The sequence below is a fragment of the Phoenix dactylifera genome, unplaced genomic scaffold, assembly GCF_009389715.1.
Source record: "Phoenix dactylifera cultivar Barhee BC4 unplaced genomic scaffold, palm_55x_up_171113_PBpolish2nd_filt_p 000298F, whole genome shotgun sequence".
NCBI classification, from domain to species: domain Eukaryota; kingdom Viridiplantae; phylum Streptophyta; class Magnoliopsida; order Arecales; family Arecaceae; genus Phoenix; species Phoenix dactylifera.
Genome location: NW_024067775.1, coordinates 98,642 through 166,020, shown reverse-complemented (window position 1 = coordinate 166,020; position 67,379 = coordinate 98,642). Strand labels below are relative to the sequence as shown.

Below are 67,379 nucleotides of genomic sequence, written 5' to 3'. Positions count from 1 at the left end.
GACGATCCCCTGCCGGGCTCTTCGACCTCCCCTCTGTCGACATGCTCGAGCTCAGCGACAACTACCTCTCCGGCGAGCTGCCGGCGAGGATCGCCGGAGACAAGCTCGGCATGCTGCTCCTCGCCAACAACCGGATCTCCGGCCCTATCCCGCCGGCCATTGGGAACTTCCGCGGGCTCCAGACGCTTTCCCTTGAATCGAACCGGATCTCTGGAGAGATCCCGCCCCAGATCGGCGATCTGAAGCAGCTCTCAAATCTTAACCTGAGCGGCAACAACTTGACGGGAGAAATCCCTTCGGATCTCGCCCGGTGCGCCGGGACGCTCGAGGCCGTTGATCTCAGCCGCAACCGCCTGACCGGCGAGATCCCGGAAGCGATCACCAAGCTCCAGAACCTCAACACCCTCAATCTATCCAGGAACCAACTCTCCGGCGAGATTCCGGCGGACATCCAACGGATGCTGAGCTTGACCACCCTCGATCTCTCCTACAACAACCTCTCCGGCGAGATCCCAGTGGAGGGGCAGTTCTTGGTGTTCAACGAGAGCTCGTTCATCGGCAACCCCGACCTCTGCGGCGGCCCGCTGCACGTGGCTGTCCCGTGCGGCTTCTCTCGGGGCCAGGCTCGTGATGGGCCCGGGGCCGGCCGGGGCCGCGGGTGGGTTTGGAAGCGTTTCTTCTTGTGCGTGGTGGTGCCATTAGTGGGTATAATTCTGGTGGGCGTGGCGGCGCCCAAGGGGTGGAGGGCGTGGAAAGGAAAAGGCCGTTCCGACGCCTGGAAGATGACGACTTTCCAGCGGCTGAACTTCACGGCGGAGGACGTGATGGAGTGCCTGAAAGAAGACAACGTCATCGGCAAAGGCAGCGCCGGGATCGTTTACCGGGGGATCATGGCGAGCGGCGCCGAGGTGGCGATCAAGCGGCTGGTTGGCCGTGGCTGCGGAGAGCACGACCGTGGGTTCACGGCGGAGATAACGACTTTAGGCCGAATCCGGCACCGGAACATCGTCCGGCTTCTCGGGTTCGTGTCGAACAGGGAGACCAATTTGCTGCTTTATGAGTACATGCCGAATGGGAGCTTGGGGGAGATGCTGCATGGAAGCAAAGGGGCGCATTTGGGGTGGGAAGCGCGGTGCCCGGATCGCGGTGGAGGCGGCGAGGGGCCTGTGCTACCTCCACCACGACTGCTCGCCGCTGATAATCCACCGGGATGTGAAGTCCAACAATATACTGCTCGACTCCAACTTTGAGGCGCACGTTGCCGACTTCGGCCTCGCCAAGTTTCTTCACGACTCCGGCGCGTCCGAGTGCATGTCCTCCGTTGCCGGGTCCTACGGCTACATCGCACCAGGTACTCCCGCTATAACTACTGTTGCCGCCTGCTCTTTCCAAATTTTCGTCTGGGGCGTAGCGTTTGGCTTTTAGGTGGAAGTCAGAAGTCAACTTAGTTGAGGACAAATGGGCCTTTTGACTGTGGGTCCCGATGGGTCCTAAAAGTTTTTGGATTTATTGTGGGGAGTGCGAGTTTCTAGTGAGTTGGTATCCCGAGTAGATATCTACGATGGGATTGATCCGGTGGCTCCATCGTCGCTTAGCTCGAAGCAATGCTTGCATCGTGCTGTCAAAATAAATCGTTTCGGACAGTGGGCCCCGCCTTCCGTATGGAAGGATGTCTGGGACCGCTCTTTGGACGCAAACGCCTCCTTAACGGGTGGAAATGGAGTCCCGTTCGCTGAGCCTGACGTCCGTTATGGAATTTCATTTTAGCATATTAGCATATAAAGGGGATAAATCTGATGGCCGAAGGAACGCAGTTAATTTTAACATCCTGAACTTGCCTTGCATCAGAGTATGCGTACACTCTTCGGGTGGACGAGAAGAGCGATGTCTACAGCTTTGGCGTTGTTCTCCTGGAGCTGATAACCGGGCGCCGGCCTGTCAACCCTGCTGCCTTCGGTGAAGGCGTGGACATCGTGCAGTGGGTCCGGAAGACAACATCGGAGCTCGCGGACACGTCTGATGCCGCCGCAGTACTCTCTGTGGTGGATCGCAGGATCTCGTCATGCCCTCTGGATTTGATCATCAACCTCTTCAAGGTGGCGATGCTGTGCGCGGAGGAGCAAAGCGTGGCGCGCCCGACCATGAGGGAGGTGGTCCATATGCTCTCCAATCCAGCCGCCTCTACAGGAACTGATCTCCTTGCTGTCTAGAAAACCAATCATCTAATTACTGCTAATAAGCTGAGAGGCTTTTTTTGGGTTGTATATAATCGTTTGTAGATTGGTTCCTGTATGCTGGAGTGGTCTTCCAAAGACTCTGCCCGCTCGACTTAGCAGAAACGCTGTTACCTGATTGTTATGGAAATTGTATGATGGGATGCTGTTTTGGTATTTGATACTATCTTGGCATGATTGGAGGACTTCTTGTTTTACAAGTGATGGGAATTGGGTCTGGGAAATTGATTTTGATCAGCTGCTTGTTGGTTGCTGTTTTATTTTAGTAATCAGAAGAGTTTGTGCCTGCTATTGGCCGGGAGCCATTCACTTCTCGCAATCCGAATTTATTAGAAGGTAGGAGTGGCATTTCATTTTTGAATTGGGAAAATACCAAATAAGTTTAGATCTATTTACTTCGTCGAAAAGGGCAAAATTTTCTGTATCTTTCTTTATTATTTTCGTTAGGTTCCAGGACTTCTTTATTATTTTCGTTAGGTTCAAGTCCTGGAAGGGGGAGGACATGTCAAGTATTCGCTTGGGATCATGTCTTTTTAGGTTTATTCTAGACGTATAATTCAATTTCGGTAGTCATTTTTAGCAGCTATGTTTCGATTCATCTTTTTCTTCTACGTAATTCTTCCGAATTTTGAATAATACTCAAAATTCTCTATTTTTGATTATCTAATAAATCATTTAAGGAAAGTAGATTATCTTATCATTAATTTTACTATAATTTGAGAATTAGTCGACAAAGCTAAAATTTGATCAAACTGGTGTTTGGTTGGTTAGACAATTTTTAAATATGGTAGTTCATACTGTAGGCCCGATCATCTAAATTCAATTTGAATTGAGATTTATTCTGATCTACTCTGCACGAGCAATAAGCTGTACCGCAGAACTAATCCTGTAACAATTTTTTATTTTCTCGTTTTTGAGGCTGGCAGGTTGGTTCAGCCATATACAAATCTTTGGGCTAGTTTGAAACTCGAATCTATGATCTCTGAAACCTGAAGAGGGGGGCTATGGCCGATAAGCTAACATGCAGGTCATGAATCTTATAGCAAACTTCTTCTTGCAACTTAGACATTTTATATAGTGGATACCTTACTGTGACATGCAGCCTGATGGGCCAAATGCATTTAGAATGATTGAACATTACAATTTTTGTGACAATAACCATCTTAGTTGTAGTTGATCATTCTGGAAACATCTACATATGCTTCAGGAAAGTTAAGATTTTAACTAATTTATAAAAAAAATTAAAACCTAAGTTTTTAAATTTAAGGTTTTAACTAAATTAGTTAAAACTAATATAGTAGGATTTTATAACGTTCTGTTGTCCTATCATAATAAACTATATTTGAGATTGTTGTACAGCTAACCTGGTGATTCGGAAGGAGAAGAAGAAGGCTCGAAAGCAACTTTGTGAGAAGTCTTGTCAATGGTTTGATTCGAGATGGTTTGGATGGTGTTCCATATAGATTTGGAGTTTTGTCTGGGCATGCATGATTCGTGGATTTGTGTTCCGATTTTCTGATTAAGTTTTAGAGTTTTTGTCTTCCTGTGGTTCTGAAGTGACTTTGCTCCTTGATGAAAAGTTTTGATGATTGACTGAGACAATATAATGGTTTAGTTGCTGGTTCTTCTTAGCTCTGATGTCTATTATAATTATATGTAGTTTTGGCATCTAGGGAGGGTCAGTTTTTATAATTATATGTAGTTTTGCATTGGATCCATCTTTTCTATTTTTATAATGTCTTTTCCTCTGCTTGTCCATCTGTACTATTTATTTATCAATAAGGTGCATGCTAATGTTTGTGACAGAATCCTGGCCTTGCAGTCTCCTTGCCTGCTTACATCTAATTAAGAAGTCCATAGCATGACCAAATCATATCACATTCATTTCACTATATCCAATTAAGAAGTTAGTGCACAACCAAATTGCACTCCCTGTTGCAATTTCACAGCATCTAGCAGTTTTTTTTTTTCCCCAAAAGTCAGTGGAATACAAGACTAGCGGTATAGATTGAAAGCCTGTCTAAGCTTGCTATGGCTGTTCTTGTCTCTTGTGTTTTTCCCATTCAAATGTTAATTTCATGCTTTTGCCTGATATTCCCACAGATTTTAAATGCATAGCAACTGATGCTGGATGTGCATTCTGTTTCCTACGTAGTACATCTTTCTGTGTAGACTAATATATTCAGATGTTAATTCCATGCACTTGCATGATTTTCCTATAAATTTAATTGCAAAGCTGCTGATGTTGGATGTGCATTTTGTTTCATGTATAATACATTGTTATGTGTAGATTATTTCTCAATCTAGCTTCCATATATATTTGCTACATTTCTATTGTATATGGCCTGAGATTAATTTGCTTTACGTTGGATGTTCTTGTTGAGGTTGAGTGTGGGATTTTTTTGGAGCCTTGGTTGCTGTGGCAATTAAATTGACAGATAATTCTAAAGACGGAGAGTCAATTCCAAAATGGGAATTTGAGGGTTTCTTTTTTGGTTGTTCCCACCAATATCTCTAGTTTCCAAAGAGAGCTGTGGAAAAAGGAAGGCTGTTGTTCTAGGTGTTCACCCTTGGATGCCTATGATCGAGAAACCGTACCGTTAATTCAGTCAGGATCTATTTCTCACAAAACTATGAAAATAGCTTATGTTGGATTGGAGGCCTTAAAAGAGAGATAAAAAAATGTAGTTTTTTTTTAAAAAATAACTTTTTCACGGCTAAGAGCAAAAAAAAAATTTATATAGGATATGAAAAAACTATTTTTTCATGAGCTGAAAATTGTGATAATTTTTATTTTTCTAAAAATATTTTTTTTGATATTCTTAATAGCTATTTTTAATAATTAATCTTAAACTATTGAAAATATACTATTAAAAACTACCACGATATAAAGAAATTATGATAACTTTTAAAAGTTATTAGCATATTTTTATATCAATATATTCAAATTATCAGAATATAATGAAGTTGTCTAAACCTTAAAAATTGTCACAACTCTAAAACCCCAACCTAGTAAATATTTTTAATAGTTATTTTAAATATTTAAAATTATTTATAAATATTTTTAGATTTAAAATATTTTATAGCTATTAAGGATATAATATGTATTTTATATACCTTTTTTAGAAAAGTGGATGTTTAACATAAAAATTATTTTTTCAGACATCGTATATATATTAAGACGTAATTTTTTTTAAAAAAATATTCTAGTGAATTTTTTTTTCCTACAGACTAAATGAGTCCTATCAATAATAATAATAAAAAACCCCTGAGTGTTTGTTCAAATGGTACCATCTTTTATCATGTTGAAAGGACTTCAATTTCGAATAGGGTAAGATCCTTACTTCCACCCTCGGTTAATTGAGTTTTGGTTTCCCAAGCTTTTGTCTGGTCTGCCTGCAAGTCTTGGCCCCTTACATTTATAAATTACACATAAACTCACAGGATACTGGGTCAAAGTTATCTCTGAATTAGTCTCGACAAGCTGCCGTCTGTACTAGTACAAACTCAGCAGAAGTCTTTTTATGTATGAGATCTTTTCGTTTGCTACTACTGGCAAAATATTTCATTCATTCAGCCATGTTTAGATACAAGGTTGATATTTTCTCAGATGAATGTGGAAAGAAGATCAAAAAATAGTTTGGATCCCAATCACATTTTACTTCATATTCTGGTGCATGAAACAAGTTAATCCAGAAGCGAATTTCATACGGTTGGATTAGAATGGAGTTGCTCTGAAATGAGGAGCTCCTGGACAGCTCCAAATCGGATGAAATGAAAACTCTGAGATACGATGGTTCCAGCAAATGATTAGATACCCAAAACTAGAGAAACAAGGCAGAGGACTGCTTGCAACTGAACAACATCTGCTAACTATTTACTTGGTAAAGAAAAAACTAATGATCTGATTGAAAAGAAAGAAAAAATTTCCTCAAGCTGCTCAACTTGAATTGCTCAGAGAATATAAGAAAATAAAAAAAAATTGATGAAAGTAGGGTGTAAATCTCCTTTATTTCAGTAATAATCTTAAAGCTGAGTTAAGAGATTCTAATTAGATTCCTCCTCTACTTAAAAGAGGTTACATTTTTCTAAAATAGATACAATTAGTAAAGTTGGTTATAAAAAAAGTAAAATTCTATAGAAAGTAGTTCTTAAGTTCTACAAAATCTTTCCTTCAACCGCTTCATCTAATTCTTTATAAATTAAAAAATATGTCTAATCAAAATCTCTACTTTTTTTTTTTTAAACTTTAACTCGCGCTTTAAGGTCTTAATTATAAAGCTCAAAAAGTTATCCCTTTTTTTTTTGTTTAAAAAAATATATTTTAATTAGATGTCGTACAAAAGCGATATAAAATCTTCAAAAGTTTAGTATTTTATTTGACTTTCCGACATAGCGGACTCACTTTCGAACCTTTAAGGTATTTATGTAGTGGCCAGAGTGGTCCATATTGAACCGAGTGTTCCTCCTGAAACAACTAGAGAGGTCAAGTTTTGAAATCCACAGCAAAATATGAGAAGTTTAGAATAATTACAATTTGAAAAAAATATGGAGCCGATCCTTCAGTTGAGGGCATGAAAGGTTGTCATTCATGTAGTAGAAGATATTGTTATTTTCCTACATACCTTGGTAAATAAGATCTTACTTTTAGCCTTTCATTTTCCTAAAACTTAAAAGTGACACACGAAGATGGAGTTATCTAAAAAGCTAACACAATAAAATAGAAGATCATTATGCAACAATCTTCATACCACGAATAAACAAATATAGTTTCACACGTGATTAGATGCAAGTAGCATATGTTGCGTGCTAAAACCAGCCCGTAATTGTAGTTTCATTGCATCCAATTGCCAATTGCCATGGATATGTTCCCCCATCTTTGGGGTGTATTCTTTTTCTTATCTTTTATGACAGTGCTCACATGGGATTAGTATGAGTCGGTGCCAAAAAAAAAAAAAAAAAAAAAAACCAACAAGGTCCGGATGGAACTGGGCTTAGTCGGAAGTTCAAACATCCCGCCACATGAAGCAGGGTCGTTCCGGAAACCAACCTAGGAACGAACCTCCCCTGTTCTCGCGACCGTTATTTTTCCCCCACCTGCCTGAAAGAAGGAAAACTGGTACCGTCCCAAGATCCTCTCTCCCTTTCCATTAGTTTCCTCTCTCTCTCTCTCTCTCTCTCTCTCTCTTTCTCTCTTCCTTTCTCTCCCGTCTCCTCCCATCCAAAACAAGCGGCCATGGCCTCCCAGCAGCCACTCTACCCCCATGTCCTTCAAACCAACCCTGAAGCCCACGCTCCCTTCCTCTCCAACACCAGCCCCGCCCCCTCCGCTCCCCCCGAACCCTCTTCCTCCTCTCTCTACCCGGCTGTCGACATGGCCGACCTCGTCGACAACCTCTTCCCCGACGCCGACGACGACCCCAAGAACCCCGACCACCCCGCCATCCTCCCACCCCCCGTCGAAGAAACCCTCCTCGAGATCCCCGGCGCCCTCCTCCACCTCATCGACAAGCACCACAGCGTCGAGCTCGCCTCCGGAGACCTCGCCGTCCTCCGCCTCCGCCAGGGCGACAGCGTCGTTGCCGTTCTCGCCCGCGTCGGCAACGGCGACGACGCCGTCCAGTGGCCCCTCGCCCGCGACGAGGCCGCCGTCAAGCTTGACGACTCCCACTACTTCTTCTCCCTCCGCGTCCCCGAGGGGACCGCCGATGACGGTGAGGTCGGATCGGCCGACCTCCTCAATTACGGCCTCACATTCGCCTCCAAGGGGCAGGAAAGCTTGTTGAAGGAATTAGATGGGATCTTAGATAGTTGCAGCGGCTTCTCGGTTCAGAAGGTGAGAGGAAAGGAGGCGTCGGCGGTGCTGGACGGGTCGGTGGCGATGGAGATCACGCCGGCGGAGGTCATGGAGGCCGGACCGAAGAAGGAGATGATGGAGGAGCGTTCGGCGGCGTACTGGACGACGCTGGCGCCCAATGTGGAGGATTACAGTGGATCCGTGGCCAAGGCCATTGTGGCCGGGTCGGGGAAGCTGGTGAAGGGGATTCTGTGGTGCGGGGATGTGACTGTAGATCGGATCAAATGGGGGAATGAGTTCTTGAGGAAGAGGATGGAGAACACCGAGAAAAAGGAGATCACCCCGGAGACCATGAGGAGGATTAGAAGGTATCAATTTGTTTCTTCTTTTGTCCTAATTATGATAGGTTATATGAGATTCGATTTCATTCATTCATTCATTCTTTCTTTTTTTTTCTTTTTTGTATAATTAAATAGGCGTTGATGATTACCGACATGTTGTTAATTAGGGTCAAACGAGTTACCAAAATGTCCGAGAAAGTGGCAACTGGAATCCTATCTGGGGTCGTGAAGGTATCTGGATATTTCACAAGTTCAGTTGCAAATTCCAAAGTAGGCAAGAAATTCTTTGGACTCTTGCCAGGAGAAATCGTCCTTGCTTCTCTAGATGGATTTGGTATGTTACCTGTTGATCTTATTCTGATGTTATTGTTGGTGAAATATGCATTTGCTAACATCTGGTTAGCAATATTTGCCAAGCATAGTGTGATCGTTTCTTTTGAGTTGTCGAAGGATCTAAATCCAGCATTTTATTTAACTTGTCAATACGGTGAGTATCATTTTACTTTGATCTGGCCTTTGTTTTCATAAATACCAGCATGGAAACGTAGTGGAAATGTTCTTGTGATGATACTATTATTTATCATATCTTCTGATTGTAATCCTATGAGCTGAAAATATTATTTCCTAGTGATAAATTCAATTTAGTTGCCACAGCTTACCACTTTGAGGATAATTCCATTGATACCAATAGGGAATGAGGTAAGCTTGTTGTCTAGTGCTTATTCAACCATCAAAGTGTAAGTTACTGCAAGTGAGTTCATGTTGATGAAGATTCGAGAGGCAAATTTTAAAAGCAAACATTGTAAATTGAAGAATAGAATGCAAGAAAAGAATCTCCATAGGAAAATCAAATAAAAAAGTAACGAACATAAAGATCTAAATTCTGTCCTTTTTTCTTCCTTGATTTCCTAGTTTGCTGTAAATCCTATACTTGTGAAGGCTTAAATATGGCCTTGGTAAAGGTCACCCTCTTACCTAAACTAACAATTCATGAAAGATTATTTTTTTTTTTTTAAAAAGATAGCATTTTAAACTATGTATGAGGGTGGGTCATGGCACAACTGCTAGATTGCTCTATTATGTCCTGGGTGTCATGGGTTTAAAACACCGAAACATCCTTTCTGCACATGGGGGTTAAGGCTATCTACATCAACCCTCCCAAATCCTATAGTGGCAGGAGCCTTGTGCACTGAGACCTTTCTTTTGTACAGTTTTAAAGCATGTACCCTATGTGAACTATAAAACATAATCTGCATGGGAATGGATGTAAGTCATTATGAAACTAAAAGCATTTTTCTTTATTCAGAAAAAGAAAAGACTAATCCAGTGACTACATTAGGAAATGTCACTGGGTGTTCAGCTGCAAGCTTGCAATGACGTTATACAAAAAATTGTGTAAAAGCTCCTTTCACACTTGGCCTAATGGTCTAGGTGGCCTTAGGGTATTCTATATGCGGATATCTAAGTACTGGTTTATAAAGAATGTGATAGTTGAATTAGAACAGAGTACACGTTGCAACTTATGTAGCTGTCTATTATACATATAAGATTTTAGTTGATTTTTGGTTGCCTTGGTACCTCCATGTTCCATTTAAATCAATGCTAACTAGTTAAATGCAAGTTTTCATCTTTTCTAAAGTTGAATTTGGATATTGATATTGATAGTTGTATTAGATAACAACATTAATTACTGCTCATATAAATTACTTAATAGAAGTTTTAACTCTTTAGTACTGCTTCTTGCTGCACCAGATTGCTTTGTTCAGCTAGACAATACTCATTGCCAAGAGGCACTAGGTGATTAATATTTGAATTTAGTTCATTAGGCAAAAGATGATGAGATATATAACATTTTCAGGTCAAATATAGTGAACTAGATGAAGTGGGATATGCAGTATTTCCATTATGTTAGTCACATATCCAGGGAGACAAAATTTGTTTCACGAACATAACCAGAAAGATGGCTGTATCGTTTGAATTCGGGGCACTAAAGTGCCTTAAGTGTCTGAATAAAAGAGGAAGTTTTGTTAGTGTTTAGGGGATTTAGCTGACTAGGATGGAGCTAGTGATCAGTGCACTGGAAGAGAGTTTAGGAGTCACATAATTGGAGAAGTTACACAAGGGAACATAGGGGGGAACCAACAAAACATGAGAGTATGCAGCTTGGGCTTCTTGTTATGATACAAAAAAAAAGTGGAGATCATGGAGATGCAACCACTGTTTCTTCATATCTTGCTTTGACTGATATATGGCCTTCGATCTGAAGAAATGGTTAAATATGCCGACTGAAATGAATAGTAGACAGTCTGTCAATTACAAATGTGTTACTTGATGCCTGTTTTAACTGAAGTCTAAATTGTTTCATAGGCCTTACCACAAGCCTAGGAATCTTTTTGAGTGCCTGTTTTTTGTTGACTAGCTAGGAAATTTTTGAGGTCTCCAACTTTCCATGTGAACTGGATTGGCAATAGCAAATATTCTTTTTGTTTTTCACCTTTTAGTAGTGCTTTCTTGTGAGGTTTAGAATTAATTATCTTGCGGTGGAATGCCAAATCTTAATCACCAAGCAATAAGCAAAAGCAGCTTGCAGGCATCTGTCATTTTCTTATACATATTACTACTTGTCTGCCTGTTTTTTTTTTTTTTTTCAGATGTCAAGCCATGGATTTTCTTGTTATTTTTGGGTGTATGATAAACTTTTAGAGGGTTCTAGGCATCTGATCAAGTTTATGGCCATCGACGGCTTCTTGTAGTTAGTTTCTTTTTGCTGTCTAAATTTCTTGATTCAGTTTCAAGAAAAGAACAAGTTCAGATCTCAGATTTTCATTTTCGTTTCACTTTTTACAAAATGAAGCCAGGAGTGCATAGCTACTGCTTATCTTTCTTTTGGGTAATTCTGTCACTTGTTTTATATATAGCCTTTTCTTTTTCTTTTTCTCCCAGGATGTGAGTAGAGAGGCATCAACTGTTATCTTGTTTCGACGCTACTCTTTTATAACTCTCTGCTGATCAGTATTTGATTCATAGACTCATAGTATTTCTGCTCTGTTCCTCTCCTTGCCTAACAGGCAAGATTTGCGATGCTGTTGAAGTGGCTGGGAAGAATGTCTTGTCAACATCATCAGTTGTGACAACTGGTCTTGTATCTCACAGGTATAATTTGAGTGAGGAGTTTCTGGTCTTCTGGCTTCTTGCTGGATCTACATGATGTAGATAAAATTAGCTCTGCCTTTTAATTGAGTGTTCTAAGCATTGTCATCTTTGTACCTTTGACTTTGTTTAGAATTGCTACCAAACAAGTTATATATTAGTTTAGCATCTAGCTTACTTCACCATTGTCCTTGATGATCATCAACCTTTTAATCAATCAGTGTACAAAGTGATTAACATATCAGAGCTTGTTGAATGGTCCAATTTTTATACTACATAAAGAGTCAAGTGGGTAGAGCAACAGGCGGTAGTGGCCTCAGCATTTATGCCCACACAACGTGTGCGCACACATTAAAGTTGAAGAATTGATGTATGGAGGGTTAATTCATATTTCTGCTGAGTATCGTGAGGGTGGTCATGCTCATTTCAAGAGATTGCAATATGACTGGATGATCAGTATGCAGCCTTGTGCGCCAATTCCAAGGTTCAAAATTTTGGTGAACACAGTCCATTTTAAGGTTGAAACAAGAAAAAACAGAATTTTCAGATATTATTGCACTTTGGTCGTTTTTTGGCTTCATAAAGGGCCTAGCCTCTGTAGACACTATTACATCATTTTATTTTCACAATTTTAACGAAAAAATTGAAAATTACTTAAAATTTAAGATAATGGTGTGAAATATTGAAAAGTTTAAGCCTAAAACTACCAAAATTACATTTATAATGATATTAGACCATCCAAAATACATTAAAGGGGTGTCAAGTAACTAGTCTTCTTCTACTTTATTGTTTTATTCTGGAATTCTTTCTTGGCTTACTCCCATATAAGGGGAGTTCGGAGGAAGGCTGCTGAAACTTGAAACAAAAACTTCATGAGGTGGGTCCTGAACCAAAATGGAAACCAAGTTTTAAAACTCATTTGTCCTTTGGCAACATGAAATTTTGTTCACGTTTCATCTGATATGAGTTTCCCTATGATCATTCATCCTCAAGCTGGTGCATTCTCAAATCTCAAAGACCAGTTTGCTCAATGTTTATATTCCTGCTTGACTGTCATGCAATCTCAAACCTACAGCAGTTTCTCCAAATGTTGTCATGCTGTCCTATTCTTTGAATGAGAATCAGAATCTATAAGACTTATTTCGTTGTTAAAATAGGAGGAGTTACTTCTTTTAAAAGAATTAAGCTATTAAATTTGTATGCGCTTGTCAATGCAGGTATGGTGAACAGGCAGCTGAGCTCACAACTGAAAGCCTTGATGCTGCTGGGCATGCTATTGGAACAGCATGGGCCGTCTTCAAGATCCGGAGAGCTCTTGACCCTAAGAGCTCCATCAAATCCACAAGCTTAGCAAAATCAGCTGTAAAAGCATCGGCCGCTGAGCTGAAGCCGAAGCGAAAATAGCATAAAAAGCGCCATTTTTGTTTCCGTCTCTTTTACTTGAAGCTTTAAGCTTTGAACTCTGCAGCTAAATATAGGTCGAGTTTTTTTTTTATAATAATATTCATGTCTACGAAATGTTTGTTTTTGTTGTCTCTCTTGTATTGTAGATGATTTCAACACGTTAGCTTCTGTTATACCACTTAGTTACATAAATATTCATGGAGTAATCTTTATCTTTTGAAAGGATAGTATCTGCCATAATGGACTAAGCTGCTGGGCTTAGTGCAAAGAATAGCCAGAAGGATAACATCAAACATAAACAAGCGTTCGTTATTGGAATCTTGTTAGCTATGGGTCTTTTACCAAATTCCTATTCAAGTGAGATGCAACTGGCTTGTGCTTGTTTTCAAGGGAAACTAGGAGTTGTTTGGCTGGGAGGAACTATGAGAGTTAATTGTTGGAGAATAAATAAGATTAACAAGGACTTTTTGTTACAGTGGAGTCTTTAGAGGGATGGAAAAGTCAATTACCCAATAAATAATCGGTACAAGTAGATTTTGCAGGGACACTTAGCTTGTTATGCTGACAAATTTGGAGGGTATCGGAGTTGGATTCCGCAAACCTACACTCCATGGCCCATTCATAAATAAGATATCACGATCTGTTTAAGATATGATTTGTGGTATTCTGAAATCCCTCAATTGTGGATCAATGATCAATCAAATGCTTATTTCCTACTCTCTTTTTTTAAGGTGCCTCAGCTTTATTAAAGGCCTATATGTGCACTCAATTGTGGAAAACCAGGTTTACGCCAATTCCAAGGAGTTCGTTGGAGAAACCATACACGGGTCAGTGCCGGACCCGTTGAAAATCCCTAATTTAGGGGAGGGAGTTGAACACATTTTGGGAAAGTTTTAGGGGAGATGAAGCATTAGGGAAGATTAAATTGCTATTTTTTTTTTGCATGAATACTCTCATAAATATTGAATTTTGTATGCAGATCTTCTTAAAATTTATATTTGCATGTATTCTCGTAAAATACTTGTTTTACCACTCTACCTTTTTTTATCTTTATTTTTGTATATATACCCGCCTCATTTAATGCTGTTAAAAATTAAGAGTTTCAAATTAAAATGACTAAAATAGTCTTAATAGGTAGATGTGCAAAAAAAAACATTTATAAGACAGATTACGATAAGAGACAAAAAAGTAATTTCAAAATTTTATTTTATTTTTAATTAAAATAAATATGGTTTTGATTAATACGGTTAGAAAACTGTTATATTAGAAATATTTATACAAAAATAGTATTTTATAAGAGTACAAAAATAAATATAAATTTGAAGAGGGTATTCATGCAAATTTAAATTTTTAGGAGAGTATTCATGCAAAAAAAAATCCTAAATTGTTCAATCATCTTCCTAGCTTTCTCATCAAATTATACTATGGTTCAGCATGTAAAAATAATTTACGTAAGAAGGCAATATAGATGGCTGCAATCTCTCAATCTAATTTACCGTTTTACAATTTCTATAACATACCTATATTTCTAATTTTAAATATTTACATCTTTTGTCTTCAAAGTTTGAGTTAAAAAGTAGAATAGATAAAAGCAATGCTACGGCATAATTAGGATGGCGTGGGCTCCAGAATCAGGGCTGCGATTACGGACGGTAACAAACACCCGACCAAGCCCGCGTGCGCCCGCACGAGAAGGGACACGCCGACCGAAATTTCGACAATATTTGCGTGCTGATGCAGGCAACCACCACCCCACCCCGCGAAGAAGCGCGCATTTCATTTTTACAATAATAATTGCGTGTCGATGCATGCATCGCCGAAAGGTGCAGATCATGGAAGAAGCTGCCAAAAATCTTGATCCATATCTCGGTTCCTCGTGCCACAGAACGATTCAGAAGCTACTAATCTTAACTGTTGTTCCACCAGAGATCTACAATCGAATTCAATAATCTACAAGATGACAGAATGATTCAGAAGCTCCCTTCCCCCCTCCCAACTTGGCTAGAAGATTCTAAATCACTTGTTTTTATCTTTTTATTTTTTGTTCTCTATGAGAAAAGGCATGAACTAGCAAACTGGTTTCACAAAGACAATCCACAGGAGTCTCGCCAAGAAAATCTAGCCGTTGCAACCTTATTCTGTGTTGAAAAGTTGATCCAAGAGACTTCGGTGGTGGTGCTGCCCAAAGATCAATCCTCCTAAGAATAGTTTAGTTTATCCCTGGGTGCCCATTGTGGAACATCAATAGAAGAAAAGTTTTACCTAAGCTTTGAGAAATGGGAGTATGAACTCATTTTCAGAGAGTGTTCCTCCTAAAAGCTCCATCACTAATGCCAAAGACAGTGGCTCCACTTGCTGGCTTCCCGGGTGGTTGGGGCACTTGCAATTTGGCAAAGCAGTGGATTTCAGCAGCGTGGTTTAGCACCGACTAAAGTTGAAGTGGGAAGGGACATCATAACCAATCTTATGGTGGATCATGCTATAGATGGGCAGCTCAGAAACTGACAACTTGCACTTGCTTTATTCCAATAAAAAGAAGATGTGAGCTAAGATATCTTCTCCAGATAAGATCTCTTTTCTAGATCTGAGCTCCAACTTTCCCTCGAAAAGCAATCCCTTGTTAAAGTTTGTGATCGGTAGCCAAACATAAAAAACACGATTTGAGAATCATATGCCACATCTGAGAATCATAAAATCTTTTCAGTAGATTTAGTTCAAAGTTTAAGATCTTTTTTCAAGAATCTTTCTTCAGAATCGTACGGTCTAAACTCTGTGAGGCCGGCTAGATCTACACACACCATGCAGACACAGTTGTTAAGCTCACATCAAGTTTTAGTGGATCCAATTAGACAAGCAATATCTCATAAATGAATGGACTATATGGGATATAAGATGAAATAGCCATATTTACAAGAGGTATTTAGGGATAGTTTGCATGGCTTAGGAGCTGCTAAAAGGGAATTAAAATGAGAAATTAAGGTCCCGTACCTCTATTTCAGAACATTAAAGCAGCCAAACATACTCAGATGCTAGCATGCTATGGTAGTATGGCATGGCTTCTCAGACATTTAGTTTGATCTTCTATGTTACCACTCATAACCGAGTGGAGTAAAAATATATGAAGTATTCCAGCTGAACATCTTGTGCACATCCATCTTTTTGTGGAGTCAAGGTCAGCTATAGACTGGAGACATCAAAATGGCAACATGATAATGATACAATGCGATCTTCGTTTGGTTTTGGACAACAAATATGAGTTATTTTGCTCTTTCTCTGTCTCTGTTTACAGGTAACTTGAACCAACAACTCAGAACTCCCTGATGTAGCATCCGATAGAGAATTCCTTCAAACCCAAAATCACCCTTGACACTAAATTTAAGTCAGATAAGAAAAGAGAGTTACTTCCAAGATTAGTCGAGGTCATCAGAGTAATTTTAGCGCTCTCTATCATTTTAAATTTCTGTCCGCCATCCAGCCAACTTTTGGAGAATAACAATGGCCGAGAGAATATGGAAGAAAAATCAGATGACAAAACCACTTTTTGAAATTCGCTACAAAATCCATGTTCAATAAGTGGGAATCGACAAAGCTCGATTACTTCACCACAATGGCTCTTTAGGAGTGCAGAATATTTTATCTCATGTTCTGGGTAGATGAAGCATGGCAGGAGCACATCAGACTTCTTCAGCTGTGATGAAGCCATTGGCAAAGCTTTTCAAGAAGCTCCAGGCCTTCGTCAAGTGCAGAGAGAACAGAACATCCATCCTTCCACAGAGGGAAATTGTCCCTGGGCAGCCAGAAGAAGAGGAATTCAGCTACCAAACTACGCGCTGTCTCCCCTCCTACTACAGCATCTTTGTTGCACGCCTGGCCATCATGGTAGGTGGTTTTGCTGGCTCTTTGTTTTGATTTCTGGAAAACAATTTGGATATCTTGCCTCAAATGAATACGTGAGATTAAATACTAGTAAAAAGAATAACGAAGAAGATCATAATGATTCTGATTTCTGAAAGTAAATACTACTTCCTTGGGAAGGCATAAGTATTGTAGATAAAAACTCCATGACATATATGCCTGTGACCCAGTGTTAGTAAATAAACTTCATCCATACAGATGCAAGCATACTGCAGTTTGGGATCCAGAAATGCAGTAGAATCATTCAAAAAAAAAGAATTCCATGATTTTGGAAGCATAAAACAACAGATTTAAGATAGTGACCACATAAGCTGAGGGTCCACTTTCTTTTCCATATCTTTCGATGTTCCCAACTGGCCAAATATTTTGGTCCTACATCTTTTCCTAAGTTGCTTCATATAATTGTCAGTAAAATGACAGACTTGGTACATTTGAGGGTTGTCTAATTTCTAAATAATCTTTATATAACTAGTTCCTAGAATGGCGTGCAAAAGATGTTATCCAGGAAATTGGCAACTAAGCTGCCAATGAACCAATATATTCATCCAATGATAAGATTTCCTAATTTGCTTGTTACAATACAAAAGCTTAAAGATTAAGTTATCATGAATATGTTGAAGCCTATGCAAAATCCAGCTGAACTCTCTCTCTTCCCTTCCCTCCCCCCCTCTCCCTCTCTTTTTGCATGATGTTGGTGAGGACATGACTTCTTGCATGATTGTGCCATATCACTAATTTGATTGAAGGCGTGGTTGCTTAACACAGAACACCGACCCAATTATTGCTGCCAATGTGTTACAAACTGTCAACAAATAATTCAGGAAATTTGAAGAAGCAACAACTTTTTCAAATTTGGTATTCAAACATCTTTTATATTGTACCAAAATGAATATGCTTTTATAGAAATCAACATACATGTCATAAATAGCTACTATTCTTCTTTCTTCTAATTGCAGGTCATGCTCGCCATTTTAATTGGGATGTTAACCATGCTGACATGGCATTTTACAAAGGTCTATACAACAAACTCTATAAATAGCTTAGCTTATGGCCTTCGCTATGAACTTCTACAGCGACCCATTTTAAGAGTGTGGAACATCCTGAATTCCACTGTAGAAATAACAATGGCCCAAGTTAAGCTCTCTGAATATGTCATCGGTCGTTATGAGAAACCATTGGCCGAAGAACAAGTTGAGGTCGACACATCACTCATTATTTATCATTTTGTTCCAAATTTGTTTTCCCATAGAAAACACCTCAAAGTAATTGGTATTATTGATCTTGACAGCTATACCAAATGATGAGGGATGTAACGTGGGCACTTTTTTCAAGCAGAACAGCTCTTAATTCAGTAACCATAAGTTACAGAAATGGATTTGTCCAGGCATTTCATAGAGACCTCCGGAGCAACACTACATTCTACATCTACTGTGAACTAGTAAATTCATCAGTCAATCAAGGAAAAGCACATCGTGGCCATATTCACAAATCTAGAGACAAACATGCCTCTGCCATTTGGTATAGAGAAAGACTTGATCCTGTCACTGGGGAAAAAAAGGGTGATCGGAAGCAAATACCCCCAGATGATCTGATTAAAATTGCAGGTCTCCAAGAAGTACGAGATGGTGCTGCTTCATGGCGTGTAAACGTGGGCAAGTTTACAGACTCACCGCTGCTTTCAGCGGCATTACCAGTCAGGCATCCTTCTGGAGGAAGCATAGTGGCAGCTGTTGGTGTCACAACAGCACTTAAAAGCGTTGGTCAGCTGATGAAGGAACTTGTAGACTTCCACAGTGGCTACATGTATTTGACTTCTTTGGAGGGTTATGTACTTGCAACATCTACAGATGCTCCACTATTGAGGAATACAACAGGTCGGAAGCTTATGATGGCTACCGATTTGGAAGATCATATTATAAGATCAGGAGCAGAGTGGTTACAGAGAGCGTATGGCAATAAGTTTCCGATCAATCATGAAGTTCATGCTGAAAATGTCTTGTTGGGTAATCAGCGATACTACATAGATTCATTTTTCCTAAATCTGAAAAGGCTTCCCTTGGTAAGAATTCCAAGTCTGAAAATTAAAACTGTATGTTAATTCAAGGTATGCAGCTGGGCTTCTTCCGCAAAGTCTGGTATAATATGGCTTAATGCACTAATAAGACAAAAAGGTTTTCCTTTGAGATTGTTATACATTCTTCACCTTTAGATCGCCTATGTAAATAACCGAGACTTATCAGTGACAACAATATTGATGCTGCTTATCGATTTTCTTTTTTGTTTTACTAGAATCTTAATACTGCTACTATATTGTTAGTAAGAGGAGTTTTATACCAGAATATCTTCATATTCTTCAAGTTTTTCTTTGTTGTTTTACTAGAATCTTAATACTGCCATTATATTGTTAGTAAGAGGAGTTTTATACCAGAATATCTTCATATTCTTCAAGTTTTTCTTTTTTGTTTTACTAGAATCTTAAATTCTTAATACTGCCATTATATTGTTAGTAAGAGGAGTTTTATACCAGAATATCTTCATATTCTTCAAGTATCCTTGTTTGAATACCCATATCAAGTGATTCGACTTTTATTTTCAACATGTATGTAAAGAAACAGCACAAAATAATTATCAAGGTAATAAATGAAAGAAACAGAAAAGGAGGAACAAGCAGAAAAGGGCAAAAAAACTGAGGGTCCACTTGGATGAACTACAAAATCATGATATTTCATAATTTTCCATGTAATTTGAAACAAAAAGCTACAATTTTCATTAAAAAATTATGATTTTATGACATTAGGTGTTTCATTGTCCCATGAAATTTCATAAAAGCTCTTAAACAAAATTGGAGCTTTATACTCTGAGCAGAATTTTCCAAGTTCATGCTCTTTCTCCTGACCATCATCCATTTTTTCTCTTTTGAACCTTATCTTTCTAACAATAAAACCTTCTCTTTAAAAAAAAAGCCTAGGAAAGTTATTATTTTGAAACAAAACTCTCTGATCACAGCCTTAAAAGACTTCCTGTGAAGGAGAAAGCCCAGTTGCCTCTAAATTGGGCATTTTAGGTTGGAAATGGAAGGTGCAAGAGCAAGCTGCAAGAGCATTGAATTGACTCCTTTTTATTTGGAGGTGACCTGAAAATAACCCATTCTGGTCCAAATTAAAGTCATCTAGTCAGGCTCAGATTGAAAAGTTGGACCAATTCAAATCTGGATAGGATACTGAATAACATATGAACCTTTTAAGACACAAGACAGCCAAAAGCTAACAAAATATGTCATTTCTCAATTGAACCAACCATCCAAAAAATTTAAGCAAATAATGTGCTGTAGTTATAACTTTATGTAACTAATCATTAACTTTTCTTTTATCAAAGCAACCTAAATATGATTCTCAATTAATCTTACGCAGAATAGGTTATTGAGACTGCGTACATGTTGGCATATTTGTTTTTTTTCCTTACATGATACTTTCAGGATGCAATCAAGTAACCTAATCTACACATGCTCTCCATGGTTTGTTTCTGGGTTATTGTCAACTGGATTCATCCAAGAAAACCTAATGGACTATTAAAATAAATCTTAAACCTGATCGAACTGAATAAAAAATGGAGTGGATGAGGCTCGGATTCAAATTTTTGGTCCCATTCAGACATGGATCAGACTTGGGTTGTGCCAAACACCATCCAACCTAACCCTCTTGCATCCCTGTGAAAGAGAATGGGGAGCAGGAACTTTGCAAAAGATCCTAATAGATAATTACGAATGAGTATCCAGTTAAGACTTGTTATAGTTTGTAAGTAGACATTATTATTTAAATGTTTTACATGGAGAAGTAACAATAGCTATTTTTGTACACTTGATTGGAAAACAAAAAGATTGGAAAAAAATGAAAGGGTTTATTCAATTCAGCATCAGCCAAAGCTACCTATAGGTATGTTTGTTGGCACCAACTTACATGTAGAACTCAGATAGGTTTAGGACAAAGTACCGCAAACTGATGGAACTGGATGATTCAAATTGACTTTTCCTATTACATTTTTTGGTGGTATGATATAGGTGTTTAGAAGACTGATTAAAGGAATCTTCCAAATTAGAAGAAAGAAATTGTGTAACATACCTTCAATAGGGTTTATATTATAAGACAAGTTTCATCAGTCTCTTTTGTTTGTTGCCTAAGATGACATCACTGGCAATTTATGCTTCCAGCTTTCCATGAAAGTTTTATTGTAATTGGAACTTTCTGCAGGTGGGGGCAATCATCATTCCAAGGAAATACATAATGGGAAAGGTTGACCATATAGGCTTTACAACATTGGTTATACTGATATCTGCATCTATTTGCTTTCTTGCTATTGGCTGTGTTTGCATATTAATATTGACAAGTGGTGTCTCAAAGGCAATGAAACTCAAAGCAGAACTAATAAGTCATTTAGATGCAAGAAGGCGAGCAGAGGCATCAAGCAACTACAAAAGTCGGTTTTTAGCAAACATGAGGTGATTAAACATTTCATAATTATCTTGCAGTATAATATCAAATATGATCTTCCTATTACTGTTAAAAGGTCTGGGAATTATTCATTGCACATCACTGCTAGAGGATTGGCTCCGACTGCAGGTAGGGTAAAATATGCAGTGGTCATGCAAATACATAGGCTCTTCTCTACACCCGACATAGGGAAATGGCAATATTAGCACTTAAATGTCCTGAGGAAGAATGAATTTTTACATAAAATACAATTTAAGATGGAACCATGTAAAACCACCATTATCGTAACCCCCTTTTCAAATGAACACATGTTGATGTTCCAGTTTTTAAAAGGATAATGTATTTGTACCAGAAAGTTTTTGTACTATTAGACATATTGCTGTATAAAAGGAATAGTTTAGTTGCTTTTCATCTTTATACACATTGTATCTACATATATGGGAGTACCCATTAAATTTGTAATTAATAATCTATTATTCTGCTTGTACTTACCACATAAAAGTAACATATTTTACTATCCAACACTCATCAGAATTTGTCATAAAAACTTGCAAGTCTTATAGTGAGAGATGGTCATCTAATTTGCTTTCTACTACTGGATGTGGTATTCTCATCAATAAGGTCTGAAGCATCGATTGAAACCAATTGGTATTAGCTAGGGGCAATCTGAAAATTACCCTATTTCTTGGGTTGGCCAGTTTCAGTTGAAACCAGCAAGGCCAACATTTTTTAGACAAAATGGATCATATGCAGCGAGAGACGATCTGAAATTGACCCTCTTTTCTGGGTTTCAGCCCATTTCTGATGATATCAGTGTGACCAACTTTTTTAATAAAAACATCTATTTAATTTATAATATATCATTTTGAATGTTTGGGTCAAGGTCAGATGAGATTTTGAGCAAGAAAGTACTTTATAAAGGCTAACTAATGTCAACAACTAAAAAACACCATCACCAAAACAATAACAGTTGAGTTCTACTCTACAATAGTGAAGGAAAAGACTTCAATTCACTAAGGACTAAAAGTTTGATAATTACTAAACTATGAATTTTAAACAATTAAAGTTTATTAAGTAAATAAAATATATTTTCTATTACAATATTATTGGTATTTTTTAAACTTTCATCTTGTATATAGTATTAACTTTAGCCTAAAACTACTAAAACTGCACAGGAAACAAAATTTTGTGGAATAATTTTTCTTGAAATGTTTCGTGATATTTTTCTTGATTTCGTTATTTTCTTCTTTTTAACCAATTTCTTTTGAAAATTTCCTGATTCCTTTGACAGAAACTCCAAAACTTGGAGTTTGAGCATAATCACAAAAGATGCTTCCAAAACCTCCACAAGTTTGACCAAGACAAAATTGAAACCAAAGGTTCAAATTTCAAAGTCTTGCTTATCGAACTCTATACAATTTTAAATTACCTGTCATCAATGGAATCCAACTATCATTTGCTACAATTGCTAATCTAACATCAATGGCATTACAGTAATGACACAGGCAATTTATAATCTACTCAAACAGGGCATCTATTCCAAATAAAATCTTCTACATGCCTTCATAATCCCAAGAATTCAACAGTCAAAATTCATGATGTGTGGAAAGTGCTGATACAATTATATTACTCTACAATCAGGGTATTTTAAAACTAGCAATTTTTCTCTAAATTGGAAATGTATTCCCAATCAAATCTTACAGATGGTTTCAAAATCCAAAGAATTCAACAGTCAAAATTCTTGATGTGTGGAAAAATGCTGACACAATTATAGCACTCTACAATAAGGGTGTTTTAAAACTAGCAATTTTTTCTCTAGAATGTTGTCTGTTCTCTAAAATGTATGTATGTATGTTCACTCCTAGCAGTTCAAGGAGAATATTTTATAATATTAGACACTTTTCTTACCAGTATCTTGCTTATCTTAATTGCTATTGAGCTTTATCCAATGTAGTAACAAAATTTTTTGAGTTATTGAAAAAAAAAGTCTCTTATTATTCATGGATATTTCTATCATTTTTATTTTATTTCATTTTTCAAAAAGGTGCATATTTATTTTTTCATAATTTTTACAGATCATCCATGTTTTCTTGTGAATATTTTGTGAATCATTACAAAAATTTACTAAATTTTTCAGTATTTTTTTCTGTATTCATTTCTCCATTTTTTGAATTTCCGTTCTCCGTTCTTTGAATTTTGCTGAATTGCGAACTTACGTCGTTTAAGAAAATAATCAAATCTTGAATTTGTAACTTCTGATCCAAATTATTGAGCCTCTCTCTCTCTCTCATGCGTGATACATAACCTAGAAACTTCTGATGATACATTTTTCTCCATTTCATACATTTCTTTCTATTTTTTTCTGTGTTCCTTTCCGATATTTTGCGTGCTGGTTTCAACTCTAAGCCCATCCTTTTGAGTGGTATCTTTCTTGCACCTTATCACCACTTCTACCATTATTTGTTACTTTCCATCTCACTTGAACATGGATCATCCCTTTTGCACTAGTTCTAGTCATACTGGAACAGATTTAGCTTCCAGTAATATCATGACATTGAGAAATTATCAAGCTTAATCTGTTTGTTCGCTTGTAAACTTCTTGCTCTCTTAGTTGTTCAAATAGGTAAAAGTTTATTCTGTTAATTCTTCACTTTAATAAATCTACTTAAAAGTTTTGTTCTTTTATCCTACAGTCATGAACTGCGAACACCAATGGCTGCAGTAATTGGGTTATTGGACATTCTTATATATGATAACTGTCTTACAAATGAGCAATTTGCTACAGTTACACAGATTCGCAAATGCTCAACTGCCTTACTTCGGCTACTGAATAACATCTTGGATCTCAGTAAGGTAAAAGTAATTCAATTTATAGAATTGTTCCCCGGAGAGAGAAAGACGGAAAACTGAGAGCGCTTATCATAAATTCCTTTAGTATTCTATTTTGAAGCTGCATTTTTTCCTGGTACATTCTATTATTGCTGCTCCATGATGTACACATTACTAGCCATTACTTGGTAGTACAGTATTATCAGAACTTGTGTTTCTGAAATTCTTGATTAAAAGAATTTAAGTATACCTGCTTATCTCATATATTCTTCATAATCATTTCACATTTACCTTTTTCTCATTCCACTTCATTGCTAGCCACTTACCAAATTTGCTTCACAGAAAAACACACAATCTTATAAGCTTTTTACATGATTAATTCTGGAGATCTGACTGGCTGTAAAGGACTTAGTATACCTGCTATGTAACCAAGTTTCTATTTCGGACTCCAATTATGCAATCAATTGTTCAAAAAAAAGAACTCAAGAAAATTGTTCTCAGGAAAAAAAAAATGAGTGAAGGCCTACAGTTATGCACCTTTGGGGCCTCCTTCAATGTTACACCTGGAGAACTACTGTTATTTCATCCAAAAGTTCCTTCTTTATTATAATAGTTTAAATCTAGAAGCACTTAAGGCTACAAATGATTTCCAGCATATTTTTTCCCTCTTATAATGAAAAAGGCATCCTAAATCATACAACCGTTTTAATGAAAGAGACACTGGTATAAACCATCTTACTGGCAAGACAATAGATGATTTTTCAATGTATAATCAGTTCAAGAAAGAGAAATAGAGGAAAAAGAATCCTTGGTGCTACCTACCAATTGAACAGGTAAAGATCCATGTCAAAGAAGATCAGGAAAAAAAACCATCAGTATGAACGTCTACAAGTAATGCGAGAGTAACAGCTTCGTTGAGTTTTTAATTGAATCCATTTGATTACTAACGTGAAATAAAGCTGTTTCCTGATGGGGATTTTTATTTTTGATGAATCTGATTGCTCCATTATCTGGATTCTTGCATAATTCATGCTCTCATTTCGAAAAAAAAATGTACTGCAGTGTTACAACACAATCTTCTTCAACCTGTAATTATGGAACCAGAACTTTTGCATATAATGTCCTATTTTTTCTCTTAACTATGAAGACCCACTTCATTGCCTTCATTGCAAAATTCATATACATATACATACGTATATACATACATACACACACACACAAGTATATGTGTGTGTATGTATAAATATGCATAGCGAGAGAGAGAGAGAGAGAGAGAGAAACACATACATATAGATCCCATAATCAACAGCAGGTACACTTAGGAAATGGGTGTATTTTTTAGATTCCTAGGACAAGCAAGCACATGACCAAGCATCACCTGAACTTATTAAATTAATGAATCACATGCTTTAACCATTATCAAGAAATATATAGATATACATATTGAAGTTATTAAACTAGCCCTAGTTAAGAACAGCACAAATAAATAAAAAGGCATACTCTGGGAGCTTTTTGAAGCCAATGTAAATTAATTTAGTAGGAAAATTAATAGGTGACAGATTTGGGTCCAGCTGTTGGCACCCCTCTCCTCAAGACTGTGCTGGGGGGAGGTTCCAATTTTGAACCCAAATGGCAGCAAGCCCCCCATATTCTCAAAAAAAAAAAAAAAAAAAAAAAAAAAAAAAACTAATAGAAGAGAAACTTGACAAAAAATTGATACTAGAGCTGTTTAGAGGAGCCCTTGTATCATATTGTATATGCAATATATGAAGGCAAGTACAACTCGGCTTTCAAATATTGAACATGCATCAAGCCTTTTGTTAAGAAGTGCTACCAGTTATGTTCTTACCAACAGACAAGACTTTGATAACATGCACATTCACTATTGATTATTCTTTCTGGTGATGTCCTCACATATTATCTAAGACAAAGTCAGAGTCACACAAGCCATTTCATAATAGTCCACAACGTCATTGCAGGTTGAATCTGGAAAGTTAGTACTTGAAGAAGCAGAATTTGACTTGGGGCGAGAACTTGAAGGACTTGTTGACATGTTCTCAGTACAATGCATTAACCATAACGTGGAGACCACACTAGATCTCTCTGGTGTGTTTACCAACTTTTAATTAGATCTCCAGAAAACATTATATAAAAGTTTGATAACATATAAACATCATAATCTAAAAATAAATATTCTTATTGGATATAGAAAGTATGAAAGTTGAACATGTCAACTGTTAGAAAATATTTCTGACCAGATTCAATAAAAAGTTTCTAAAAAGTAATAATGCAGTTATTCCATTTTCAGATTACCAAATCTATGGGTTTCAACAGCCTCATGTACTTTCTCTATTAATTGCACCATAAACTTTTCCGACTTTGAGATAAAGGTATATGCTCTAAAAAATTAGAACAACTTATAATTTCTTCAAAAAGGTGAAATCACCATAAGCTGAGCCAATTACCAAGATTTTAAGTTCCGGTGGGAAGGCGGGCATCCCAGCCGTCCCATCCTATTCCTATGAGAAAACGAGAGTGAGATGGGGTCGGGACTCCAAAACTCATCCATATAGGGAGAGAAGAAGAAAGATGAAAGAAAAAAAAGAAAGGAGAAATGAAGAAAAGGAAAACATGAAAGGAAAGAAGAAGAAAAAAGAAAGAAAGGAAGAGAGAAGAAGAAAAAGGAAAAAAGAAATAAAGGAAGGGATAAGAAAAAAAAGAAAAAGAAAAGGAAAGAATGGAAGGTAGAAGAAAAAGAAAGGAAGGAAGGAAGGAAAGAAGAAAAAGAAATAAAAGAAAGAAAAGAAAAGAAGAAGGGGAGAGCGATGAGGATACCTACACCACCACCAAGACGGGATGGGACAGCGGGGCATCTCATTTTATGGAAAAACTAGGACACCGCATCCCACAGGATTTAAAACCTTGCCAATTACAAGTAAAGGTGTTGCAGAATTATCCTGACCAAGTGATAAGAGATATCAAGATCTTCTCTTATGCCTTAACGTTACTATGTATGAGTTAGAATCTACAAAACAACTCTTCCAATTAACTGATTTTTAATGACTGACGATGAAATTACCTGCCAATGGGAACTGCATTACTTGGTGCTGATTCAAATAACAAGAAAATTGCTTTTGATGCAAAAGATAGTTCGAAAATCACATATAATATTGCATATTATATTTTATTTGCTTGACCAAAAGATCTAACTGAAGGAGTTGAAAGATTATATATAAAAAGAACAGAGTATAACTAGTTGCGCATATATTAACTTCTGATTTTTCAGGGGCACTGTCTCAATTTGCAATATCATATAACTCTGTTATGTGCCCTTTCTTTTGTAGATGACATGCCAAAAGTAGTTCGAGGAGACTCTGCAAGAATAGTTCAAATATTTACAAATCTCATAAGCAATTCCATAAAGTTCACATCAGGTAAGTATCTCAACATCAACCATGAGTCATATACTCTTGATGTTGACAAATTATACAAAAATTTTGTTAGAAATCAAGATGTCTTATCATCTCAAAGAGGTATATGTTGTCTTTTTTATCAAAGCAAGATAGTTGGAGGATGGGAATAATGGAATGAAACAAAGTTGGAAGGTGAAGTGAAAGATTTTAGTTCCTTTTTTTTTCAAAGTGCCAAATTTTATTTACTTTTTTTCATGCATGGCAACTTTTCTGTTTCCATCTATTTACCAAGGGGGCCACATTCAAATCCTGTGGCCTACCAAGATAATTACGTACAAGTTTAACTTTATCTAGCTTCTACCAACTTCTATCCAAATAAAAGAAGATAATTACTGACTCTTCCATCTTCATCTGAGAAGAATCCTAGATAATAATGAAACATAAAAAAGAACAGCTCCATATAGAACAAACGAGATAAAAATAATACCCAAACCCGTATCTCCACCCCCAAATATAATGATAAGACTCCAAAGATAATCCGAATCAATATTAATAGTATCAATAAAAATTGGATTTCACCAGTTTCTTTTTCTTTTTTATGTGAACGAGGAATAATACTGTAAAGGGTTCATTTGTGCTAAACCAATTCAGATAAGTAGATATTTGACCATACTTCGCATGATTGCCTAGTATAAAGCTTTGTGTAATTTTCATGTTGTTTGTCAGGAATCATAGCAATCATTTTGTAAAAGCATCTTGCTTCACAATATTTTTAAAATCTAGGAAGGCCAAATAAAAAAAAAAAAAAAAACAGGGAGTAGAGTTCAACAGAAAATTGTTGAAACATCCATATTAGTCCATGTGCTGTAAGAAGGTTCATGTAGTTCCACTTGCCTGGTTCAAAATCATTGTTCTCCGAGTTTCCAGTGGATAAAGAATTTTAGCAAGAAAACAAGGAATAAATGCCAACCTTTGAGCAAGGCCAACTTGTTGTGAAAGCAAGCAATTTTGTTGAAGACCCACAGCACCAGAATCGACAGCAACTCTTCAAGAACTGAGAGTATAAAGCTCGTGATGGATTTCTAATAAAACATCAACATCCGGACCCTATTCACCTACACACGATAATTAATATACAAGGAAGATAAGAGAAGCAAAAGACAAGCAACAATATTTATAAAATCATTAGCAAACTTTGATACAGCCAATAGGCCCAATACACGGAGGATGGCACAGAAAAAAAAGGCATTATGCATGTAGGAAACATCAGCAAGTAATTTATTAAACAGAGGCAATGTTTACAAGCTTTTGTAGTCAGATTATCAAGTGAGTCTTCATCAGTGAATTGGAGCTCAGTTAAGTAGTGTCTAAAGTACAACTATCAGTCAAGAAACATTAGAGATCTGATAGCATTATGTAAACGAGACTTATGTGGAAAAGAAAAATGTTCCATGAAAGAGTAAGAAATCATATATTTAAGAAGAAGAGAGTTCTAGGTTTTACAGTTTATATAAACTTCATAAGTGCTACTTGGTTGGTTGAAGCAAATAATTTTGTAGTGATCATTCGATTCTTTTGTAAATATTGATCACAATAACCCTATTGTTCATGAACAATTTGAAAGATGCATTTGCCACTGTCATCCTGCAACCAAGCCTGAAAGAACAAAAGAAAGGTGACATATTACAATTAAGAATTTAGGATCGTGAAGATTTAGTAAAGCCGCAAGAAAAAGATGAAACGAACATCATTCCAGGAAGAAATTCTCAGAAAATCACAAAATAGGTCAACTTGATTAAAGACATTCTTCACATAGAAACTCTCAAAAAATCACAAAAAAAGCCGTTTTTGTTATTTTAGTCTATAATGCCACATACAAGTCTAACAAACTTTTCAATGTAAAAAACTTATGAGAACATTAACAGACAGCATTTTTGAATGAGTTTCAGAGGGCCATATTATTCTACGTGGATGGTGTGACAACTCAAATCATTCGAGTAGGCCTGAGTGTCCTGAAGATCAAAAGATGTCACAGTGCACCCTCAGAAACAAATCAAAGCAACATGAGAATATTGTGAAAAAGGAATACCAGAAAAATGAGAAAATCACTCTGTGGTTTGAGGTTGAAGACACAGGTTGCGGTAAGCAATTATTCTCCTCATGTCGGCCATCTCCTAGTGATTTTTGAGACAAAGCTAGCGTTTTGTAATCTAATGCTTTGCAGGAATTGATCCAAGCAAATGGGAATCAGTATTTGAAAGCTTTGAGCAGGCTGATCCATCAACTACACGAATGTAAGCAGGTTAACTATATCCTACAGCATACTTTGTTACAGCTACTGTATGTTTAATAGTGTCTAACATCAGTATTCAATAAGTACAGGGATCTCCGGTTAAAGAAATAGTGTATCTCTACTATAAGAATGCTTTTTTTTGTGTGTGTGTGTGTGTGTGTGGTTTGTCATCATTTGCAGGCATGGAGGAACTGGTCTTGGCCTGTGCATCGTGCGCAACTTGGTGAGTTAAACATTACCAACATGCTTGATTTGAATTAAAATTTTATTGGCACATTCCAAAGTATTTCTGCAGATTCAAGAGAAAAGAAATTGAAGTTCCAAATCATATAATCCCTTGAAACCCAAACAAAGTACTGTCAAATTTTGCTATTTCATTCAGAAACTCAAAGCATAATCATGAGTTTCACATCATTTTATCCAATGAAACTGGATACAGCTGAAATGCAGGCAGCATCACCAATATCCAAGCTGAAACATAATTTAAAGTTGATTCTGTATGTGTTAGCAAAATCTAACCTCTGAACTAACAAAACACTTGTTACACAATGGGGAAAACAATTCCACAGCAACCAACAATATCAATACTTTCCTTACCAAAAAAGTATTTATTGCGAGCAGTAGTATTTCATTAAAAAGAATTATTTGAAAGAGTCTTCCCAAGTAATAAGAAGTTGTAGCCTACAACTGAAGGCTCATTGAACTGGTACCGCGGGTCGTAACGGCCAACGACCGGTTCGGCACGCTACAGGTCCGTACCGTGTCACTTCGGGGTGTACCCAAATAGGGAGATGGAGGGGGAGAAGAAGAAGGACAGTGAGAAGGAAAGAGAGACAGAGGGAGGGAGAGCAGCCGGTACCATCGTGGTTCGAGGAGAGCGGCGGCCACGGGAGGAGGGGGCTCCGATTCTTTGCGGCGAGGAGCTTTTCTGTGATGGAAGGCAACTGGAAGGGGGGTGAGATGACCTTCATTGAGAGATCGATATGAAGCATACCAGCAAGTGGTGGAGATCAGAACCCTCGGAGAGAGAGAGAGAGAGAGGCAAGGAGAGGGAGAGGGGGCGAGGGGGAGGAAGGGAACGGGCTCCAGTTCTTCGTGGCGGGGGGCTTTCCGGCGATAGAAGGCGACCAGAAGGGAACAAAAGGGTCTTCATTGAGAGATCGAGGGGTGGCGCATCGATGAGGGGTGGAGATTGGAATTCTACGAGAGAGATCACGAAATCGAGGGCTCAGGACCATCTGGGGGATCGGGGTTTTATTAAGGCCGAACCATTCATACCGTCCAAATCATTTCGATTCTCGCTGGTTTGTGGTTCGGTACGGCCCGAAGCATCGCAAATAGCCAACCTTGTTGCAACTCTTTTTTTCCTTTGTCAAAATGGTATGAAGATTGATGGATATTCAAATAGCACCATCATTAGGTACTCGCGAGTACTTCCAGTCAAAGTTTTAAAGCCAGTGCCGGTACCCATACAAGTTACTGGCTGGTATAGCACATGATAGAAATTCTGGTCAGCACACCCCATGGCATGGCCTATTTTAGCCTGACATAGGGTTTAATGCCTTTTTCTAAAAAAAAAGGGCTAGTTAGGTTGCCATTTTGATGGGTGATTGAGTGGGTTTAGGGTCGGAGGTGCGCTGCCGGTGGAATATGGTTGCTCCACGATATTCGTAGACTTTGGAGTGAGTGTGTCTTTCATCGAGCTATACATGTCTACAGGAGGCGAACAGTGCTGTGAATTGGGTGGTCTTTTATACAATTCATCATTTCAGAGGATTTATCTTGGAGAACCACATGTCTGCCCCTTCTTTTTTGCACTATCTCTTTTTTTTTTTGAATTTTGTAGATTGTACCCGCACCTATTATGTGTGAGTCATCGATGTGTACACACACAAAAAAAAAAGTCATTTTGATGCATCAAAATATTATTTTATTGGAGTCATCAGGCCTTAATCAATTAGAAACGCGTGCATGCATGTTAATACATATGAAAGGCAAATATGATGAAATTTCCATCTCATGCACTTTTTTTGGTTATCAAGTCAAGCACTATTAGTAGACACATTGTAGTTGAAACCTGATTATAAGTTACTATTTTATATATGAATCTCCACAATTCCATATGCAAATAAGATAAAAAATGTTCTGACAACTTATGGCTAGATACTGAGCAAAACAAAGTAATACCTACAGTGTCATCATTCACCTCAATCCTCGCTCACATTATTCAAAGCCATCAACAAAAAAACAAAAAAAATCTATAAAAAAAAAGGGTTCTGCATTAAAACCTCATAAACCGAAAACAGATAGGGAATTCATCATTAATAATTGACATAAGCACTAACTAAAGGAGACTGCAATCATGGAAACACAATGTTGGAGTCTTGGAAATACAAAGAAATTTTCATCACTTGTAATCAAGATGAACATTTACCACTAATTCTAAAGTTCTGATCATGTTTATTGAAGCATGGAGAATTGTATTCCATGCTTTAATACCATCAAAGATCTACTTCTTTGCAAGTTAAATTTAAAAATAGCATATGAAATCATTCATTTCTACTTCTGTCATGAAGAACAACTTTTCTTCTCACCAAAGATATTGAAGTTTGTACCTTATGATGGTTCCTAGGTAAACAAGATGGGTGGAGAAATAAAAGTTGTGAAGAAGGATGGTCAGGGGACCTTGATACAGTTATACTTGGTCCTTGGAATGTCTGAGGATTGCACTATAAATAGCTTCCAGACAGAGTTTGGCAAATATAGTTTGAAGGTAAGTAGTCTAATACATCAATTCTTCTTCATCTTCCTAGTACACTGATTTTACTCATCAAAATCTACCTTTTCCCACAAAATACATCCCTTTTTTTTTTTTAAGTAAGATTCTTGACTACTAAGTACTAACTATATAACAAATGAATAAAGATGGCTGAGTCCATTCAAATAAAAAGGGAAAAAATCAACCAGAACAAGTTATATACATGCTAATATGCTGCCTTCTGCCAGACATTACATGCAAATAAACCTAATAAAGTCCATTTTTTGTATGCATATGACCTATACATGACTAAATTGTTAGAGAAAAAGAAACTGTCAGAAAGTAATTAGGAGAGTTTCTTTAGTCACTAAACAAGATAGAAAGTATTGCTCCTTTTAGGTGGAGTAGGATCAACAACTAGAAAATCGACAACTGTTCAATTCTGCATCAAGCATGATATGACATCTTAGTAGCAGGCAAGTTTGATTATCAGTGGAAGTGCAAGACCAAGAACCAATATAAACTGGGCTAAGCAGCTTACAAAAAGTCATGTAACATGCTGCAGGAAGTAAAATGTTTTTTTTTTTTGGTAGGAAAAGGAAAATGTTGAAGACCCATGGAAAAAAAGAGTGGCTGAGCTTACAAACAAGCATATCTATCTAGTGAAAATTTGAAGATTTGGAGAACGACAGATGAAGGAAAAACATGTAGCATCAATTTGTTAGAAAAAAACTAACCTGTTAATTCAGATACAATAGCTGCATCCAAAATTTTTTAAAAAAAAGAAAATGAAAAAAAGATATGATGGAGCAAATAGGATGATTCTACCCATTTTTCATTGGACTGGTAAAAAATCTTTGATGAGTACTAAGTTTTAACAGGTCAGTTAATAAAGAAGACAGTGGCAAACTTTATGAAAATATCGACAGTATTGAAGGCATGTATATGGGCTCAATGTCCAGTGCAAGAACTACTTATGAGGAGACTGGGAAGTGGGAAGTCCCAAGTTGCACTAGCCTAGACTGGGGTTCACCTTTAAGACCTAACTTTGATACTTGTCAAGGAAGCAATAGCTGCAAATTTCAACATGAGGCACTTCAATCCTATGTATTATACAAACAACAAACACCTCGATACCTTCTGTCCAGTAAATCTGCTGAAGAACTGTACTCTGAAAATCAAGGTATATTTAGAGAAGAAAAAGCATACAACAAAGAATTCAAGACACTGGCGACTAAGAGAGGATTGGAAGGTGAAGAAGAAACATGGGAGAAAGAAGTAATAGTAGATTGTAGTTGTAGGGTGCTTTTTCCATCATTTAGTTCCTTTGGGCAGCATTCAAAAACAGTTAAAAGACCATCCTGCATCCATAACCATAACCACAAAGCCTGGTCAAAGGTAGGAGTCACAAGCAAAAGGTCAGTGTCAACAGCACAAGAGCAAATAGCTAGGAGTCCTTTCGTTATCTATAGGTTAAGTTTCAGAAGCGAAAAAACGGAAAGAGTAAAAAGAATAACCAATTCTAAACATAGAGAGGTAGAGAAGAATGATTGGATTTTGGATGAAAATATGTAAATGTTGGAAGTATAGATAACATAGATAGTAACATAGACATAAGATGATGAAGATGCATTTGCAACAGTCCATCTTCTTTTTCTTTTGTTTTAAGATGATCATTTTAGGGTGCAATTGGAGGTTTTAAATTTTAAGCTGATGATTTGATCTTTTTTATTCAAAATTTTCAGATTAAAGTCAATTTTTTTGGAGGTGTTTTTTTTCCAAATGAGAAAAGTCTAAAATAGAAAATTATAAGATGATTGGGGGGGAGAAAATCATGAATTAGAAAAATTCCACTAGAAGTATGGCCAAATGTGCAGAACTCTAAAATAATGAATTGTAATATCTAGCTCCCCAAAAATCATGACTTGAGTGCATGTCAAAAGTTGCTTTTAGGAAACAATTTTCTTTGTGCTCCAAAAGTTTTAAGGACAGTAGATAACAGGGGCAAATTTCCACAGTACTTACAGGAACTACATTCAATATATCCCTGGTTCTCCCCAAAGAAACCAGCATTTGGAGAGTAACTTTAAAGTTACTGTGCAGGTCTTGCTCGCATTACATGGCAAGCAAAGCAGATCTATTATGTCCCAGTGGTTGAGGGGAAAAGGGGTTCTCACATGGGAAGCATCTGAATGGAATGGACTGACACAAATCCTTCAGCATGTTTTCCAGGGAAATATGGAGTGCTCAACAAGTGAACCAATAAACTTGAGCAGAATGAGAGTTGTTCCTGGGGAAAACAATGTTCACAAAATGGGAGGTCAAGATATTCTCATTGTAGTGGACATATCGCTGCTCGACCAAAGTACAAACATATGGAATCAGCAGTTGATCTTCTTAGATCAATACAGTGGAAAAGCAAAATTTGCATGGATGTTGAGCCATGATACCTCCAACGCCATCAAGGTGGAGCTGCGACGGAGAAGGCACTTTTTGATGATAAACAAACCATTATACAAGACAAAGATGACCCAAATCATGCATGCCGCTGTCAATGAGGGAAACTTCGAAAACCAAGAAGGTAGCAATCAGTTAAACTCAACCATGGACGAAGACTTGCATGAAAGCCATGACTTGGATTCCATTCATTTTGATGCTATCAGTTCAGATGTTTCTGACATATCTGATACAGATAACCGAGATTCAAAAATTAATACGTTTTACAGTGAAGAAGAAATAATAGAAAGAATTCCAGGATATCATCAACCTTCTTATTCTAATTCACGAAAAATATCTACTCAAAGAGTCTCCCTGGATAAAATTATAAAAAAGCCCAACATTTTGTTGGAAACAGAGAACTTAATAAATATGTCGAAAGACTTCACCGAAACTGACAAGCATGGAGGCATAAGCATGGAATATTCATGTTGCTATGAGTATAAGCAAGACCATAAAAAGAACATGATTGGTTCAATAACAGATAACTTGCAAGACAACAAAACCCGAGCAGCGGTTGGCAACAAAGATGCCCTTCTTAAGTTGAATCAGCTGCATGATGGAGGAGAAAGTAAGATAGAGCAAGAATGTCAATGGAATGTCAAGCCTACTTTGTATGACAAAGGAGACATCAAACAAAAAATGATGGCAGAAACAAGCGTGGCATCATCGGGTAATACCCATGCAGAAGGAATGGAAAAACAACTGAGCACAGAAAGGTCAATTGAACTTGGTTATAGAGGTTCAAGGCTCCTTGAAAATCAAGATATGCATTATAGTGTGCGTAAGAATGACTGTGTAGCTTTAAGCACAATAGTTCCAGACCAAGATTCTCTTGGAGGCTTATGTATACTGCTTGCCGAAGATAACCCAATACTACAGAGAATTGCAACAGCCATGTTGGAGAAAAAAGGAGCCAAAGTTATAGCTGTAGGTGATGGAATGCAGGCAGTAGATGCTATAAAATGCATGTTATGTGCAGAAGAGAGTAAAAGACAAAATTCAACTCTTCAAGATGGTGTAGCAGAAGGACTGAGTGAACTGCAAAAATATACATCATTCGATCTGGTTCTAATGGATTGCCAGGTATCATTCTCATGATAAGCATTATGTTACACATTCAAAACCTTCCTTTCTATTAGCTTTCTATTTTTTCAAGTTTATAATATGTGATTGCTTGATTTCCTTTCTATTTTTCTATTTACTTTTCTCTACAAGCCTTTTCTCTTCTCACAAATAAGTGCTCTAGAAATTGAAATTGCTTGTGAGCTAATATCAGAGTCAAATAAGATCAGAGATCTAATCATAGTAATCCATAAGTTAAATGGTTTGGGATTGTAAATCATTCTGTATATTGTCTTTGTTTGTGTGACGCGATAACTCTTATTATAAATTTTACATTTAGGACAAAGAATACTGGAAGGGCTAAATTTATCATGTCAAAATTTCAAATATCCATTAGGAATCGTAACACCTAAAGAAGCTAGCTAAAAGGTGGATCGCATTTTCCCAATAATATTTTCAAAAGACAGCCAGCCAGTTTTTCGTTCATATTTTTGTTGGTAGGTGTAAAAGGTATGTCTTTCTGGAATTCTCAAGAAAGATTATACATCTGAATCAAAATTAAGATCCTTCAAGAGAACAAAAGAGGTTTGTGTGCTGGTGTTTTTTTTTTGGAAACAGAGTACAAAGATCCAATAATATGATTTTCTCTTCTAGTTATGCAAACCAATCAACTTTCCTTCTGTACTTCTAGAAATGGAAAAGCAAACCATGATCTCCCTACCATAGAGGATGCATCAAGACTTGAGATGGTTGTACTTCAGTATTACTAAATACACCCTGATGTGTTCAGATGATCATATAGTATTGTTTAAAACAAAAAAGGCCAGGTGCTGAGAGCACAAAAAATGTAGTTACTTGGATTAATTTCTTCTGCTGGTAACAGAGTGCAGATTATAAACTTTGGCTATGTCAATAAGAATTGCAGATGCCCAAGCTGGATGGCTATGAAGCGACAAAAGCAATTAGAAATCTTGAGGCAGGAACTGGCTTGCATATCCCAATTGTTGCAGTGACAGCACATGCAATGTCATCTGATGAAGCCAAATGCTTGGAAGTAGGGATGGATGCATATCTGACAAAACCAATTGACAGCAAGCTGATGGTGTCTACCATTCTCTCCCTGACTAAGAGAGATGTTTGACAGTGAATTTGTCATTATAAAAGAAATGTTTAAGCTTTCAATTATTCAGGACAACATATTTCAGAGCATCACAAATGCCTTCAGCAACAAGTAACATCCTGTTAAGTTACAAGCAATTACATTGGAAGCATGACTGCAGAACTTGCATGCTGAACTATTGTGACTTAAAATTTCTAATTTTGATGCCTAAAGTTGAGGAACTGCAGTAAAAGATTGGCATCTTGGTGGTTGGTTCTTGCTGAAACATTCAGATATTATTCATAAGATTGCACTTAGCAATGCTACTGAAAACACTGCCAACCAATTCCCTTATTTCTTCTTCTCATGCTTCTTTGAATCTTGCATCAGATTTGATCAGTCTCTTTAACAAAGCAATCAACACTTCGAATGCAAAGCTCCATATATATGAACTTCCAAATAAATAGTAATAGTTTTGAGATTGTTGATGATGACATGGTACAGGAAATCCAGAAACTAGAAGAATAAATTTTCTGAAAAATTAGATTCCCTACAGCTTAATTGTCTGTTTCGTTATCACATAAGATAAATCTAATTTAGAGATAAAAGAGAACATGATATGAACTGGCTTACAAGTGTGAAGGTCATCCGTGGCTAGCCTAATAGTGCCAAATAAAAAAAAAATCATAATGTGGAACCTGAACTACATTCATAATCCAACAGGTACTCATAGCCATATAAAGATCCCTCGTTTCAATTTCTACCGATTCCCTTAGAATAGAACTTAAGCACGGTGGGAGATGGGATTAGTAGTGGTACCAAAGGTGGTGGTGTGGCAGCTAGAAAGGAGCTTTGTAGCCAGAGGGAAGGTGCTGACTTCGTCATCAGAGGCTCGAACTCTAGGGTAGTGGCTTTTAGAAATTGCTAAATCTTCAATACCTTAGTTCCTCGAAGCAGACTGAGGGCGGCACAGGCTGGCTTGAGCGATGCTCAACGAGTGTTGCAGGCTAGCTCTGCCATACTTAAGGGCGACTTGGCTATTGTTGGATTCAGAGTGGCTCCAACAACGGTGGAGGGGGCTACCCCTACTTCAGGATATTTGGGCAATGTTGAGTGATGGTGCGGCCTTTCAGGCCAAGCATGTTTCAAAGAGGTAAACGGGGCCGCAAACTAGGTGGCTTCGTATGTGGCTGATCATTCCGAAGGCACCCTGTGGGTTGGGGAAGGAGAGTTGCCTAGAGCGCTCTAGAACTTACTATTTTCTGAGTTTATTAAATGTATCCGTCCTAAAAATGTATGAATCATCCATTTTCAACAAAAAAAGAAAAGAAAAAAAAGAAAAAAGAAGAGAGAAAGGAGCCTTGCATACGATGCATTGGGCCTTATATATGATACATTGTAACAGGGCCATCTATATGGTCTTTATCGCATTGTTTGGGTCTCAGCTTAGTATGGACCAAGGGGCCCATTAACAGTAACGTTATCCTGATAGATGATCCTGGTTATGTGAGAGGAGACATTGATGTTTACGTTATTAAGAAGGCCATCAATTTGACAGTCGAGTAGTTTGATGATTCAATAAAAGGCTTGGGTGCCATCCCTCATCATTTATGAGGTATAGTTGCATGAAGATTCGCCAATCTCAAGCCAACTATCATGTAAGCTCATACTTAGGGTGCTAAATCTACAGGCAACTAGTTTTGTTTATCAGATGAATTTTTCTTTTGTTTTTTGATTTTTCATGAAATGCACATGGGCTTGCACAGAAGTTGGAAAATGAAGTAGAAAATTTTGGCCATTGAGAATGCAAAAGTTGTAAACCAGAAAAAAGTGAGATGTAATTCTAATAAAAACTTCAACTTTGAAAAGCTTTGATTAATTAAAATGATGCTAAGGATATTACATTTGAATAAACAGTGAAATAAAAACATACCTATTAGATCAAAACAACTAAAATAAATGAAGAAGGGGTGGTATTGCACCATCCTTATAATATTTCATACATTTTCAAAAAATATTTTTATAAGTTCATCGAAAGAATTACTATCAGGAGATATAAATAGACATTAATACGCATATTAAGATAAAAATTAAGGGATGAGCCTTAAGGATATTGATTTAAGGGTTGAGACTTGAGAAAAAGAAAATGAAGCTCCACTAAATTGATCTAGGTTTTTTTTTTTTTTCCTTTTTCCTTTTTTTTTAATTTAGGTTACTGTTTTTAGAATACCAAATAACGGCTTGAGAGGTCTGCTTCCATGGGATATCGGCCGTTACGGAGATTTGAGATATCGGGTTTAGCATTCCGGTATGTATCATTGGTAACAGGGTCTTGCAGTGCGCGTCGCCGGTCAACCCCTTTTGCCTTCCTCCCCAAGCCTGCTCTACTATCACCTCCTCTTTTTCGTTCCATCGCCAGCCGCCGCCACAATCGGAGCTCAGAGACAACAGAGGAGAAACCGAATCAAAGAATTCTCTTGAAAGTACCCGAAGAAACGCTAGGCGAGGAGAAGAAGAAGAGAACGCATCGCCATCGCCATGGCCCGATATGACCGCGCCATCACGGTCTTCTCCCCCGACGGCCACCTCTTCCAGGTGGAATACGCCCTCGAGGCCGTCCGCAAGGGCAACGCAGCCGTCGGCGTCCGCGGCACCGACACCATTGTTCTCGGCGTGGAGAAGAAGGCCACACCCAAGCTCCAAGACTCCAGGTCCCTCCCCCCTTCTCTTACCCCATTCTTCTCTTAGGGTTGGAGTTAGGGTTAGGGTTTTGGTTTTGATCTACTTTTCTTCTTCTTCATGTAGAACGGTGAGGAAGATCGTGAGCCTGGACAACCACATCGCGTTGGCCTGCGCCGGGCTCAAGGCCGACGCCCGGATCCTCATCAACCGGGCCCGCATCGAGTGCCAGAGCCATCGCCTCACGGTGGAAGACCCGGTCACCGTCGAGTACATCACCCGCTACATCGCCGGGCTCCAGCAGAAGTACACCCAGAGCGGCGGTGTAAGGCCCTTCGGCCTCTCGACCCTCATCATCGGCTTCGATCCCTACACCGGGGTGCCCGCGCTCTACCAGACGGATCCCTCGGGTACCTTCTCAGCCTGGAAGGCCAATGCCACCGGGAGGAACTCCAACTCCATGAGGGAGTTCTTGGAGAAGAATTACAAGGAGACTTCTGGGAAGGAGACAGTGAAGCTGGCAATACGAGCACTGCTTGAGGTAAAGAATTGGCATTTTCTGTGTTTATTGGATCTTCTTTTGCTTTGAATGGTCAAATATTCACTCTTTGGATTCCTTAAACATTTCTGCATAGTAATATTAGATCATAAATTCAAACCTTTTGTTATCCTGACGGAAGGTACGTACAGATTTTCTCTTGGTCCTCTTTTCAAGTTCCTAATTGCTCTAGGCTTGCGTCCCTCCAAGAATAGAAACCATATTCTGGAATTACTGATAGGTGATTAAGGGCACCCGATGACTTTGAATTATTTGATCGATAATGAGAAAGCATCAAGTTATACTGAATTCTATTTGCTACCTACGGAGAGATCTATCATTTTAGACATTTGCATCCAAAATCTAGGATTATTGATCTGGTATTGCTTTTCTGTATGTTGCCGTTTAATGCTAAATATTTTGTACCCAAGTGGTGTTCATCAATGCTTTCCTACATTTGAATTTGTGGCCCCTTATTTCTCCTCATTTAAGTATATATTCTGTCAATTATAATTTGGAACATTGAAAATAAAAAGGTGATTTAGAGTATATTAAATGCTAAACTAGATATATGGAAGAAAGCTTTGGAGAATAATGGCTTAAAAATCAATAGAAAAATAGAGCTACATGGAATGTACTTTTAGTGAAGATAAAATGAAGATGAGATGCCACTTAAGATTGATGGACAAGAGATACCCGGCATGTTTTATAATTTGGGATCTATTGAGAGACGTATGAAGATGTTTGCATAAGAATTAAATCTAGTTGGATGGAGACATGCTCTTGGTGTATTATGTGATCGATGTATACCTTGACGACTTCAAGAGGAATTTTATAGAACAACATTAAAGTTTACAATGTTGTATCACTTAGAATATTAGGAAACAAAAAGGGTTTAGGATAAACAAGTTGAGTGTAATAGTACTCAAGGTTTTAAATGCTGTGGGATGGGGTTATCTTAGTTTGCCCATGGAACGGAATGCGTTGTTGTCCTGCCCTGTTCCGATATTTGGGGTAGAAGATGTCTTAAGACGTGCCAATTAGGATTCGGAGACAATGGCAAGACAATCCTATCTTGCCACTTTGGACGGTACGCCATCCTGGTGTCTTGTGGGACGCCCCACTTGGATTTGAGACCATGGTGGCAATAAGAATTTTAAGATGGGGGTATTGTTAACTAGAAAAGATGAGCTGCGAAATGAGTATATTAGAGGACTTGTTAGAGTCTTTTAAGTTAGATGGACGGGCATGACCAATGAAAATTTATGGGGCTTCAATTTGAAGAGGTACTTTTGCTGAAGATGTTGGAGGAGGGGAAGGTCTAAGGTTAACATAAATGGAAGTTGCGGTAAAGAATATGGAAAAAAATTAAAATAACATCATATGTGGCCTTCATTTAGGAGTTCTTGGATAGTTTAAGAAATGAGTACATTGGAGGGCTTATTTGAGTTCTGTGAATTAATATGAAGTGATGGAGAGTCAAAGTGAGATGGATAGGCATGACTAATGAAAATTTACAGGGCTCAAGATAGACGAGGTACTTTAATTCATGCTGAAGATGTTGGAGGAGGGGAAGGTCTAAGGTTAAGATAAATGGAAGTTGTGAGAAAGAATATAGAAAAAGTTTAAAAAAACATCATATGTGGCCCTAATTAGGAATTCTTGACATATAATCATCCATAACTTAGATCCCAAATAGTTGGGATAAGGCTTGATTGTTATGGTTGTGAAAATGAGAGGTGTGTGTGAATTGAAAACGTTGCTATTCAAAGTAGTTCCTTTGGGTCCTTGATAATAAGACTATGTATTATCTATGGCAAATTAGTAACCTCACTATGAGCTATCCTTATGCCCAAACTGTACTAGGTGCTCGTAACATAGAAATACACCTTTTATCCACAAATTAGAGGATGGGATTTTGCCTTAAGCTTATTGAAGGTTACCGTGCCTTTTTTTAAGGTTGTATGCCATGCATCATATTTGCCTTCTAAATTTTTGCTTTAGTTCCTTAAAATCTTGTCAAATGGAGACATCATGTTTTAATGAATTTTGTTTTTGGTCAAAATGCATGCCATGCATTGCGCCTTGTGTTTGCAGTCTAGTCTCTCAAAGACATTGCCGTCTTAGTGTGCTTTGTTTTCAAGATTCACAATCTTGATACCGAATCCCATACTAGTACCATGTTGGTATAGTATCGGTATATGCTTGGTACAAGGATCAATTCGGCATACCGAGACCCAATACACCCTCCATACCGAGTCTCGATTCGGTATTGAAATGTTATGATACGTTCGGTATGGGCCGGTAGGTACCGGTACAGCAAATCTTGCTATTGCCTTTGAAAACTTTGGGTTGATAATGATTATTTATTTAATGAATGTATAGAAACTCAGTTGTTAGGTATCCTAATTACAACATATCAATTATGATGTCTTTTTGATAATTTGAACAACAAAAAGGCACCCCTCTACCCTATGCATTGGACTAGATTTGAATATAAGTAGGGTTTTTGCTCCTTCCAACTACTTTCTTCTTTCTCTCCACTACACGATGCATGACACATTCTAGAGGTGACTATGTGCCCCATGCTTTTCTTGAACTAAAATAGCTAAATCAATCTCATAGTCTATTGTCCCACTTTACGCTGAAGTGAAATTGCACAAAGCATGTACGGTACGCCACCACCTTTTCTATATCAAGCAGTTGTTGTACTACCTGAAGTCTCAATTAGACATGAGCAAGGTCCACTGTACTGACCATACCGACGTACCGGTGGGCACTGGTACCGGTATCATACCGAACCGAATCAGTATTGTGCCAGCTGGTTCGAGCCAAAAGTCAAAAAAAATTTGAGGTCGATACGAGCAGGTTGATACGGTACGGACCCGATACCGGCCGGTACGGGTTGCAAATAGTCGGAACTAAAAAATATAGCTGTACTGTGCCTGTTCCATCTGGTACCGGTATGTACCAGCCTGTACCGATTAGTACGCCAAACCATGGACATGAGTATTGATTGGGTCGAGATATATTTGGGCTAGGCCTACCTCAGTATAATGGACTTGTTGGTTGGTCTGAGCTTGGATTGACTCGGTTGGGCCTAGATTCTCTGGCCTGAACCTAGCGTGCTTTTAATATTTAGGATGGAGACCGACTTGGCGTGATCCAATCAACTTGGAAAATAGGCTGGTCCTTTCCATGGTCACCATTGAGAGATACAGAGACGGGGAGAAAATGGAGTAGATGAGGAGTATGAATGTTAGTGTTGACAGTTTAAAATAAAGGAGGAGGTAGATGAGGAGTATGAGTGTTAATGTTGACAACTGATGGCAGTGATGAGTACTAGCTGCAACATAAGAGAGAGGGAGGGGGGCCCCTACATACTTGATCTATCATTAGAAGTCAATCATGTAGGTTTGAGGTTGGAGCAAAAATGGAGATAGGGGAGAAGGTAGGGGCAGCAATGACACAATCATAGGTTGGGGGAGGGGGGTAGAGAGTGAGACAAGTGAAAGTGGGCATAGAAAGATGGGGCTAAATGGGCTGTGGTGGTGGTGGTGGGATAGGACGCAGAAAGGGAGGTTAATTTGTAAGATTAGGATGGTTTATGAGGGATTATATTATTTTATGTATTAGCCAGTAACATTATGATATCTAGTATAATGATATTAAATAAATAAATGTTTAATATTTATTGTATTTATGTATATTTAATATATATTTATTTATGTTTTGGTTGAACTGGTTATGTCAGTTTAGCTTTTCATCGGCCTATGCCCAATTTGAAATTTAGTTAGGCTTAAAATTCTTAGCTTGGCCTAACTGTACATTGCCCAAAATAGGTTGCATGGGCTAGGCTTAATTTGCATGTCTGCAAGGGGTTGGCTCAAGTTACATTCACTTCCACACTCCTCATTTGTACACTTGATCTGAGAAGTTGACAACAAAGATGTCGACAGTTTGTTTGAAATTTTCTCTTGCAAGGTTTTCTCTATCCAAAGTGAGACTTTATTTTTTATGTCTGGGGAACCAAGATCCTTATAATTCTGTAATCTTTTTATGTATATTTATGTACTTTCATATCCAATATTGATGTAATATAAGCTAAGACACTTTAATAACAAGTTATCCTTGAAAAGATGTAATTATCATGTTTCTTCTGCAGATTCTTGAAAGTATGTTCCCTCCCCTTTAGGCTGCATCCCTTTTGTCTTTTGAAGTCATGATACACAAGGCTTCACAAGAGACTTGTAAGGTATCACTGACTTCATTTTCAAATCATTGATTATAATCCTTTGATATACTAAGGCTTTCTTGAGAAAGTACTTTGATGTTTGATGATGGTCTACAAATCCTTCAAACCAAGCAAAGATTCCCTTTTTATGTTTCATTTCATGGTCCAAAAGTTTGTCCCATGATCAAGTGATAAACAACATATCAAGGATGAAATTAGTTGATTAGATGAAGTTAGCACTATGTTGGCAACTTGTCATCATGTTTACATCAATAAAAGATGGAGTTACCATTATGTTGATAAGTTATATGTCAAGCTTTTGGTAGGCCCAATGGGGAAATGTAATTTTTGTCCCAATGTAAACTACAAGAGTATTTGATCAATTATGACATGCAAAATCTACTTTGCTGCCAAAATACCAGTAAGCTTGATATTGAAAGTCCTCTATGGCCTTAGTGCATGTAGGATGACTTTTGTTATAAGAATATATAATTCTTCCATAATTTGTCCTATAGGGGCAGTTTGGTCATTTCAGGCCTATGTTCCTTCTCTCTGGTACTTGAAATTAATGGCCATGTGAGCTTTTGTTATATGCTTGGGGAGCTTGAAGATTGCCACTATTTTGTCTCATTTCTACATCGTGATCCTACATGACATGACCACGTTGCCCTTTATTGGTCATGTTATTACGGCTTGCGCAGGCAATGCTATTGATGAGATCCTCTTTTTGCCTGGTGATGTATCTTCTGATCATGATCTAGTGGGTTTTAAGACATTTTATATTGCCCTACAAGTGGTCTTCAAGGTCCAGGTTTTCAAGAATTGTCAAACTCGCATGTCCAGGATGCGACTTAAAATTTCATCTTGTTGATATTACTAGGCCATCTGCATCATCTGTGGTGGATGTTTTTTTTATTTAAAATAAAAATAACATATGTTTGGAACTAGGTTTTATTCAAGTTTGAAACAGTATTAGGATTGTAACATCCTCCATTTAAACAGTGGTTTGTTTGTTAAAATTGAACGATGAGGGTTTGAGAGATATCTTTTGTTAAATATGTTAGCCTGGTTGTTCCAAAGGTGAACTGTGGTGGAATTGCAGCCTTGTGACCTGACCACCAACACAAGTTGGTTTGGACCAACAGGTTCCGATCACTGCTACATCTTCATAAAATTTCATTATGGTAGAGGTTGTTGCTGCATCAATCTTCTAGCCATATTCTGCTTTACTATTTGTAGTCAGTTTTGATTGGACATATCTTCTAAGTGGGGAGGAATTTGATGATGCTCCAAAAGATCCTTTTTCTGGGATGTCATGTCATATTGTCTTTTGGTGAATTTGGAGTTCAACTATGAAATTAAGGAATAATAACTAGAGTTCTTGACATCTCTCGTCATTGCTCTGATCATGGTAAGGAGTCCCTAGTTTCTATCATTGGAAATGAAGATGCTCTTCCACCATTTGCCTTAAAAGATGTATTCAACGAGAGTAAAATGACAAGGCATATATATTGCCAGTAACTGCATCAAAATTTCTACCAACATGCTTTAGCAGAAACCAAATCGCCTGGACACTATATGGATTGTAGGTTTCAGCTATTAAAGTGATATTATTGACCTTTGATCCTATCATCCAAGGACGGATTCCTTCATGACTGAAGGTAAGGAATTCTAGCTAGTACCTTTGGTGAAGAGCTGATGTGGCTTAATCTTCAACTTGAGTTTGTTGATAGTGTTCAATGCAGCATTGGTGCAGCTCCCTGAGTTAATCAAATTGGTACAGTTTTGGTTGCTGCATTGGGCTTTATTATGTGATACTACTATGCAGCCATTCTTCAACTTTTTTTTCCAGCATGCCAATGGTAATGGAGAAAGAATGGTGCAATGATGTACTTTACCGTTCTTGTGGGTGTTATTTTCATCACTTTCTTCAAGTTTGGAAGCAAACAATCACTTTGTCATTTGCTCTAGGCTAGCATTGTTGATGAGATTGAATTTGTTGGCAAAAGTTGCTAGCTGTTTGGAACACTTCGTGAAGAAGCGGATGAACCTTTGGCAAGTGAACGATCCTTTTCCCTTTCTTTATTTAAACACTTGTTCCTTATCTAGTCCCTCATTTTAACCATTCAACATCAAAGCTGTCTTGCAGTGGTTGCAGGAACAAAAAGTTCCAACCAAACTAAATACAGCATTCAGACCTAACCCATGAATAGCTGCACTGTGGAGAGCTACTAAGGATTAGGGAGCCATCCTCCTTTTCCTATCACATAACTAAATACAGCTTGATGATTTCCTATTGCTCTCTCTTTTTTGGTCTTTCTTTCTTTCTTTCTTGTTCGTACTGTTCTTATTTTCTGCATGGTATGCATATCCCTGCGTAGTTTCTTCCCACAGGTCTGATTTTCTTCTTTTTTTTGATTTTTTTTTCAAATCACTTGATATTCTTCCTTCAGTGGTCACCTGATCAACCCTGGATTCATTTACTTAAGACTCATTCCTCTCATGAACCAAAAGGAAAATTTTATCCTTATCCTTTTTAATCACCGAAAAATGTGTTTTGTCCTTTTCTTCCCCTTAAGAGGACAGCAAGAATTTTTTTTTCATCAAAAGTCCTGATCTTTCTTGCTCTTAAGGGCCACCTGCATCTTTGCAGGCCAACCCCAAGTAGTCCTGCATTTTATCCTTTGGTACTGTTACAATGAGGCCCTTGGATGTACTTATTTCTCTGGTATTTTTATTGTGTTTCAACTCCCAGCAACTTAAGATTCAAATTCATGATGGTCGTTCTGAATGCATGGGCCCTTATCAGTGCCTAGCAAGGACTAATACAACATTATTTTGCAAAAATTTTTCCTTGTCTCATGCACATATGATCACACAACACCAGAAAGCGTTTCCAAAGTTTCATCCGCTCTTTCTTTTTCCACGTGCCTCTCCATTGTGAACTAAAATATCATTATGATTTGTCTCTTGTTTTACTTGCATTTTTTTTTTGGGAAAAACAGAAAACTTCAACTGGATTTTGACCCGTTGCCTCCAAGACCTAATCCTTTTTTTTTATTCCACATTCCCTTCTGATATATAACATTGTGTCTTCATGTATAACATGCATCAGTAAATCCCCTAATGAATTCAGTTATCAATTTATTTGCAGCCAGTACAGAGTGATATGCCTTGCATCAATCATAACCTCAAAGTAGCCATTTTCCCTCGTTATGATAAATGCATATCAATCTTTAAGAATCTTCATATTATTGTCTTTGGCCCGTGGCTTGCACCCATAACAACGTACTCATTCTGACATGATCTAAACTATTTGCTGTTAATGGTTTGGAGATCTTTTATGAATATATGTTATGAAAGAAAAAAAGAATCCAGCCACAGACTGGCCTGGCCAGATAACAGTTACTGTTTTTGTGATCACACTTAGTATTTCAGAGACGATAACATGATAATGGCATGATTGAGAGCTTGCATAGTTTAATCGAATATTTCAGGTCCATGATCGTGCAATTTTGTGCATCACCTTTTCTATAATCAAAATCTCATTGAAGCTAACTAAATGTACTGAGCTGCGATGATAAAATTATCATTATGTCTTAATGCATTTTTTCTAATCAAAATGAGCGCTGGTAGGCATGCAACTATGTCTTCCCTTATAAGCTTTTCCGCTTTGTTCTTTAAATCCTCATGTTACTAATTAAAATAACCATCTATCTTGCTTCAGTTATATCATCTTTATTAAAACCATGCGAGGCATTCTCCTAAGGCTCCCTAACATGACCGTTGCCCATGTTGCACCTTTTATATTCTCTAATTTTGACTCCTTCCTTGAGAGTATTGTGTAAAATATTATATGCAGCATATATTTTAAAGTAACTTTCCATGTCAGTTATATGTTGCCTTTATATTTCTCATCTTTACCGACGTTTGGTGACAAATATACAACCTCTTTGTTTTTTTTTTTTTTTCAAGGTTGTTGAGAGTGGAGGAAAGAACATAGAAATTGCTGTGATGACAAGAGAGACGGGTCTTCGTCAACTTGATGAAGCTGAAATTGATGCGATTGTTGCTGAGATTGAGGCGGAGAAAGCTGCAGCTGAGGCTGCTAAGAAAGCCCCTTCTAAGGAAACTTGATGTTGGATTTTTTTCGTGAAATCCAGGAACTTTTTTGTTTTTCATTGCTTGTTCTTCATATTTCAGAACCTTTTATTTTTATTTGTGAGCTGGATGCTGGGGTAAGATAGTGAACTCATAGCTGGATGGCGTACCAAAATATGCTGCCAATTCCTCCAGACATCTTGATCAGTTGTTAATTGTGTGGTCATCCCTTAATTATCTAGCCAGGTTTGCTTCCCACCATATTGGTTTTTGCGAGAAAAAGAGTTAAAGCCCCAGCTACTTCATCAAGATGATAAAAGATGCAATGAGCACAAATAAAGAGGAATGGGGGAATCAGACGGTACAAACACAATGTTGGGATGATATTTTCTGTGGCAGCTGTACGTAATTAAAAGCTGCTAAACATGTCAAGCATACGGCCTCATACCATCTGATGTTTGGTGACCTTAGTATTAAAGATATATTTGAAAACGTCATATTATTTCCTTCCATCTAGATTCTTCAGTACAGGGCATCAGCTCTTGGAGCTAAGAACGTGGTAGTCGGTCTATTTTGTGTTTTCCTGATGTGGTTTGGCATGATCCAGGATTCCATCTTCCTTTCTCGTGTCTGGTTGCATGGGCAGTGGGTTATGATCGCAAAGTAGGTTGCTGTCAAAACATGTCGGAACTTGAATTCAAAAAGATGTGGTTCTACTCATGGTTGGACGGGCACTTGGCATCGCTGTCATTTGAGTTAGGTTGCATGAATATGGAGCTGGATGAATGCTTCAGGCAACTCACAGACGCTTTTGAATTATCTTCTTTGGCAGGATTGCATTGGCCCCTGCATCGGTATCATCTACAGGGAAAAGTTAGACAAGCTATCCGAATAATCACTCTCAACAGAAAAATAATTGAAAGGTTGTGAAGTTGAAGGGCAATTTTCTACCAACCATTGACCGATGTGACACCTCAGTTAATATATATTCTGTCCAAAGGAATCTTAGGAACCGCTTGTTTGGTTCAATGCTGAAATAATTGGGATAACCGTATACCTTTTTGATGATGAGTTCTTGTATGGTAGGCTTGAGCAGGCTGCTTTGTGGCCTCCTTACTATTAAACCATTGGTTCTCATTTATTAGCGGCAGAATCCTTTTTTATCTGTATCAATTAGCTTTATGAAACATATTGAGTGCTTTAGTCCTGTTAAAATATTGTATGGTGTTTCTTTGCGATCACGCAGTATTAGAACCTGATGTTTGGTATGGCAAAAACGGCGGATTTTGGTGCAACTTATATTTTCTTTTTAGGTTTATCAATTGCTAAAAAATAATCATCTTGAATGTGAGAGTTATCATCGTCTTCTTTTTTTTGACTCTACTGGTTGCACCTACGTCAGAGTAGCGTGTGCAATGGTTGTATCAAATATTAATAGAAACACGTGGAGTAGGTGCCCTTTTGGAACAACATGGAGTAGGTGTTGAAGATTTGACTGAATAAGGATTTTCAGCTACAGGTGCTTTTCTACGTTTTCTGAAAAATATTTTCCCCTGTGATGGTAAAGGGTGGAGATCTGAGGCTATTTCCATGAATCCATTCTAGGTTTCAACCGAAGCTTTCGTAAGTGGAAGTGGAATAGTCCCTTCAAAGGGAATGTTAGACTATAATATGATCAATGGTTAATACAGCAACTGCGTGCAAGTTGGAGCCCTCATGCAGTCTTTTTTTAAAAAATAATCTTTAAGGTCAAAGAATAGAATTTGAAGGGTTTTCTTGTGCTGGATCGAGAATGATCGAATTGGATAGGAGATTTTATTTTAATTTTTTGTCGAATAATCAAGAAAGGTCGTTAAGCTGACACTAGAAGAATTATAGTCAGGGCTGGAGAACGTCAATAAAAAGACTTAAGCTTGGATTTTAATACTGCTCGTGGTGATAAAAGATAAGCTTCTTCAGCTATATAGCCCCATTCTTTTTTTTAAGTACAATTTATGTGAGTTTGTCATTTAGTGCCAAAATTTAGAACTAAGGGTATATTTTGTTAGGAGAATTTCGACTTTGGAATGAGAACAGGAATGCGTGAGTCCTATTTTAGCTATTGAGTTAGAAAAAGTCCCATTCTAATTTTGATTCCAGGAGAATGAAAATATGCTCTAATTCTCCAAATTCTAATCTCTACTCTTCTATAGTACTCAAATTTCATTCCAATTTCGGTCACGGATCGAATACATCAGGGAATGATGTTCTTTCGATTTTCATTCTAATTCATTTTAATTCCGATTTCAGTGGCGAACCAAACGCGCCCTAAGGCCCATTTAGACGAACACTTCTAAAGAAAGTCTCTTAGTCATTGTGGTTGTTTTATAAGAAAATGATTGGAAAACCAAAATGAAAAGATGATTGCACTCTTGCGAGGAAAAGGTGAGGTGAACCGGATAGGGACAGAGATGAAAAATAGAAAATGTCTCATTTAGGCATGATGGATTTTAGCACTTTCTTCAACCATGTAATGGAGCAGAGAAGTGAGAGAAGAGAAAGTGACTCTCTCCTCCCCTGTTTGAATGTCTAGGAGGCAGAAGAGAGCTCAACTTTCCAGACAAAAAATCTTAGCAGCGAAAAGAAAAAAAAACTTTTAAGGCAAGAGAAATTTCAAAAATAATACATGCCAAGTCTCTTTCTATTCTCCTCTTCTCCCACATCTTTCCTTGACTAATTATCTCAATAATGGATTTTCACTTTCTCTCCTCTTTTCTCTCCAAATCTCTCGATTCAACTAGTGTGTAAGAGTAGAAATTTTGTTGATCAATGAAAACAATGTCGCAATTTTTTTCAAGGCCGAATTCATTTTTTTAGATGTCATTCAAAGTCATTTTCCAGATATTGCAATCTTCTGCAGTAAGTTTTTCCTGCAATGTATTTGTTGAAGTGAGCTTGGGATTGGCTCAAAGATCAGAACAGTTATGATCGACCTTCCACTGTTATGATCATTCTCATCATAACATGCACCATCTACAACAGTTATGATACACGTGTGCAAAAGATGGGTTGGCTCAATCAAGTGTGAAATTATTCACATAATATTCAAACACCCTAAGCATATCTCTACTATATTACAAAACAAACTCCAAGACTATCCTTCCAATTGCTTGTCTCCTCCTATGGGCCATCAAGTAAGCAGTTTTTCTTTCAATGATGCATCCATCATTGTTGCAATTTTTTCCTCTCTTAAAAAAAGAAACGAAAGTAATGCTATGAAAACTCATGCAAGCGTGTATTTCGTCCCACATCGGTATTTACCTGAAAGATCTTGGGTACTTATACAGGACTAAGGAACCCAAAACTTTCCAGCTAGCCATTTTGAGTGAGGTTCCTAAGTTGTGACAAATGGTATCAGAGCGGACCTGGCCTATAGCCCATGTGGACTAGGGGACACTATAGCACGGGCTCATTAAAGCTGACCACAAGTCGATCATAATACTTGTGATTAAATTTGAATGAATTTGGACCCTTAGTCTCACGAGGGCGTAGGCCTTAAACGGGGAGAGTTTGTAAGGACTTGTACAGGCGTGTGTTTAGTTCCACATTGGTTATTCATTAGAAAGATTTTAGATACTTATACAGGACTAAGCAACCCAAAAAATAACTTCTGGTTAGCTATTTTGAGTGAGGTCCTGGGTTATGACAAATGCTAGATCGAGATTGTATCCATCTGTTAGGCTTCTCATGCGTGCTACACCACAAACATGTAGAGATCACAAATCTAGCTAATGGAAATTAGACTTTACTTCTCAATATATTCACAATTTAGGTTTAGATTAAGCAAGTTTGAATCATCGAAAATAGCTGTCGTAGGTAATTCTTATAGTTGGTTAGCTATAATTCATCAGGTAATTGAGTCCAAATCGACTTATAACATTCGTTCAAGTCCAAATTGACTTAGAAAAACTAATTCAAATCTAGATCGACTTAGGAAAATCAATTTGAGTCTAAATCGACTGACTCTATTATATATATATATATATATATATATATATATATATATATATATATATATATATATATATATATATATATATATATCTTGTAATCCAAAGAAAAGAGAGTAGTTGAGTTGAGTATTCTAGAGATTGGGTGTATGAGAGCTAGGTTTTGAGAGAAAATCTTCTACTATGTAATCTCCAATTTCTTTTTTTAGTAAAGCTTTTGCATCATTTTTGGTCATAGATGTAGATTAATAAATAATCACATAAATATTGTGTGCTCTAATTCTTTTCTTTTTGTTCTTTCTCGTTTCGTTTTTTTTTTCCTTGCCTGTCACAGCAGGAGCAGTGTAAGAAAATGATAGTAAAGGGGAGGGGAGAATGGATAGGGGAAGCAACTGAACTTAGACACCAAAAGTGGGTGATGCATGCATGCATCACCTTACTGCTAAATTTGCAAAAGGCCTCGGGTTACTGATAAGACCAAGAGTTTAGAGGTGGCTTTTGTCAAGCTCCAGTCCGCGCCTCCAATTCATTTGTTCTCATCCATCTCCTTCCAACCCAAGTTAGCGTTATGCGTACCCACCAACCTATCACATTCCCCCATGTAGATCTCATCTAAAGGACCTAAATAGTATTAAAATGTTCATAAAGATATCGTTAATTTGGATGGTAGAAAATCCTGCTGTGTAGACGATCAGTGGCTTAGCTGGAGTTCCAATCTGTCCTTACGTGTTTCCCTTCATGCGTAATACTTATCCAAATATACTAGAGAGATGCCAAGAAGCAGTTTCGCTGTCCAAGTTGTTTGGATAAGAAGAAATCAGATTAAGATAAAGAAAATTATTTCTGATTCTTTCGTTATGCGAATGGATAAGAAGAAACTCTACTTAAAAATTATTTCTGATTCTTTATCCTCCTCTCCTATAGTCAAAATAATATAAATGGGATATAAGGAAGTTATTGTTGTATCAGACATGCAAATAGTTGTTTCACAAAACAAAGAACTTTTCCGTCCTGTGATAAGTCATATTCAAAACACTTGCAAAACTTTCCATCAGGATAATTGAATAAACTTATTCATTTATTACTACTATTCCTGATCCTCCACAGTGAAAAAAATATTCCTTCATCCCAAATACTTCTAATCCAATTAGAAAGGAGTAAATGTCAAAAAGAATAAAAAAATTCAAAAGACTTTTATTATTATTATTATTATTGTTGTTGTTGTTTTATGTGACGACTAAAAATTACTTGATATTAAATTTGAATAAAACTAAATAAGAGGATAGTATTCAGGCTAAGTTATTTCCAAAATAACAGTGCCTTGAAGGTGATCACACCGGATGAAAGCCGGCATTCCACAATATATTTTGTAACTAATGTCTACATATCAAATCCCAAGTTCGAAAGATTGAGACACGCACCGCCAGAAAAGGAGGGGAGAAGACTAGTTGGTTGCGGGCCCACAAAAGACAGAGCCTCGTGGGATAAGTGTTTGCTTTTGGGGGTAGATAACTATTCCTTTCTTTGAGTTGTTCGCGACTTTTCCAAAGCCCAGTGTAATGTGAGATTGGGAAGAAAAACCGCATCTATTTGACTGGTCAAAGCTCCCTTCATAAACCATGCACGTAAGCACAAAAAGAGTCCCCACTAGTTCTGTGTTTTTTTTTTTTTTTAAAGGAAGCTCACTATTATTGCGTAGTGGTGCCTTGAGGATTAGCTTAATGTCTCTTTATCCTCTCTATTCTCATTGTGAGTGGGGAAGGATGAGGTCCGATGAGAAAACGAAACCTCCATTCCTCCCCCACTTCCATTAATGGACGAGGTGGTATGGAAACTCTGTCGACAGAATTAGGTACCTAAAGTGTTCATCCAATTTAGGGTGGGTTTAATGTCTGGGACCATGAGATGTATGGTGCATCACTGCTTGGATTCGAATCTATATTGAAAGATCTGCAGTTAGTTGCATACCTGGTCATGCAATTGGTGGGGCTAGATGATCAACAACCCGTGCTGTATTCCGCGAACTTTGTGGTATATGTCACTTTGAGCAAGAGACTGAACTAATTGGTCCAATCTATTGGTAGTAGGAGTCCCACCAATAGGACAGTAATCCACTTGGATGTGAAATGTAGAGTCATTCAACTCTTTCTTTTGAAGGAATAATTTTGTTAGCCGACGTGTCCAAGTCCTCATTGGTTAGAATTGTAGAACTATGACACCGGAAGGTGGTGAATGTGAATTGAAAATAGAGGAACGGAGAGTGTCCATGGAACTGATAGTGACGAGCTAGAAACTCCATTACGTTTGTACGACTTAGGATGGTGGATCCTAACAGTGATAGATATGAATTCTAGAATCGGTTGGCTCTGAATAGACACAGTTGATGGAAGAGGAGAAGAGAGATCTCGAAGAATACAGCTCTCGCACGTGCACTCATAAATCCTAAAAATCCAAAAAAAAAAGAAAGAAAAATCAGAAAGGAATAAATTTTAAAATAAAATTTTTACTGCTCAATAAATTTAAGAATGACTATACACGATAGGAGTCCTAAAAAAATATTTATAAGCAGCATGAGAGGAATTTTTTTCTTAAACTCCTGATGTGGGATATATCATATTCTGTACTATAGAAATCTATTCTTCTTTTATCCAATATGAGGTTTCTGGTCTTATTGTAATTCTAATATTTCTAATTAAATAATAAAAAATTATTAAAAAAAATCACTAACTAAATATAATGACTAGGATTCGGAAACACGACGCTACATGTTTCCGTAGTTGTGTGGTGGCAACAAATCTACTGGTGAACTCGTGGCATCACACCGTCCATAATCTCTCAATTATTAAATCTTGGATGTGACTTGACCTTGACCCACTCACCGACAGCTGTGCACGAGTCCCTTTGACTGGGCTCTGCTCGAAGTTGTCGCAAAATTTCCTCATCAAAAATTTTCAAATCGTACAAGAAATCACGATCGTTAGTACGTTCCATGATTCGCCATGTCCAGCGAAATTGCCCAGAAGTGCATTAGAATCTTCAACTTGCCATTGTGCAACCCATTCTTTCCCTAATGAATCGCTGTGCTAAGTTTCATATTTATGTAATTGGTGGTATCATGTTGACACTGACACATTTTATTTATTTATTTTGGATAAAACCGATTGTTCATACAATTCTAATGTGGATTCATCCAACATAATTTAAAAGTAAAATATTATGAAACTGCATGAGAAGACAAAAAAAAAATCACCATCCAAATTATATCACTAGGATGATCCGTGATAAAGGATGCCATTCAGTTCGCCATCCTATTCATTTTATGGTAGATATGTGTAGCACTAAATGAGGTACATTGTACTGCTAATCTCCATATATCCATCAGCAAAGGATGACAATTGGCATTGCGAAATTGCCTTTAAATCCAACCAATCATAGTCGAGAAATTACTTTCCAAAAGAATATGCATGGCAGCCAATATTAATTTTGCAAATCTTAGACCCTCTAATGCTTCCCGTTGTTCCGCACCTAGTATAGAGATATCTAACAATTGCGCTTCACCCATAGCTATAAACTTCTATCCAGACCCTTTAATCACAAAACTAGCACCATCTCTGGTTCCTCCATCAACCCACACTATCATTAAAGTTAACTTTAAGGAAGCTTGGCAGAAGGGGCTCCTGATGAAGACCATTTTAGTTATAGCATGAGCTGAAAAAAGCCGCTCTGGGATGTACACCAATCTTCCAAATGTAAGTGCGATCTTTCTTATCAATTGGAGCTTCCCTTTATATTTTATACAAATTCTTGGATTTTACTTTGGAACTACAGCTAGTGCCTCAAACCATTATATCAGGCGAATTAAATAAAGGAATGGGAATAGACAAAATCCACCTACTCAACTGATTCCTAAATAAATATTTAATAAGAGAAGAGTTCCAAGTACTTTCACCAATAATGTAGAGATCACGGATCTTCAAATTCTTCAATGCATCCCAATTCACCATCGCGGGCCAATAATAAATTGGAATATCCACCATCCATCCATCACTTAGGATCTAATTGTTCTGCGATTACCAAAAGTCCATCTAATGTTAGGGAGCACTATTGGCGCATAAGCACGCAATTCTTTCTAGAAAGTAGAAGTATTCTGAGTGGAAGAAATCTCTGAAGCTTTTCCATATATGTTACAAACATGAGTTCACTGAAAATATTAATAAAAGAATCTCCGAGCGGAAGAATCAAACCCAAAATCTCCAATTGTTGAATAGAGATATATGCATATTGAGGCAAGCCTCAATTCACCGCTTCCCTTGCTCTGGGAAGTTTATGCCACGATTGTAAGGATTTATGCATTACAACTAGATTTTTTGGAGAATTGATTCTAGACTTGGTGATATTGTTGACGTTCATTGCCAAATCCTAATTTTGATAGGATTTCTTTTTAGTTGGTTATTAATTCTAATAAGTTAAGGATTTGGGTTAATATTAAGTTAGGTTAAAGTGGAATAGTGATTTTTTTTTTCTTTTAGTACAACTTATATTTTTGTCTTTTAACGACAGATGGACACGTTTTTGTCTTGTAATAGGAGACAGAGTATGATTTTATAAAGAGAGGAAGAGAGTGACGTGAAGAGTAGGAGGTATTTTTTTTTGGGTGATGTAAGATATCTTGAAGAGGTATGACTTATGAGGCCCGCTTATGAAGGGCGTCGACTCATTATTTTTCTTTTTTCAAATTTTTCTTCAGCTACTGCTACTTGATTTAATTGGTGTTTGTTCTGGATCTTGAACTAGTACATAGCATGTCGTTCTACAGATATAACTAACGCTGGTCAGGACTTATCCACAGTAACTTCAAACCCTATCCTAGTGCTGAGCAAGGATCACGGTGACGCCGTGCAACCAAATTGCATCTTCCGAAATTATAAATCGGATTTGAGATCCGGTTCATGAATGGGTGTATTATGGTTTTTAGGAGGCTAAATCTTGATCATGTCCTCATGAATTCATAGAAAAAATTGGTTTTGGGGGACACGTACAGCAGGCTCTTGACCAATTAAAAGCTAAAAACATAACCATCACAAGCTTGGATTGGGGCGAGGTTGTGTGCGGTTGGGGCTGGATTTTCCATAGCACATGTTTTGATGAATATGACTTTGGGTTGTCTCTTCTCCAACTTTTCCAACTAGTTGGGTCACAGAATTCGGACCTTCCAACTTGAGAGATAGGCCATGCAAGACCGACAATTCCACCATCCTAATGGTCCACAAAATAATGATCAACCTTTCAGTTGAAAGGGTGAGATCCCACTCTCTATGTCTAAAATCATGTCGATTTAAAACCCAGAGTGCCGTTAAGGTAACGCCTATGACTCACGAGATCTCTCGACTACCATTCTGCTGCTGATTTTTTTGCATAAATAAATTAATAAATATTTTATAGTTTGACATTCTTTTTTATTTATCCAAATCTGAATCGTTTTCAAAACTTTGTGATTTTTTAAATATTTTCTTTTGGAGTTTTGAACCGCAATCTCTAGCTGAATTGCTCTTATGAAAGAGTGATGTTGATAATGACCTTGAAATTAAAGGCGCTTGGCACATAACCTCTGAAATGGTAAAAAGATTTGATTTTTTTCAAAGTTGTCCATGAGGGTTCTTCGTCATGATTTGCATTTTTTAATAAATTATTCTTAATTACATCCTTTTCAAGAACATTTTTTAGATTTTACGTTCATAGTTTTCAAGATTTCTCTCGGCGGTTATCGTCGAACTCGATCAACCACCTCGGAACAAATCAATGAATTACCAATTGACCAAAAAAGGAAAAAAAAAGTATATTTGCATGACTTAATGTGTCCAAGCATGTTGACCTAATTATTCAGGAATGTAATTATATCATCTTTCATGAGATGGCAATTCATAGAATATTGTTTGTCGCCTTGTTTCACAGTTTTAATTATGACACTCACAATACTGCTCTACCAAACTAATCAGATTGTCAAAATTCTTTATTTTCATTTTTATGATTCTACGAATTAAATAAAAGTGTTTTTGTATGTAAACCGGATATTATGTCTAATTTTAAGGAGACTGCTCTACATGTTCACGTTGCAGCTATTTCCAATCATGAATTCAAATACTCCTATGAAATGAAGCCAGTGGAGCCTTACTATTTCTTAGAAAGATGGGTGAGACCACCTCTTGAATCGGCTACAATTATAAGTATAATATCTAATCATAATTTTGATGGTTATTTTAAATTTAATTCCCAATCTATTTGCAAGAATATATATTTATGAGTTTTTTTTGCATGAATATCCTTAAAAAAAAAATCAAATTTGCGTGAATACCCTCTTCAAATTTATATTTATTTTTGTACCCTCATAAAATATTGTTTTTACACAAATACGCCTACTACAACAGTTTTTTTAACATCGTTAATAAAAACTATATTTATTTTAATTAAAAATAAAAAAATTTAAAATTACTTTTTTATCCTCCATTTTGATCGCCTTATAAATATTTTTTTGCATATCTACCCATTAAGGATATTTTAGTCATTTTAATTTGAAACTGTTTATTTTGTAATGATGTTAAATAGTGTCGGTACATCTGCAAAAACAAGAATAAAAAAAGAGCATAGAAATGCAAAATAAGTATTTTACAAAGATATACATGCAAATATTAATTTTAGAAGTATATTCAAATAAAATTCAATATTTAGAAAGACATTAATACAAAACACACACTCTCTCTCTCTCTCTCTCTCTCTCTCTCTCTCTCTCTCTCTCTCTATATATATATATATATATATATAACTGTGTACAGAAATAGAGGAGAAAACACTAGTTCCGTTTGGGACTAAATGTTAAACGTTAGACATCAAAGAACCAGGTAATAAGTATTATGCGCGCGCATATATATATATATATATATATATATATATATATATATATATATATATATATATATATATATATATATATATAGAGAGAGAGAGAGAGAGAGAGAGAGAGAGAGAGAGAGAGAGACTGACTTCAACCTTTTCAGCTTATAATGAACGCGTCAAGAAGTAGTCTCCGAACTTCTAGAAGCATAAACATAAATTAGAGGTGGGTGGTAGGTTGAGAGGCAGGAGAGGAGGTCAGGTCAACGCGTGCGCCCATGCGTACCCCATGACTTCTTTTAGGGCTAGAGAAGAAAAGAAGACCACCTACGGGCTTTGGAAAGGGAAGCTCTCTTAGTAGTGCAGGAGAGTGTGTTCTCGCGCGTGTGAAGAGGAAGCAGGCACGTGTGCATGGGCCCCGCAAAAGGTTAAAACTATGTCACACGCGCCGACTTGTTGGCGAAGACTAACCGGGGTAGGCTGCCCATCACCGACCCTGACAGGGGATTGGGAGTTGGTAGCTCCCTGCCTTCCATGGACCTATATGACAATTTATAACGACAAAAAACACCTTGATCTAACCTAAAATGATATTATCTCACTATTTTTTGATGTAGCATGAGTAGTGGTTAGGTCGGTACATAATTCTAGAATTGCATAAATTAAGGCCATATGCATGAATGTTGTCTTCGGTACTTCACATAGAATAATTTAAATATGGAAGGTGGGATTTAGTTAGGGCGAGCAAACTATTCGCAAAATAGCTCAAGTTGCTGGCGCGATTAAAAAATGAGCCAAGCTAGAGCTAGGATTCTCTCACTCAAGCTTGGCATGAATTAGCTCGAAATCTTGATTATAATGAAATAGTTATATTATTTTAATAAATATTTTAATTGTAAGATTAAAATATAATCAAGACAATTATTCCAAATTATATAACTAAAGGTTTCGGACGATTTCAAATTTCCACTAGATCTCTTAAACAAGTTGTTGAATGGCTCAAGGTCTACTCAAATCAAAATGAAACAAGGCTTGCTCTAGAGGTTTTTTATTCAATCCCTAGAGGTGTATTCCAAAAAAATTAGACCTGAGTAATTATAATACAACTCTGCTTTGCTAAAAAAACAAAAAGAATGTACAGGGTAAAATTGTGTACTAAAGGGTCAAGTTTGGTATGGAATGAATATGAAGTTGATGAACTTGGTCCATCATGCAGATGTATCAAGGGGATTAGATGCAGTCCAAATTGGATCCTCCTATGAACAGAACCAACAAAGATAAGGCTCTATTATTGTTTTAGATCATGCATCCTTCTTGACCCACTTGCAGCCATAGTGTAACCATGGGTCTTGGTTCTAGTCAACGGGCGCAGGAGGCAGGAATTCTACAAATCCAAGCAAATTAAAGGACAAGGATTGCATCTTTCATGCAAAAGAAAGATTTACTTTTCATCATGCGAAACCACGATCAAATCACACAATAGTAGCTTCAAGCGTCATGTAGAAAGGTTCAGAGTGCTTTGAGAGCTGTGCATAGCGCGATCTAACGGTTGATATTTTAAAAGAAGATCAATCATTTCTTCGTGCGAAAGACAACAACCGGAGCCCTAGCTTGAAAGGCAAACATGGCCACAAAACATAGGGAAAAGGGGGGTGGGGGGGGGGGGGGGGTCCGCCACTAGCGTCATGCATGCATTGTTGGTGGGGGCTGGAGTTATTTTTAGGCTCGATGTGGATAGCAATGATTTTATATAAGCAAGGGGTGGAGAAAAAACAATTAAACTATGAGTGAAGTATATGGATAGCTAAAGGATGGACCAATGAGATGGTAATCAATGCCCTCCTCTTTGAGTCACATATTTGAAGATAGAACTTGGAAGCTTCTTCAGCCTACCTAACCTGTTGAAAAAGTGAAAAGTAGGTGAAGGTTGGAAAAGGACTCCTTCATTTGGACGTCTCTCTTTGGAATTTGGTTCTCCCTTGTCTCAAAAGCCAGCCTTCAGTCATCCACAGTTCATCAATCACATATCAAGGGAGGCTTCATCACAAAAAGAAAATCATCAAGTGACTGTTTGAGACGATCTTAAGCATGCTTTTCTTGTATCAAGATGTGTGCAGTGATCAGTTAAGTTAGAGATCTCAGAAAAAAAGGAAAAAAAATATTTATATGAATCATTAATGGTTTAAGATGATGTTGATAAAATAATGTTTCTCCAAAACAGTTGGAAGACAAGGTCAAGTTACATGAGAGTAACACACTAAACACTCGAGAACACCTAAAATATATATAGCAGAAATAAACGATGAAAGAAATTTATTATGAAGGACAGAAAGCGCTGAAAACTCACTACCGGATTTCATGAAAGTTCCTGGTGCCATTCAGACGATTCTGCTTAACGAAACAAAAATCTCATTTTTCCTCATCATTTTTTCCTTTTATAGATACCTACCTACCTTTGTTTTGTGATTAATTCCTGCATGATTTGATAGCCCAAATGCTCAAACGAACAGAATGTTTCCTTCGAAAAATGGTTTAAATTTAAATTTTAATACTATGGCTTCAATTATCACATGCCGGCCTAGCCATTCCACTAATTTCAGTTTTAAGTTGGACACGATAACTTAATCACGATTAAACACCATTTTTGGTAATTAGAAATAAACCCTATTCAATCATGCACCAATGCGGATCTAATCGGATCCAAGCATGACAACTTGCATTGAAAAAACATTAAAAGACACTAACGTGTTAGACAATTTAATCGATCGGTCGCGTGATTTATTCTTCAATATGAATTAGATGGTGGAACAAATCAACTACCATGGTAGGAATTAAGGTCGACTGTTAATGAAACATCCTGATATGAGTTAAAAGAAAAAGAAAACATGTCTGAGGGCGACGAGAATTGGGCAAACTGTAACACCTCCCTCAAAAGGGTTCATTTGGAGATCACCATCAGGAGAAGGCAGAATACAATAATCTGGCCTAAAAAAAAGAACAGCGAATTGGATCTTGCTTGTTATATTATATGAGGGTTTTTTATATATATATGTCTTCAAAGAAGAGTGACATGGAGAGAGGCTTATCTCTAGCATGTCTTCCCCACCTTTCTTAAATTGGTTCTTTAGAACAACCTTTCTTAATTTGTTATTAGTATATATACAATTATTATCTTTATGCAGGGTTTAAGAAACCTAAGTGCAATATGATCCAAAAGAAGATCATGGATTAAGGGTCTCTCCTGGGTGTCTCCCTCACCATTCTTTATTGAGAATGGCTACCTACCCTTCCCACCGTCCGGCTTCTCCTCCTCCCACCTCTTATCCGCAGACCACATGCATTGAATGAGATGGGCCAGGGACACAGCACTTGGATACGATAAGAATACCCAACTTGGCCCCAAAAAATATCATTGCCCGAGCGAACGTATGTCTATGGTTTTTCCATTTTTTACACTTTTGTTATGCTTGCCAGTACCGTCCTGCCACTCAAAGCAATCACATAGAATAAGAAAAAGAAATATAGGTGGCTGTAGAACAGAACGTAAAAAGAAACCAAAGAATCAGGAACAGAAGATGCCATAGGAGTCAAGGAAAAAAGGAAGAAGAAGAAGAAACACAAATGAGAGGAATCCATGCAATTGTTATGAATAATCAGAGGCATCTAGTATTATATGTTGTAATAATTATACATAATAGAAAGAAGAGAAAATTAAAGAGTCCCTCAAAGATGCAAGCTCTTCATACCGGCCCCTAACCTCTAAAGTTTAGAATTCTGAAGTGCTCCTTGCTCTATTAATTCATCTGAAGGCTTCTGTAATCGAGCACTCCAGTGCTGAGGCAAAGGAAGCCATTACACTTGCACTCGTTGCTCTTCTGCGACCCCAAGCTGCAGCTGAAACAAAGGGTCGTCCCCTCCCTCTTCACAGGCTCCAATGACTCTTGTTGCAGGGGAGGGCCTATACAAAGCTCTAAATTAAGGTCTGGACACTTCAGCTGCTGCTGCTGCAGCCGCCCCCGCGGCCATGCCGATGACTCCTCACTACTACTCCTCTCCTCATGTCGAACCGCAGCACTACCCTTCTCCTCTCTCCTCTCGAAGGAGATGGTCACGTTGGAAGCATGCTCGTTGATCGGCCGGTGGGTTGCGGGGTCTACTCCTCTATTCAAAAGCTTCCTTTTGATATGCGTATTCCAGTGGTTCTTTATCTCGTTGTCTGTCCTCCCCGGCAGCCTTCCAGCTATCAAGGACCATCTGCACCAATTCATAAAACCATTCACGACATGGTCTCAGAGAGAGAATTTCTAATTTAAATTTTATATGAATTGTTATATATACATATATATATATATATATATAGGAACTTACTTGTTACCAAGGAGGCTATGGAGCTTAATGATGAGCTCGTCTTCCTCTTCGGTGAAGTTCCCCCGCTTGAGGTCAGGACGGAGGTAGTTGATCCATCGGAGGCGGCAGCTCTTGCCGCACCGGAGGAGGCCAGCCGCCTTGGGGAGCGAGCGCCAGCAGCCCTCGCCATGGACACGGATGTGGGCGATGAGGCGCTCATCCTCCTCCTTAGTCCATGCCCCCTTGTTGGTGTGGGCTTTCTCGCAGCATGGAGACCTCCCCATGACTCTCTTCTGTGTGCTTTCTTTCTCCCCTTCTATGCGTGCAGCGTAAGCTCCCCCCTCGGAACGGGGATGGGGATTTATAGGCGTTTGACTCCGGCTGAAAGGGCCGGAAGGGGCAGGCGTTTGGGAGGGAGTTTTTCTAGAAGCGAGTTGGTGAGAAAAAAGGTTAGTAGGGGAGTGGCTGGTAGGCCTCCTCCTCCCAAGTCATGACATCATCACCTGCCACCAGTTAAACAAGCCACAACCACATCAGTGTTGCCTCCACCCTTAGGTAGGTGTAAAGCGAGCTCGCAAGCAGTGGGGATGCCAAGCCTTGATTCCCACTCTACTTTCTTTCTTCTTCTTTTTCTTTTTTTTTTTTTGCTCTGCACTTGACTATTCTTCACCATAATTTCATATGCTTCTTATATTTTATTGGTTCGAGAAAATAAAAATTATGGTTCAAGTGGTGGCTCTCCTCCAAATGGGGGGGAGGACCTGAGTGGGTGGCACATGCTGTCCTAAGCATTTCAAGCAAATAATTCTTATATCAACTTAGTAATTGGTGGCTTGAGAGCTGCAGGTAGGTTAATAATTAATCCTAGAGTTAGAATTTTCTACTGGTGCAGGTGAAACAAGTTAAGTGGAGTGACTGAGATTCTCCGATTAATTATTTTTTAAAATCAAAAAAATAGATAATGACTATTTATATAGTTTATTGGGATTACGAATTATGATGAAAGGAGGACTTGAATCCAAAGCTACCATATCAGCACTAACAGAGTTTACCAATTCAATCAACTGGTACCCTTAAAGAATTTTTGATCATTTATGCATGCTCATCTGATATTTAGTAATGTTTGTTATATATATATATATGGAGCCTCGTTTCTCTCCCTTAGAATGGTAGCCTTTTGATTGCATCTCCAACCCCGTGACTCTAAAGTTTTCGCGAGGGTGGAGTCTACTTGAGATCTAGTCCATTTTTCTCTAAAGTTTTGAGCCGATTAGGTAGAACTAACTTGATTGAAACTTGACCTAGACCAAAACCTGAATCTCCAGGTTGAGCTTGGCCCACTAGCCTAAATGCATGTTTCAACTTTCAAGTTTGTGTCAAGATAGGCTAATGTCATTAAACTTAGCCGACACAAAATATACATCTGCACAAAATATATAAATCTTGCTATCTTGAAACCTTGGAAACCAGCTTCATCAGATGTAGTTGTATGAACCTAGACCCCTGATTATTTTTTTTTCTTTGAGATTAGGAGAGGCTCATCCTCACCTTTCTACCCATATACCTGCTTTGTCCTTGGGTCATATTTTAACTCGCAAACTAAAGTATACTCACAGCATACGAGTCTTTGCAGCAATGGTATAATCTTTTTAAAAAAAAGATTACAAGGGCTAAATATTATCTTTTCTTTACCCTATATTCACGCTATCCTCGACAGTTTGATGATAGTACCATCCGAGCAAGTGCTCAACAATTCTCAATTTTCATTTTTGCCTTCAATGCATGGTGAATTATGAGATTCCAATCATGTTTGATAATATCGCCGAAAGTTATCATAATTCAGCATGACTCTCAAAGTCTCTTGCACATTGCAGGCTGGGCCAAAGAGGACTTGAGTAGTTTGGACACCCATGAGAGCTACTCTACTGCTGTAGGTAAAGGATGTAGTTCTAGAATGTGCAAGGGAAGGTGGAAAAAGGAGGAGGTTAGGGGGATGGTGTGGTTGAGGTATGGGCTTTGGTTCACCTTCCACCTTCCCCCACATCCTTCCTTTTGGTGTTGGCTAGCAAGCGAGTGGGGGTCATGGGAGGAGGAGGTTGGTTGAGCTTTTTTTTCTTGTTATCCTTCCTTTTGGTCTCCCACAACATTCCCCACCTCACATGACCTAATTATCCACCACACCACCACTCTCCTACCTTCCTTTTTGCTCCCCTTGCCACATGTAATCCCAAATAATCTCAATTTCTCATGCATGGTTCTCCCATGCCAAGAGAGGCAAATTAATGAAGCCAGACCTCATGTTCTTTAGCTCTCTACCTGCATCAATATACTGAAAGGAACACAACTTTCCTACACTGCCTTGAGATCGGTTCAAACAAGGTCTTGCCAATGTGGTAGATGGGGCAAAACAGTATTGGTAAATCGCTTTCTTAAAGCTTGGGAGTGCATGAAAGCGTTCAAAATTCGACTGCCGCGAGCTCCACGCGTTGATCTCCTCAGTTGAGTCAAGTCCACGTAGAAGTCGTCGATCATGACAAGACTTACACCAGCTCTAAGAATCCGTCTGTCTTTGGAGTGTCGTTTGAGAAGATCAGGACTATATTACTTGATCAACAGCGTCTCATTGACTCGTTTAGATCGAGGCTTGGACCGAGTCTTGGGCTTTCCACATAAATCTTACTTAACCTAACTCACTGACAAAATTGGTTTTTAAGCCATGGAAAATTTAGCTGCAATTGCGTCATATTGCATCTGTTTCTAGTCATTTGAAGTCTACTCTCACCAAACTTTGGTGGAATTAGTGAGCATGAATGAGAACTTGTTTTATATGCCTTGCATCCCTTATCATGTTTGTTTACTCGACATGTTGATAAAAAAATTCAATCGATCTCATTTTTTTCAAACTAATCAATTTCTGTCCTTGACCCAAACCTATATAGTCCTAAAGGAAAGGAGTTTATTGAGCCGGGTCCCCGGATGCATTTGCAACACTGCTCAAGTAAGCACATTCAAGGATGTTTTAACTATAACAAATCCCTCATCAAAAGAAAACTCTAACAGAGGTGCATAAACTTATTTATATTCCCTCCATTAGAAGCTCCTAATCCTTGCATCCTCCATCACACTTAACTATGGGGATTATATTTGTGAAAATTAGTTCTTAACTACTTGAATATGGATGATGCAATATATCTATATCATGAAATCTGAAGATTGAGCATCACATAGAATGGAAGAGTCAAGCACAAGAACTCTATTGACCTTCTAGTTGTTCAGTGAAAAAACGAAATTGATAGTAAGATATGCTACAACCTTATTTTGC

At 37.7% G+C, this 67,379-nt stretch overlaps 5 protein-coding genes and 1 long non-coding RNA gene across 7 annotated transcripts in view; 4 read left to right on the top strand and 2 right to left on the bottom strand.

Moving 5' to 3' along the window:
* Positions 1-2,419, top strand: part of LOC103720466 (leucine-rich repeat receptor-like kinase protein FLORAL ORGAN NUMBER1) — a 3,965-nt gene extending 1,546 nt beyond the window's left edge. Inside the window, 4 exon segments of the mRNA XM_008810179.4 lie at positions 1-7; positions 9-1,133; positions 1,135-1,351; positions 1,849-2,419. The exon segment at positions 1-7 is cut by the window's left edge and continues 1,546 nt beyond it. Of these exon segments, the coding sequence (XP_008808401.2) occupies positions 1-7; positions 9-1,133; positions 1,135-1,351; positions 1,849-2,210 (1,711 nt within the window). The 3' untranslated portion in view covers positions 2,211-2,419.
* Positions 2,420-7,398: 4,979 nt separating this feature from the next.
* On the top strand, positions 7,399-13,147 carry LOC103720477 (protein EARLY-RESPONSIVE TO DEHYDRATION 7, chloroplastic-like). Its single transcript, XM_026809756.2, has 4 exons — positions 7,399-8,399; positions 8,540-8,706; positions 11,441-11,525; positions 12,740-13,147. The coding sequence occupies exons 1-4, from the start codon at positions 7,471-7,473 to the stop codon at positions 12,924-12,926; spliced, it is 1,368 nt and encodes a 455-aa protein (XP_026665557.2). The 5' UTR covers positions 7,399-7,470; the 3' UTR covers positions 12,927-13,147.
* Positions 13,148-16,349: 3,202 nt separating this feature from the next.
* LOC108511763 lies at positions 16,350-31,167 on the bottom strand. Its single transcript, XR_003388148.2, has 4 exons — positions 30,723-31,167; positions 29,074-29,226; positions 28,541-28,685; positions 16,350-16,838 (listed from the first exon to the last, which is right to left on the bottom strand). It is a non-coding gene; the product is annotated as an uncharacterized LOC108511763 (long non-coding RNA).
* LOC103720467 (histidine kinase 1-like) lies at positions 16,556-37,534 on the top strand. Its single transcript, XM_017846017.3, has 13 exons — positions 16,556-16,805; positions 17,798-18,037; positions 18,130-18,900; positions 21,089-21,336; positions 24,022-24,181; positions 26,137-26,263; positions 27,502-27,591; positions 29,520-29,711; positions 29,795-29,864; positions 30,044-30,086; positions 32,496-32,636; positions 34,725-36,203; positions 37,108-37,534. The coding sequence occupies exons 1-13, from the start codon at positions 16,587-16,589 to the stop codon at positions 37,321-37,323; spliced, it is 3,996 nt and encodes a 1,331-aa protein (XP_017701506.2). The 5' UTR covers positions 16,556-16,586; the 3' UTR covers positions 37,324-37,534.
* Positions 37,535-39,629: 2,095 nt separating this feature from the next.
* On the top strand, positions 39,630-49,330 carry LOC103720468 (proteasome subunit alpha type-7). Of its 2 annotated transcripts, XM_008810182.4 has the most exons (4): positions 39,630-39,992; positions 40,087-40,501; positions 46,704-46,787; positions 48,708-48,875. In XM_008810182.4, the coding sequence occupies exons 1-3, from the start codon at positions 39,820-39,822 to the stop codon at positions 46,746-46,748; spliced, it is 633 nt and encodes a 210-aa protein (XP_008808404.1). In that variant the 5' UTR covers positions 39,630-39,819; the 3' UTR covers positions 46,749-46,787; positions 48,708-48,875. The 2 variants fall into 2 exon arrangements, with proteins under 2 accessions (XP_008808404.1, XP_008808403.1); XM_008810181.4 differs by lacking the exon at positions 46,704-46,787 and having other exon boundaries at positions 39,635-39,992; positions 48,708-49,330.
* Positions 49,331-63,350: 14,020 nt separating this feature from the next.
* LOC103720469 (myb-related protein Hv1-like) lies at positions 63,351-64,551 on the bottom strand. The gene is made up of 2 exons (XM_008810183.4): positions 64,079-64,551; positions 63,351-63,964 (listed from the first exon to the last, which is right to left on the bottom strand). Exons 1-2 carry the CDS (start codon positions 64,339-64,341, stop codon positions 63,505-63,507), a joined length of 723 nt encoding a protein of 240 aa, XP_008808405.1. The 5' UTR covers positions 64,342-64,551; the 3' UTR covers positions 63,351-63,504.
* Positions 64,552-67,379: the final 2,828 nt, after the last annotated feature.

Excerpts from the sequence above, each read along its gene's own strand:
- LOC103720469 (XM_008810183.4), bottom strand. The coding sequence starts at position 64,341 with ATGGGGAGGTCTCCATGCTGCGAGAAAGCCCACACCAACAAGGGGGCA. Across the intron at positions 63,965-64,078 it reads CATAGCCTCCTTGGTAACAA|ATGGTCCTTGATAGCTGGAA; the intron begins GTAAGTTCCTAT and ends GAATTGGTGCAG.
- LOC103720468 (XM_008810181.4), top strand. The coding sequence starts at position 39,820 with ATGGCCCGATATGACCGCGCCATCACGGTCTTCTCCCCCGACGGCCAC. Across the intron at positions 39,993-40,086 it reads CCCAAGCTCCAAGACTCCAG|AACGGTGAGGAAGATCGTGA; the intron begins GTCCCTCCCCCC and ends TTCTTCATGTAG. Across the intron at positions 40,502-48,707 it reads CAATACGAGCACTGCTTGAG|GTTGTTGAGAGTGGAGGAAA; the intron begins GTAAAGAATTGG and ends TTTTTTTTCAAG.
- LOC103720477 (XM_026809756.2), top strand. The coding sequence starts at position 7,471 with ATGGCCTCCCAGCAGCCACTCTACCCCCATGTCCTTCAAACCAACCCT. Across the intron at positions 8,707-11,440 it reads TGCTTCTCTAGATGGATTTG|GCAAGATTTGCGATGCTGTT; the intron begins GTATGTTACCTG and ends CTTGCCTAACAG. Across the intron at positions 11,526-12,739 it reads ACTGGTCTTGTATCTCACAG|GTATGGTGAACAGGCAGCTG; the intron begins GTATAATTTGAG and ends TTGTCAATGCAG.
- LOC103720467 (XM_017846017.3), top strand. The coding sequence starts at position 16,587 with ATGGCAGGAGCACATCAGACTTCTTCAGCTGTGATGAAGCCATTGGCA. Across the intron at positions 18,038-18,129 it reads TGGCCGAAGAACAAGTTGAG|CTATACCAAATGATGAGGGA; the intron begins GTCGACACATCA and ends TGATCTTGACAG. Across the intron at positions 29,865-30,043 it reads GATCCATCAACTACACGAAT|GCATGGAGGAACTGGTCTTG; the intron begins GTAAGCAGGTTA and ends CATCATTTGCAG.